Source organism: Fundulus heteroclitus, chromosome 13 (assembly GCF_011125445.2).
Source record: "Fundulus heteroclitus isolate FHET01 chromosome 13, MU-UCD_Fhet_4.1, whole genome shotgun sequence".
NCBI classification, from domain to species: Eukaryota; Metazoa; Chordata; class Actinopteri; order Cyprinodontiformes; family Fundulidae; genus Fundulus; species Fundulus heteroclitus.
This window is the reverse complement of record NC_046373.1, coordinates 30,804,363-30,876,057: the sequence shown is the minus strand read 5'-3', so window position 1 is coordinate 30,876,057 and position 71,695 is coordinate 30,804,363. Positions and strand designations below refer to the sequence as shown.

General features: G+C 41.7%; 2 protein-coding genes, 1 long non-coding RNA gene and 3 other non-coding genes across 8 annotated transcripts; 2 read left to right on the top strand and 4 right to left on the bottom strand.

Annotated features, from left to right (window-relative positions):
- The first annotated feature begins 26,937 nt into the window (after window positions 1-26,937).
- Window positions 26,938-38,337, top strand: ctps1a (CTP synthase 1a). Of its 3 annotated transcripts, XM_021311162.2 has the most exons (19): window positions 26,938-27,137; window positions 28,196-28,287; window positions 29,957-30,138; window positions 30,217-30,387; window positions 32,033-32,133; window positions 32,249-32,365; window positions 32,483-32,566; window positions 34,223-34,303; window positions 34,383-34,534; window positions 34,610-34,742; window positions 35,730-35,818; window positions 35,904-35,998; window positions 36,106-36,168; window positions 36,325-36,368; window positions 36,454-36,550; window positions 36,623-36,678; window positions 37,679-37,775; window positions 37,849-37,993; window positions 38,063-38,337. In XM_021311162.2, the coding sequence occupies exons 3-19, from the start codon at window positions 29,970-29,972 to the stop codon at window positions 38,148-38,150; spliced, it is 1,782 nt and encodes a 593-aa protein (XP_021166837.2). In that variant the 5' UTR covers window positions 26,938-27,137; window positions 28,196-28,287; window positions 29,957-29,969; the 3' UTR covers window positions 38,151-38,337. The 3 variants fall into 3 exon arrangements, with proteins under 3 accessions (XP_021166837.2, XP_036001478.1, XP_012708960.2); XM_012853506.3 differs by lacking the exon at window positions 28,196-28,287 and having other exon boundaries at window positions 26,939-27,137; XM_036145585.1 differs by lacking the exons at window positions 28,196-28,287; window positions 37,679-37,775; window positions 37,849-37,993; window positions 38,063-38,337 and adding an exon at window positions 36,746-36,820 and having other exon boundaries at window positions 36,623-36,705.
- Window positions 38,338-42,970: 4,633 nt separating this feature from the next.
- On the bottom strand, window positions 42,971-44,810 carry LOC105918372. The gene is made up of 5 exons (XR_004932319.1): window positions 44,727-44,810; window positions 44,125-44,174; window positions 43,860-43,903; window positions 43,638-43,694; window positions 42,971-43,414 (listed from the first exon to the last, which is right to left on the bottom strand). It is a non-coding gene; the product is annotated as an uncharacterized LOC105918372 (long non-coding RNA).
- On the bottom strand, window positions 43,244-43,318 carry LOC118565571. The gene has a single exon (XR_004932458.1). It is a non-coding gene; the product is annotated as a small nucleolar RNA SNORD99 (small nucleolar RNA).
- LOC118565567 lies at window positions 43,466-43,596 on the bottom strand. The gene has a single exon (XR_004932454.1). It is a non-coding gene; the product is annotated as a small nucleolar RNA SNORA44 (small nucleolar RNA).
- Window positions 43,951-44,087, bottom strand: LOC118565562. Its single transcript, XR_004932449.1, has one exon. It is a non-coding gene; the product is annotated as a small nucleolar RNA SNORA16B/SNORA16A family (small nucleolar RNA).
- Window positions 44,811-48,856: 4,046 nt separating the features above from the next.
- rab42a (RAB42, member RAS oncogene family a) lies at window positions 48,857-61,081 on the top strand. The gene is made up of 2 exons (XM_012853496.3): window positions 48,857-49,366; window positions 55,914-61,081. Exons 1-2 carry the CDS (start codon window positions 49,152-49,154, stop codon window positions 56,353-56,355), a joined length of 657 nt encoding a protein of 218 aa, XP_012708950.1. The 5' UTR covers window positions 48,857-49,151; the 3' UTR covers window positions 56,356-61,081.
- Window positions 61,082-71,695: the final 10,614 nt, after the last annotated feature.

The window sequence follows — 71,695 nt, the reverse complement described above, 5'->3', positions numbered from 1 at the left end:
AAACACAGTCTGTTTCAGAAGAGTCAAATCATTGGCATGCATCAAGCAGAGAAAACATCTAAGAAGATTGCATAAACTACCAAAATTGGGTTAAGAACTGTCGAACACATTATTAAAATCTGGCAAGATAGTGGGGACCCATCGTCTTCCAGTAAAAAATGTGGTCGGAAGTGATGCTCCCATCATGCCCAGTGCCTGCTGTAGCAGCCTGTAGGGGCAGTGCTGTGATCTGGGGTTGCTGCAGTTTATCAGGTCCAGGTTCAGCAACAGAATGACCTCAAAGAATGAGGTCAGCTGACTACCTCAAAATACGGAATAACCAGGTTATTCCATCAATGGATTTTCTTCTTCTCTGATGATACAGGCATATTCCAAGATGACCATTCCAGGATTCATTGAGCTCGAATTGTAAGAAAAAAATGGTTCAGGGAGCATGAGACATCATTTTTAAACATGGATGGGCCACCACAGAGTCCAGACCTTAAACCCATTGAGAATCTTTGGGACGTGCCGGAGAAGGCTTTGTGCAGCGGGTAGACTCTACCATTATCAATGCAAGATCTTGGTGAAAAATTTGTGCAACACTGGGTGGAAATAAATCTTGTGACATTGCAGAACCTTATAGAAACAAGGCCACACCCAATGCGTGCCGTAATCAAAGCTAAAGGCGATCCAACGTGATATTAGAATATGTACACTTTTTTTTTTTTTTGGTGCGACTTTTTCTTTTGGTCAGGCAGTGTAGATATATTGAACGGTGTATCTGTAATGCACTATAATACACTAATTGCTAATGTCTGTTCGCCTAGGCATTGTGTTTGCAGTAGCTTAAATATTCCAGATCAGGAAACTGTATAAATCTCTGATGTCCTAAGGTTTTTTTTCTTTTCTTTTTTACAATTTAATCAGGCTCTGTGAAAGCATGATTTATTTTTCAACACAACACCGTTTTTTGCATAATTATTTTGTTAACGTGATTACAGAAGGTAAAAAAATGTTTTTTAATTCTTAATTTGACCAACTGACCTCACTTTCCTGTGACATTTTGGTTGAACTGTAACCAAACGTCTGCATGTGTTTTCTCTTCCTAAAAATCACGTCCACTCTGTAAGAGATAAGTACATGCCAGAAACAGCCACGATACAGACAATAAGTATATCATTGCTTCCTGTATAGTTGTGCCAATGACTGGCAGTTTTATCAGTAGGGGGTGGATCTTTTGCACTATCAGTTTAAACTGTTAAACAGTGAGTGTTTCATAAATAGGATCTCAGAAGGGGGGCCTATTCAGATTCAGGCCACACGTCCATCAGCTGGGATGACTCATGCTGTTACACCATGCCTCCAACATCTTGTTCCTCTGCTGCACACCACTTATTCACATTATTTACTGCAATTGTTTCTCCACCTCTCACACAATAAAATTCAGGTACAAAATCAAACCTAAACTTCACCTCCCTTTGTTCTGTGAGGCAAAAAAAATACAACACTCCTCACTGTCATCAATCCATGCCCTCATTTTAAACATGCCTCCGCCTCATTCACTTAGTTATGTAACAGACAATTACACAACCAATTCAGGGCTCCTCAAAGACCAGCCTCACATGGGCACTTCCAGGACTGCAGTTAGCAGAATGTTGCTGATGGGGTAAGGAAGGAAATGCATGAGTGATTCTCATAAAGAGATGGAATACTGTTAAAACCCATCATGGATTAATGACAGGAAATGAAAAACAGGAGAGGAAAGGAGTGTGTGTAAAATTGTCAATTAGGCTTATCTTCCTGTGGTGGCTAAAGGGAGTTTAGTAAATAATATCAGACCTCCACCAAGAGCCAAACGCAAAGGACTGCTTCTCATATTGTTCTATGCTTAAAGGAGCCATATAATGTTTTATAATTATTTTAATGCCTTCCTTTTCACATTTAAATCATTCAGTTGTGGTCTGTATAAAGTGGAACTGATATGCGTGGGTCTGAATTTCTCGTTAATATTGCCCCACAGCCACTCTTCTACCCCTGTTCTAAGGTTCGTCTGACAGCAACTCGTCTCTTTAAACGCAAAGTGGACATTCCACCCCACCCTGTTCCGCCATTTTTATAGTAAACCGGGGGACGGTGTAATGAATCATGTGGGTTAATGCCACTGAGCTCTATTATACACTGGAGTGCTAATCGCCCGCTGTTAGAACGAGTCTCTTTGAAGCCACCAGCCGCCATATTGGTACTCCCTATTTTCCTCCTGTAACTAGGGAATATCTGCGCAACAGCATTGAATAACGAGGATTTTGTCATGTTTAGGGGGGGCTTAAAACTTTTAAAATGTCAAATGCCATATACTTTATGTTATGTTCTAAAATTATCAAGTACTGAGAAAGTCATGTGTGCTGAAATAGGTGGCAGGGTAGGGGAGAGATGAAGAGAGATAAAAAGAGATAGAGAGAGAGAGAGGAGAGAGAGAGAGAGAGAGAGATAGAGAGACAGAGGATAGACAGAGAAAGCATACATAGAATAGAAGAGGAGGGGGGGGGAAGAGAGAAAATGAGAGAGATAGAGACGAGGATAGACAGATAAGAAAGAGAGAGAGAGAAAGATAGAGAGACATAATAAGAGATAGTAGTATAGTATAGTAGATAGGGATATATATAGATGATAGGGATATATGTAGATATATATGTATGGATAGGAGATGATGTATATATGGATAGGTTTAGAGAGATAGAGTAGAGATAGCAGAGGGAGAGATAGGAGAGATAATAGAAGAGAAGCAGAGATAGATAGAGATATAGATAGAGAGAGAGAGTAGAGATAGAGAGAAGATTAGATATAGAGAGATATAGATAGGCATAGTGGAGATATAATATATATATATTATATATAATATATATATAATTATATATATATATAATATATATATTCATATTATATATATATATATATCTATATATATATATATATATTAATATGAATAACATGTAAAATATTTCAGCACCTAATTTCCCTGTAGTTAATAGTGGTAGTACATCCACTAACTGTAGAATTACCTGTGAAACGTTTTCACACAGCCAGAAAACTGCTTGTTGTTGCAACCAAATCCTGTGGGGTTCTGTGTGAGTAGGGAGTAGCAAGATGGCGGCCGGTGACTTCAGTTTTTCGGCAAAATCAGCACTCCAGTGTATTATATTGCTCAGTGGTTAATGCACCCAACACACAAACATTTTCAGTTAATGTCTGATATCTTAGATGATAGATATTTAAAGTTTTTGAAAAAGGTTTGTCACTGGCAAAGGAGAAGATGACATTCCAGGAGGAAATGAGGACATCTACAGTAGCTGAAGTAGGCAGGGAATGGTGAGTGGATTAGTTGGTGATTTTGTCTTTGTCTTATTTCCAGGTTGGAATGATGAAGGTTGGAGGGTGGACGGGCAGATGAGTGAGCGATAGGAAATCCAGGTAGTTGGTTCAAGGAGGGTAGACAGAAAAGTGCTATGAAATTTCACAGGGGGAGTTCTGTTTAGTTCTCTAAACAGACTGAAAGAATGAGGAAGCAGACCTCTGGAGTCCATGATAAGAACATCAACAAGGGAATCAGAGGAGAGACAGTAAAGGAGAGTGTCAGTATCTCAAGGCACAGAGAGGAACTATCCCTGATTGCCACTCATGTGAGCAAAACAATCTGTCATCTGCCTCAGGGAACCTGCTCCTCATTAAGCTCCTCTTGTTTGCCATTAATGAACATCAGATCTGAAGACACACCTCTGGCCTCCTCCCATAATCAGAGGGCGTACCAGAGACACACCCATACACGCTAACCTGCACAAAGCTCTGTGGACATGACATGCAGTGCTTGAGTCCATTCACTTGTGGGGGCTAAAAAAAAAAAAAACAAGCAAGCAAACATTAAGATCACTTTAGTGCACCTCAGAGTTTCACCTAAAAGGGGCCATGTACTGAAAAATCCATTTTTACAGCCTATAATTTATTATTTTGTTGTGTGCTTGGTCTATTTAGGAGCCCACAATCTAGGAGTTAATTTAGTCTGTCCAGGTGCTGTGTAGCTATCTTTATATTCTCTTTGAGTCATATTTTTTTAGTGTTTTCTATTCTCTATTAGGTCTTTTGAACAATTACGTCACATTTGCTGTGAAACCGCTAAACAAGGTAATTGGCCTTTGGCTTACTTATTTTATGAATCTGCCGTTTTTATGTTTTTTAGACCACAATTTTGTAGTCCAGGCTCAATGTTGCCAAAACTACAACTGGATTATTTACTTACCTCCACTCCTAGTGCAGTCCTGGCCTGCAGTCATTATCTTGGAAGAATAATCTTATCATACACAATACATCTTTTAAACTATTGGTTTCTAAGAATCAAGATTCTTAGAAGATATCAGAGTCTTTGTTATTATGTAACCATAATGATATTTTGTTGAGGCACCAGCTCAGAATTCACACAACACAAAGTTGCCTGCACTCGACTGTCAATGCTTAAAAAAAATAAATCACACTGCACTTGATTGTGTGTGCAAAACCGGAGTAAATCAGACTTTTAACGCTAGGCTAATCCACATAATTCTAAGAATAGAACATCTTACATCAAATTGGTTTGCCATAAAAGTGGTACTATCTGTTCTCATGCACCTTTGTACACTTTTAAATGAGGCATTAAACTTCCATTGAAAGAAAACTGCTATATTTATCAAAAGTTTTGGAATTTACTCTCTGAGAAGAAAGGATCAGGCTCTGAAAGACCAACAATGTTTGTAAAGCTATACATTTTTATCATCTCCTAATAGCTATAGGGCTAACATTAATATAGTTTTCATGGGCCAGCATCCATGTCACATATTGTAAATTGCCAGTTAACCAACAGAACATAGGTAAAGAGTATATTGGAACTGATCAGGAACCACTGGCACTGAATTGCTTCAGATTGGGTTGGATTTGGGTAATTAGATGACTCATGACTCACAAGGAACAATGACTGGTTAAAGATAGGCACAAGAAGTGACTCAGAGGATGAGCTGGGCACGACTAATGTCTTTCAGATCAGCAGCACATAAAAAAGGATCTTTATTGTAAGTAAAACCAAAATGGGATATGAAATTTACTGTGTGGCCATATAAGGTTACACAGCTTACACTGTTAGGTGTTTAGTCCTGAATCTACAGCAATATAGATGTAAGACTAGATGTCACGATTTATCTTGATGAACACAAACACAGCCACACACTGAGCCTTGTGTTTAGAGCTTTATTGTAAAAGGTGAGTTGTGTAGAAGGAGACCAGAGAAGCTGTACCGGGCTGGAGCAGGAGGATGGTGATGGCAGGAGCTGGAGAGCTGCAGGTGCTGTGCTGTGGAGTCAGAAGTACGCTGGGAGCCAGGAATAGCCAGCAACACGGCAGAGAGAGTTCCTGGAGTGCTGGAGTAACAGCAGGACCAGCAGCACAACAGAGAGAGTACTTACAGGCAGGCAGGCGTCAACGAAGGAAACTCTGGCAGGCAGATGTAGGAAGCTCTGGATAGCAGGCATGGGAGCTCTAACTAGCAGACGTGAGAAACACGAGGTTTGGATGAAGACAATTTGGCCGGGGAGAGCAGACTGAAGGGAGCTTAAGAAGGGAGGATGGCAGGTGAACTGAGTCCTTGATAATTAAGAACGGCAGGTGGAACTAACGAGGAGGTGGAGTGAGCGCTGGGCTGCATGAGAGGTGGAAAGTGCTGAAAAGTTCATGGGGAGACAGGCAGGCCAAAACTGCATGATTGGTACCTTTGCATGAGCAAAGGTACCAATCATGCAGACTGGTCAAAACTTCTAGGATGAGTTTGATCAAATGCAAAGGCCAGAAACATCCAAAACAGTATAAACATTGCGTAATAAATCCAAGATGGCTGACATCCTGTTTGCTGTTGCAGAGCATTGGTGCAAGAGATCTTTTGGTAAGTCATCAGAAGTTCTAAAAATGTACAAAATTTCACACCTCTGCAATAAAGTAAGGTAAATGAGGAGGCTGTTTTGAAAATGCCAAGGGGGCGCTGTGGAGCTACCTTTATGGTGATTTTTGCAAAACCCTTCAACTACCTTTATTTCATACATGAATGACGCACGTGCATATTTGGTGAGTTTGCATATATGTTTTGGCCTCCAGAATGCCAATTCATTCGACAGGAGAAACAGAAATATTTCAATTAAAATAGGGGCTTTTGTCACCTTGTGGGCCTAATAATGGCATAGTTCTAGGAAAACCTGCAGCTGAGGTGTGTTAGTTGGAGGCTGACACTCCTGTACACTTTTTAGCACCTCTGGGTTGGAACTTATTTGGTCATTTTTTAGGCCGTAGTTTTGGAGACTTTCAGAAACATCAGCTAAATATCTGCAGGTTCTGTTCTACATCTTTTCTTAGAACTATTATGTTTTCCAAATAGATGAAAATGACTGTGCCACTGGAAACATGGCAAAACAAGCTCCAGGGCTCTCTGGATATTACCAGGTGTGTTTCATAAATCAAGTGGAATTCTGTTTTACTTTTAAAGCTATTATTTTTTAAGATAAACCTACATCCATTTACAAATTACCCTTTAGAATTGCACAGATTTTTTTCTATGTTACCTATATTAGCAAGAATTAGTTACTACTCTCTATGGTGCGATTTTCCAAGTGTACTAGCCTCAGTAAACTGAGTTTTAAGACTGCAAAGCAAGAACCAGGGAGCACAGTTTCAACAAAATAGAAAAGTACTGTTGTGGTTCTAAACAGTCCTACTCAAGGCTGTCTAAACAAGAGTGAAAAAAGAAAGGACCACATCAAACTGTAGACCTTTGTCAAGGATTTTCTCAACCCGACCAAGGTCGGTGTGTGTGTGTGTGTGTGATATTCTAACTTCCACATGCAGACATTAACATTTACGTGGACAAGGTCCTGCAGGGCTGGCTTTATTCTTCCATTCTCCACGTCTCAGTTGGTGACAGCAGGAGGACAGTTGATTTATGATTCCCATGATCTGCACACCATGAATAAACCTAGCTGTTCCACTGACACAACAGAGGCCGGGGGACAAACAAGTAGTGTCATTAATCAGTGAATGATAGGAGGATAGAAGGATCAGGCAGCATGAGGAGGAAGTGTGGTGCTGCAGCTGTGTGCTAATAGTCCTACACAACACGAGTTATATCCTCTGTTGTGCCAAAAGCTCTACTTAAATGTTATCCTCTCAGCATAACTAGAGCAGCTAAAAAGGCAGAAGAGCAGCAGGCCTTGAAGTGTGGAGGCTGCTTAAATGTGGAGCTGCTGTATGACAGCGCTCTGAACTTCTGTGGTACAGAAACTCTCCTTGTACTATTTAATAGAAATGAAGTTCAGAAAATTAGAATATTGTGAAAAAATGTAATATTTTTGCACATGTTTTAGAACGTGAAACTCATAAATGGGGCTCCAAAGGGCACATTTGTAATGCATTGTGGGATACGGTAACCAATTTTTGGGTAAACAGCTTTTTGTTTTACATTGCTGATTTGGTGCCGTGCTGTGAGAGTTGGAGACAAAACGTGCTTGAAAAATGCAGTAATGAGATGCCACTAGGTCTAAGCCCAGTAACAATGTTAGAAAGTTAAACAAAAAAAACAAGTTGAGCACATCATGTACCGCTTTACAAGAAAAATGAGCATGCCTTCTCACTAAACTCTAAAAACCTTTTCATTTACCTCCACATGTTGAGTGAGGTTTGATGTTGGGTGTTTAAATGCAATTAAGTTGATCAATTTTGGCAATCAGTGTGTACATAGCATTTTAAAGATTTGTACTTAAACTGCTCCTTTAAATATGGCTATGGGTTTTCTTCTTTTTCTTGGTGGTTAACTTCAATTGCAGTTGATGTGTTTTTGCTAGCACCACTAATGATGGCAGCATGTGCCTCCAAGCTGCTATCTTATAACTCTGACCTCAAACCCAGCCAAAGGATTACTGCTAGATAGATAGATAGATAGATAGATAGATAGATAGATAGATAGATAGATAGATAGATAGATAGATAGATAGATAGATAGATAGATAGATAGATAGATAGATAGATAGATAGATAGATAGATAGATAGATGCCAGCACTGGGGGAGTGTTGGCCTAGTGGTTAGAGCAGCGCGCTTGCACTCAGAGAAGGATGCAAGTACCCGGTTCGATCCCCAGTGCCTGCACTCTGGGTCCCTGAGCAAGACCCTTAACCCCAGAACACTCCCCGGGAGCCGCACATGGCAGCCCACTGCTCCCCTAGGGTGATGGGTTAAAAGCAGAGAAACCACATTTCGTTGCTCTGTATTTGTGACAATGCAATAACATTCTTACTGGCGGTCTTACCAGGCGCTCTAATAAAGGAGAGGTTCTGCAGGTGGTGACCACAGACCACTTCTCACTTCCTCTGCTTTCTGGCTGATGTTTTGGTCACTTCTGAATGCTGGTGGTGCTTTCACTCCAGTGGTAGCATGAGACGGAGTCTACAACCCACACAAGTGGCTCAGGTAGTGCAGCTCATCCAGGATGGCACATCAGTGCAGTTGTAGCAAGATGGTTTGCTGTGTCTGTCAGTGTACTGTCCAGAGCATGGAAGCGCTACCAGGAGACAGGCCAGTGCATCAGGAGACGTGGAGGAGGTCGTAGGACGGCTATAACCCTGCAGCAGGACCTCTACCTCTGCCTTAGTGCAAAGAGGAACAGGAGGAGCACTGCCAGAGCCCTACAGCATGACCTCCAGCGGGCTACAGATGTGCATGTGTCTGCTGAAATGATCAGAAACAGACTCCATGAGGGTGGTATGAGGGCCTGACATCCACAGGTGGGGGTTATGCTTACAGCCCAACACCCTGCAGGACATTTGGCATTTGCCAGAGAACACCAAGATTGGCAAATTCACCACTGGCGCCCTGTGCTCTTCACAGATGAAACCAGGTTCACACTGAGCACATGTGACAGACGTGACAGAGTCTGGAGACACCATGGAGAACGTTCTGCTGCCTGCAACATCCTCCAGCATGACCGGTTCTGCAGTGGGTCAGTAATGGTGTAGGGTGGCATTTCTTTGGGGGGGGCCGCACAGCCCTCCATGTGCTCACCAGAGGTAGTCTGACTTCCATTATGTACAGAGATGAGATCCTCAGACCCATTGTGAGACCATATGCTGGTACTGTTGGTCCTGGGTTCCTCCTAATGCAACACAATGCTAGACCTCATGTTGCTGGAGTGTGTCAGCAGTTCCTGCGAGACGAAGGCATTGATGCTATGGACCAGCCTGTTCCCCAGACCTGAATCCAACTGAGCACATCTGGAACATCATATCTCGCTCCATCCACCAACGCCTCTGCACCTCAGACTGTGCAGGAGTTGGTGGATGTATTAGTCCAGATCTGGGAGGAGATCCCTCAGGAGACTCCCACCTCATCAGGAGCATGGCCAGGCGTTGTAGGGAGGTCATACAGACAGGTGGAGGCCACACACACTACTGAGTCTCATTTTGACTTGTTTTAAAGACATTACATCAAAGTTAGATCTGCTTGTAGTTAATACACTTGATTTCGATTGAGAATTTCTGTGTGATTTTATTGTCAGCACATTCAACTATACAAAGAACAAAGTATTTAATGAGAATATTTTATTTATTCAGATCTAGGATGTGTTATTTTAGTGTTCCCTTTATTTTTCTGAGCAGTGATATATATATATACATTATATATATATATATATATATATATATATATATATATATATATATATATATATATCACAAGATTCTCTGGGAGTGCTATCATCTTTTCAGACACAATGGAGTCGGCCTAAATCAAGATGGGGAAATACTTTTCACTGCCAATATTTTCAGTGCTGTTAAAAACAACCACCCCCACCCCATCCCAGCAACGCCGACAGGGAATCCACAGTGCTTATTGGAGAACGTGTCTCCTCAAGGCCAGGACAGTTCAGAAGTTTTTGCACCTGGGATGATGTTTCTTAACTTCAGTGAGTAAATGGACCACCATGGGTACTTCTCTTCTGAGTGCCCAAAAAAGCATACTATACTCCAAAGGAACCATCTGGGTCGTATTTCCTAAGACCACTTCCACTCTGCATATCTGAAGTTTGAAACAGAGGACCAGACATTAATGTTACACCTATGTTCCTACAGAATGCGTCTGGCCCCTCTGCAGTATGATACAGGAGAATACCTCTTCCTATTACTAAAAGAATAAGACATAAACCAGCAAAATTAAATTTGATGGCCATTATTCAAATCTTGAATAATCCCCTCTCTAAAGTAACCTCAAACTGAGGAACTGTCTACTACCAAGCCTCTTAGACTGGCTCTGTTAATATAAAGTCATTATCAGCAAAAGGACTTCTGGTTCATGACTTCACCCCTGAACATAATATTGATGGTATATGAAAACATAGTTGGATGACAATAACGAATCACCTGTACTAATTAAATGCATTGATTATGACTGTTTAACAATTGTGGGAGATTTCAACATCCATGTCGACAATATTGTGGCCTCCAGACATCGTGGCCGCAGATATTAGTACCTGGTGGAATGGGAGGATTATGGCCCCCCGAGGAACGTTCCTGGGTTCCTCGTTCATTACTTTTAGATCCGGCTCTCATTACTGCCTTTGAGGCGTCCGTTAAAGGGGGGTTGCTATCATACTCTCAGGTCTAGGTACAGGTCTGGTTTCCTCCCTGTCTCTCCACAGCAGGGCGTGACAGGCAGGTGCTTTCCATCAGGGCTAATTACAGTCCTTCATAAGGAGCTGGAACCAAGAGGAAGGCGTCAGTTTGTTAACGCTTCAGCGTGGTACAGACCAACTCCTTGTCTAGCCCTTGTTGCCTTGTGAACCTGATTCTAACCAAGCCTGTGTTTTTATCCCTCCTAGTACCCTGGATCCTACCAAAAAGACACCTTGCCAAGAACCACAGACACTGGACCTGTATCAGAAACACTCCCAGCAAACCAGCCAAGAACCCGTGAAGGACCTCGGACCATTCCTCTGCTCAGCCCTCCTGCCTGTCCACCCTCCAACAAAGCAACAGGAGAGAACTAACCGGACCTGTACCGACAACCTGGACCTCTGGACAGCACTTCCCCAAGACCAAACCCAAGCCTCCTCCTCTGGGAGTTCTTCCTCCCTACACTATTTCCACCAGTCCAGCCCAAGTTACTCACCAGCCTCTTCATCTTTCCCAGCAGAGCCCGGAAGATCTTCAACCCGCCGACACCTTTTTTCTAGTTCAAACTACAACCTGACAAACACTTTAACTAAACTGCTTGCCTCTGTAATTGCTCTCATTCAGAGTCTTTCGTCCTAAACTATGACAGTTTCATGGATGCAACATGATGGGGTGGAAACTTGAGCCATGTGGGGCATGTTGTCCATTTTGTTTCCACATCCCTGACATCTGGTTACCCGGCCCCATGCTACATCGGGACCAAAGATTTGAAACTGAATAAAATCAAATTTAAAGTGTTAAAGCATGTTAAAAACTTATTGCACTTTTTAAAATTAAAATAAACTTCAGGATAAAAATTTGACATTCAGTTTTAACATTTATTTTCAGTTTCTGCTTCAGTTCCCCCCCAAACAATAATTATGACTCTTTCGCGGCTGCATGTCTAAATCAGAGCTTAAATGTCAAAGGTCTATAGACTGGCAAGAACAGAATTAAACAGTTAGCCTTCCTTTGTTTTTGGTTCTAAATCACAGAGAGCAGCATCTCCAAAGGTCACTTGCACTAAAGCAATTAGTGAATGAAATGAGTGCTGCAGCTGCTGAATGCTGAGGGAGCTTACAGCAGAGAGCGTTGAGATGGAATGGGGGATGGGCTGATTACTTTGTCTAACACCATGGTGATGATGCATCCTCTGGAGACTGCATCCTTTCCTGCCTGCTGCCTTTTTAAACAAAGGTGCTTCTCTTTGTCTGTAACAGGTTGATTCAAACTGCTATTAACTGCTATTAACTGGTGATTGTTTTGAGGATCTCACTGTAGGCTCTGTATCCTGCAGCTCCTGACTTCATTTATCGCAGTTTGTGTTACTGGCCGTGGTCACTCTATTTTAATCTGACTTATGTATTTTTAGTTTATCTAAGGTTTGAGCTTCTTTGTACTAAAATCATAGTACCTATTTAATGTTTTGCTTTTTTACTTGATACCAGAATTTTCGATAATGGCAGTGTCAATTTATCTATGAAAAAGATTAAATGTAGAGTTGGATTGAAATATCATACTAGTAGGTGAGAGGAAAATGAAAGAATTTAAACATGGGATGCCGGTTTTTGGTCTGTTCTTGGGTGAAAGGTGGGATTCACTCGCAAGAGGTTGCCAGTCTATCAGGACAGCACAGAGGCTCATGTGATATAACTATATTCAAAAACAGTCATACCAAAAGACAATTTAGAGTAACCAATTAACCTCACAATCTAAATTTGGAGAGAAAACGTGCATAAGTAGAACATGCTGACTCTGTGCAAAACAAGCCTAGGCTGGGATTTTAACTGTTTACCATGATTTTCACTGGATGGCTGGTAAACAGTTAAGTGGATGCTGCAGCAAATCTTTAGGGTGTAATATTAGGGGCAGACAAACAGGTATGCATAGCAATGAAAATAATCTTATGCTTATTAGGATAGATTAAGAGGCAATATGTAAGTGTAATGGATCCCAGCCTGCACACAAAAGTGGGGTTCCGACTAGAATATAATATTGAAAGTAAAAAAATTTCCTTTCTTATAGGACTTAATCAGGTATGCAGTTTGGTGCAGTAGAGGTGTTGTTTTTCTCTTGTTCCCTCAAAATGCGACAGGCGGACGCAAGCCACAGATGTATTCCATCCATGCCAATTAGGAGGAGTACTTAAAGGCAATTATAGACGGATGGAAGGCGGCAGAGGATTAGCTCGCCCAACTGGTACCTGACCATCCTAGTTTCTAATACTCCTTGCAGCTCCGAATCCCTTGAGCCTTCCTGGAACTCCAGACAGCCGATGCGCCACCACCACCTGGCCACTGTGGCTCAAACATCAGGACTCAAACCACGCCTCTGCTCTTCACCTGCAGCCACTGCCTGTCAGTCATTTAATGGCTATGAGGCACACACCTACGGGCTTGGCTGGCTCAGAGGGTCAGAAGGCAGACACAGGTCAGGATTCAGGACACTGGATTAAACTCACCTATGGCTCATAATAATCTGGCACTGGTGACTGCTCTGAGGGCTGGTTATATAGTCAGAGTTGCAGGTGGATCTGATGAAGGTGATGAGAAACCGGGCGGAGCTGTACAGGTGTGACAAATGGTGAATCAGACCAGCACTAGTGTGAAGATCATGAGAGGTGCAGGTGGAACCAGACTTGAACAGATGCAGGTAGTGACCAAACCAGTGAAGAAGACAGGAGCTGATCAGAACAGGCGATGTGAAAACAGAAAACTCTTAGCCTCACAGCTATTAAATGAAATGACAGCCCCTGTAACAGGAGCCTCCTGGTTCCTACAAAGCCTTTGTTCCACCGGGACAATGCTGCCACAGACCTGCATCAAGGAGCCAATAAGCATGGATGTCCAATTTGCTGGCCAAGTGCACAAGCTTCTTAAAACTTGGATGTAAAGTTAAGTATGATCTGAGTTGAGGCTCAAATTGGGCCGGTATTCACAGGACAATACAAGACAGACCAAAGGTTATTTGATTAAATATCCATCCATCCATCCATTCATCCATCCATTTTCCAACACGCTTATCCCTATTGGGGTCACGAGGGGCGTTGCTGCCCATCTCCACCTGTCATTTGATTAAATATTAAAAACATAAATGCCTTTAATTGCACAGCAAAACATAATATAGTGCATCAAAGAAGGATCAGAAGATGAATCTCCATCAGTGGTAGCTTTTGTAGAACACTTGTTGAGAGAAAAACTAGAAATGCCTTTAGACAAAGAGCTATTAGTAGAAAGAGCACATCGCAGTCTTGTGCCAAAGCCGCCACCACATGTAGTGCTATGGTCCACAGTTGTAAAAATGTCCTACTTCAGACTGAAAGAAGGGATACTTAAAGTGTCTTTCAGAAACATGGATTTGAATATCTTGGAAAAAGGATTAACGTAGATCATTATTATGCACCAGAGGGTTTGAGGCAGTAATATGCAGAGGTGAAGTTCGTGCTGAAAGAGATAATAATTCAGTTTCCTAAAGATGATGTGGTTTTTTCGTCTTGTTTTTCAGAAGGAACTGTGCTCTGTGACTCAATGGAGGAGCCGACTAGGGACATGGCAAAGAGGGAATTCCTGGTGACAGTCATTGAACACTCGGAGACTTTGTTTTGAGCAGATTCCGGCATCTATCATGGAGCACCGACAGAAAAAAATGAGGCCAGAGGGAACATGGATTGAACACAGTACTACAAGGAAAGTATTCAGACGCCAAGGACAGAAATGACAGCAGAACAATGAGAGATTGATGATAAAGGGGACTAATGGTGAGCTTAGAACTGTTATACAATGCACAGAAGGTTACCTGGATTGCTGAAGATTTCTACATTTCAAAATATGTTCTGAGAGTGGCAATACAGAGTAAGAGAAAAAAGCCAGAGGCTCTACTCCTGTGGCTAAAAAAGAAATGGACATTGGCCAGATGGTAAAGGACGGCCATTTCCCACCAAAAGGTGAGAGAAGCCTCTCTTCGAAGCTTCTTTAACACCAGGTCTTTTATAGGGTCATGTTAGAGACCCCACAGTGAGTGATCAGCATTTTTGTTTTTCTTGTTGTTCAATAAAAAATATTTTTATGTGATGTTTGCTTAAAGTTCAAGGCCTTGGTTGAATGCACGGGGGTTTACTACTTAAAAAACAGCCAAAGTATGGATAGCAGCAAGGTAGAGGTCATTTATTTTAAATGGTCTGTTTAACCCAATAAAACCTAGTAAAATTCTAGCAAAAACAAGAGAAAAAACTACATAAAGGGCCTGATTTGAACAGATTCCAATAGGGAGCGCTAAATTGTGTGGACAAAAAGAAAAAAAAATGAGGAGCAATAAGTAGGCAAGATCGCGTCCACAGTGGATAAGACGTGCAAATACAGATTTGGTCCGCCCCAATTAAATGAGTAAATTGCATGCACTACTTTCAGTTTAGGAGCAGCTGTAAAAAAAAAAAGAGGAAGATCAAATCCTTCACATTATCTCTCCAGGCCCCCAGGATGCACAAAATCGTTTTTTAAAGCATGCAGAACCTCTGCTATTGAACTTTTTCTTACAGACTGTCCACCTAACCGCATGTTTGATTATTCTGGAAAATAAGAACACAGACAGAATTCAAAGTTTATCAAAATGTATAGACAAGTTTCACTGCTAGGACTACGGGGTCTGCCATTTTTGTTGGTTTCTGCTGAGAACGTCCGGTTTGCGCGGTCACTGGACATTTTTCGGTTTGCGGTCTGTGTTGTGACTGAAGACAGCAACTCTTTATTGTGTTAAATAAATCCATAAAAGACTCCTGTCATCTCCACCTGAATGAGCTGCCCCAGCTATCACTCCATCCACCTCCTTGCCACTTATTTTACAGGTAAGGTATGCTCGTGATGCGTTTAATCAGCCTTGTTGGCCGACGTCTCTGAATCATTAACAAAGTAGGTTACAATACCTGCGGTCCCGGTGGACCTGCAGACTACTGGCATGTATGCGGACTAGAATGATGATGAGGAATAGTGCTATGAATGAACAGAGGGATTTTTATTACTATTATTATTGATTTCAAAATCGCATTGGGGTGACGGGATGGACTCTGTGGCCATTGTAGTTGATTGCCAGTAAATCACATACAATATGACAGATATACAAGACTCATAATAACATAATAAAATAGGCCACCACATCGCACACATTACAGCAATTTCAACATCTTACAAATAACAACTAATCAACAAATAATTATGTACATTGTAATGTGAGCGAGCTTACCTTTCTGCATGGCTGCATGACCTTGCCGGGGTCCAGCTGTATAGCTGCAGCCCCCACTTCTCCATCCTCTGTAACCACCACCCAATCGTAATGGCAGGAATCATTCATACACTGGCTTGGTTGAACATCCTCCTTCGTGTACACCAAATTCCGATGTTTGTGTACCAGCGCACATGCGGCTTTGTCGCTATTTAAGTACTGATGAGTTTCCAAGCTTTTCAGTTTGTTCATAGCGTTCCCGTCTTCAGACTCAACAAAGTACGGAAATATTTTGCTCGTTGTAACATGAGGCCATTTCGTCAAATTATCCTCCCAGTTCAATATTGTAGCAGGGTGAGGAATTGATTAACCACCTTTTATGAGAACTAAATGAGAATGCACATATTTTATAGCCATCACCATCCAATGTTAATAAACGCTGACCTTACTCAACCAGAAATGACTAGAATTAGCTTAATTACAGAAATAAACTGGAAATGCCAGCTAAACTTGTCTATTAAAAGAGTTGAACAGTACAAAACATGTATTGATGCATGGATCTTCCTCGCTTCCCCCAACAGCTTGGGCCTCAAGCAAAGAGATTCTGATTTATCTCTTACACAACATTATATAACATTTCTGTGGAATTATCTGAGCCCTATAGACTACCCACATCCTGCATTGTTGGTCTCCCCCTCATCTGGTCCCAGGTTAGGGTCATCTTTTATGGTCTAATTTCCTTATTTCTTGTTGTTTTAAGTCTTAAATCTTTCGCTCTGCAGCTGGGGCTCATCTTAACCTTCAGTAAAACAGAAAGTCTCTGTAATAAGCAACACTCCTTAACACACTCCCATTTTACCCATTTCACCTCCACAATGTTATGAATTTTTTTTATTGCATTTATTTGACATGGACATCACATATACATTGGGCAACCAGATGTGCGGCTTAGGTGTGTTAGCACAAATGCTAGTTTGCGACATCAGTCTACAGGGGGCTTTTAGGACCAAATCAATGGAGAAGATCCTGGGTGTTGCTTTAGCCCCCATCCTCGTTTGACCACCCTGTTGACACCTTAAAGAAATCTGCGAGAAATGGTAAATGATAAAAATACATCATTATAAATTAAACATAATTCAAAGAAAAATATAAATGTTTCTATAACTATATACGTAAGATTGTCTTGGATGTTTTTAAGGAGTGATCCACTGGGATACATATCTGGATCACACACTGCAAAAACGGAACTAAGAATAAGTACAATTTCCTTGGATTTGAGCAGGTAAATAAGATGATCTGCCAGAGGAATAAGATTTTTGCACTTAAAATATGAATCTCCATCATCTTATTTCAAATGCAGTATATCTAATTATCTTATTTTAGGGATGAAAAATACTCAGTCCATTGGTAGATTATCCTATTTGCCTGCATAGTTTGGTTACATTTGTTATTGTCAATGCCTCACCGGAAAGCGACAAAAAATTCTTCAAAAAGTTATTTGATATAATCATTTCTGAAAGCAAATGGTTATTTAATTTGTGTCAGGAACTGGAATACTGTTTTAAACTATTCCATGGACACAAGTAAAACAAGACTGAAATCACCCAGATCCAAAATCTTTACCTTAAACATGTGAATTAAAGAGACAGGAAAGTGTGATGTTCGGAGAGCTACATAAACTGGAAAAGGATTGCCATCATCATTCAGCCACTTATCAAGTGCTTTCCAGAATACACTACTTTTTAATCACCAAAATGGATGACAGGTAATGGAGTGTTCAATAGGAACAGCAGACTTGTCAGATTACAAAATAATGTATTTGACCTTTAGTCTGAAAAAGACACCATTAAAAAGTGCATTAAAGTGGCTAGTGGCTAAACAATGAAGCTGATATAACAGAGAATAAGAAAGAGAAAGAGAACCACATAAATGACAGTTAGGCCAGGTTGACCCAACTATATTGTGCAATACAATTAAAGCAATTGTGATGGGGAAACTGATTACAAATGCAGCACATTTGAATAAGAAGAATTAAATAAAAAGAAATTTAAATGGAGACAAAGGAACACTAAGCCAAAACAGGAGGTTAATAAAGAAATAAAAGACAGTTTGAATGAAAGGGGGAGATTTATAAATTATAAATGATTTTACAAGACAACATTTTTATGAATCAGTCCCAAAGGGAACAATTTAGACAATCATTGTATAGAATTATGGATCCAGTAGTTATAACATTCAACCCAGATGTCTCCAAAGGGCACGGTGTAAATCTGTTCACTCAACCTGACACTACTGAAGATGTAAATACAAGGAAATACATGTTTATTGGACCTCCCTTCTTTTGGAAAGGAACAAAATGATAATTTAATTTCACCTATAATGCAAAAAGAAACAGATATGGCAATCCCTAACCTGAAAAACACAAGTGATTCAGCCCCAGGAAAAGTTATTTTAGAACATTTTAAAATATGGTGCCAAGTTGTTAATCTATATCAGTAGAAGAAAATAAAGTCTTGGCTTGTTCCATCAGACCTCCAGGTTTAAACCTGCTGAAACAGGCTCTTGGTATAGAAACTGAACAGAAAGGGGACTGACAGTTGTGTGGACACTCATAGAAGGGAAGACAATTAAAATGTTTCTGTGAAAACTCAAAAGACAATTTAATATAGATAATAGGGATCAATTCAGACTGAGGTACATTATTTTTACAGACTGAGAGCAAGAAAAAGAACAATCATCAGAAGGAATTGAGTTTATAGATTAAAAAATGCCTAAAAAAATACCAACCAAGATTCTTTTTCAAAGATGTATAGGAATTTACAAAAGAATAATGGAAATAACACTATATATCAAATCAAGATTGGAATTAGAATTGAATATTACCCTGACAAAGAGTGACCAGCTTTCTATGTGCAAAACATAAGTCTTCCACAAGCTCCAGAATATGGACAGAGATTGGCAGCACAGTGGTTGAAAAATTAAGAAAAATGGACTTAGTACGTACAAAAGTGGGGAGGTGGGGGTGGGGGGGGGTCAAAAAAGCCAATGGCTTACCTAAAGGAAATAGTGGGAGAACTAAATACCGATTGTAGATTATTTAAGATGTATATTAAAGGTTTATGAAAAGCGTGGAACAATGGTCTTTCTAAAAACATGGTGTACCACCAAATGTCTTGGTTAAAAGGTAATGCCCCACAGAATCTGGAGACCCAATAATTCAGCCAACACAGGAATTAACAATTCAAATTTTTTATAAAAAGGAACTGGTGTTACTGGAACTGACGAAAGAGGTGAATCTGGAATCCAGGCGAGAGAATCGGTAACGGGAGGCACACTCCAGGCAGAGTTTTCCAGACAGGGGCTGAGGAGCCTGTGGAACAAACAAAGTATCTTTTGTTTATCAAAATACATGTATAAGTAAGTTGCAATCCTATTGAGAAACATCTAATGCAAAACAAGAGATGAGATAAGATTAGACTTTCTTCATCCCCCAAGGGGGTATTGAATTGTCACAACAGCAGATTGAGTAGAAGATGCACATTTAGGAAGATAATTTCAACGAAATTATTGATACAAACAAATATAGTTAAAACATATATGAACACTATATGAGCACTATACATTGCAAGAAAAGAAATAAATGATGTGAAACGTGTGTAGTGGCAGTATTGTATGGTAATCCATTTTTGTTGTAGTCTTATTGCTGTCAGGAGGAAGGACCTTCTGAAGCATTCCTGTGGCAGCTGCAGTCTTTCTAATCTTTTGCATATCCATGATTGATCTCTATGTGAGGACCATTCCGTTGGAGTGTCCAACTCTTTTCGCATACGCTGTCCCTGACCCCTGATTGTGATTGATAAACGGTCAGAATCTCTGCCGTAGTGCAAAAATGTGCAGACAACAACAACAACCGTCAGCAGGCTGTGGACTGTTGCCGTTAGTTCAGCCAGATAACCTACAGTTATTTTGAAAATGCCAAACCTGCCAGGAAGAATCAAATTCTGTTCAAATACGTCCTTAAGTTCACAACCTTAGAGGGATCGTGTGTGTGTGTGTGTGTGTGTGTGTGTGTGTGTGTGTGTGTGTGTGTGTGTGTGTGTGTGTGTGTGTTTGTGTGTGTGTGTGTGTTTTATAATTACTAGTCACTGTCTACACATTTATTAATAAGACATAATATGTGTTGTATCCCTGAAACAAAGTAAAAAAAAACAAATAATAATAAAACCTTGCCATTTTCAAGCCTCTTGTCTCGCTGACCATAGCTCCTGCTCCATCTCTAATAGGAGGAAATAGCTGTTTGGTGCAGGAGATGATCCAGCCCTCCTGTGGGAGTTTAATTCAATCACGTCTCGGGTCAAAAATGAATTAAAACTCTCATTAAGCCCCCCCGCCGCCGTGTTCTAGAGACTAAGCTGGCTGCCGAGGCTCACTAGCAGAGATTTGGGTGTTACATGCTCAGCTTTAGAGCTCTGTGTCTGTGAGTCAGCCATCAGTCACCAGCTTCATCGCTGTCATTTCAATTCGCTCGCGCTCACCCACTAAGCGCACGCGGCCAATTCCATTGCAGATGATCCAAACAAACAGCGTATAGTCCTGTTTATGCACAACCTGAGCTGGTCACAGTATACGGCCGAGCCAGGGCGCTCCCTGGACGTCATATTCCACCGAGAAGAATGAGGACAAAGCAATCGGCACCGCAGGACAGTTGACCTTTCCGCGCAGCACTGCAACTAACCAGTTTGGACCGTGACCATTTAGCAAAGCAGTGGGAAGTGTTGAGCAGTGTCTGGAGCAGAGTGGGAGGAAACCTCTGTGTTTTAACCCCTCAGGAAAACATCTCTGCCCCCAGCCACTTAAGCGGGACCAGTTCCGCTTTGCTGAGTCGCCTCTGAGCAATCGCTTCTATTGATGTCGCAGTTACACTGAAAATCTGCTTTCCCTCTTTAGGTCTCACGAGATGTGTGATAGAATTAAAAGCACTCATCTCTTGCTATATTTTAATTCTCTTCTAATACAAAAAAAAGAGGATGGTACAAGGTGCATTGAGAACATGATTAAGTGAAGGCAAGAGGCTGGTGCAATCTTTGCAGCTTAAAGCAAACCCATGTTTTTATTGTCAGAGGGAAAAGTGGTTTCATAAATGACAAAAATGCTACTTGCCCCACCTCCTGAAAAAGGACTCGTCAGAATTCTGAGACAAGAGCTCCCCCTACAGGTCAGAAACAGAAAGTTAATCTGCCTTCATCGGTAACCCGGCCGTGTCTGTCATACGCAGTATGAAGCGTGGGCGGGTCGGAGGGCAGAAAGACAAACACTGACATCTAGCGGACAACTGCAAGACTGACATAAAAACAAAGATTGAACATCTAAAATAAACTCTCGTTTTAACTCTGTTATGTCTCCCATTATTTCCTTGTATGGTCACCTGTCTTTATGCAGCCTATATAATCAGGATCAGACATACTTTAATAATACCAGAGGGAAATTACTTTTGTTACACACTCCAGATATATATATATATATATATATATATATATATATATATATATATATATATATATATATATATATATATATATATACAACAATCCACACAAAATAATATAAATATATACATATTGAATAGTCAGTTAGTAGAAAGTTGTGAAGAAGTTCAACGCAGAGCTAGGTTTCAAAACAATATCAAGAGATTTGGTCTGTGGTCATGAGCTTTCAAATCTCATCACAAATCTGCCGTTACATTCAGGTCTGGATTTTGTTTGACTGCATCAGTCTTACACATGAACCTGCTTTGATCTAAACCCTTCCGTAGCATCTCCTGCTGTATACTCAGGGTGGTTGTCCTGCTAGAAGGTAAACCTCCACCCCAGTCTCAGTTCTACTGCAGCCTCTAACAGCTTGTCTTCCAGAATTGTCCTGAACGTAGCTCCATCCATCTTCCCATCTGCTCTGACCAACTTCACTGTCCCTCCAGAAAAAAAATCAGCATCCATGGATCCAGATGCTGCCACCATCATGTTTGGTGGTGGGGATGGTGTGTTCAGGTTCCCATTGATTCTTTTTCTGTCACACATAAAGTTTAGCGTGTTGGCCAAAAGGTTTCCTCTTGGTCCCATCTGTGTAGAAACCCTTCTTCCACGTCTTTGCTGTGAGAATCACCATGAGCCTCTTGTCTGCTTCTCTGATTAATGCTCTCCTTTTCCAACCTGTAGGTGCAGGTGGACGTCCGTGTGTCTGACAATATTAACACTTCTGCATGGCTTTTTGTTATTTATTCCTAAAGTTCTTTTTTTCATAGTTACACAAAAATGTTTCATTCCTGACACAGAACCTCTGTTTTATGGTTGTGCACCTTTTGTTTTCTGCCTTATTTGGGAGACTTCCTGATAAATGCAAGGCAGAGGTTTTAAAGAAATCTACTGTATGTCTTCTGTGACTGGATAAACAGAACTCACTCCCAACCATGCAAGTGTTGAGTGAATAAAACATAAACTCCATGTCTGGTTAGGTCTGCCAGTGGTCCATCCTCTGGGAGGTTGTTTCAGAACCTAACTTCTTAACAACCTTCTCCCTGAGCTGTCTGCTGGGTTCCTCTGGCTTCATGGTGCTGATTGTTCTTTAATGTTCTCTAAAGAACCTCTGAGGCCTTGACACACAAGGGAGGGGGACACTGTGCAACACTGTTAAAAAGCACATATTTTCTTTCCTCTTAGCGGTTCTCATTACTTTGTATTCATCTAGGGGGCGAGACACGACTTTGGGGGTCACGAGGTGACATCTTTGAAAACACTGGAGCACTTTTGCAATTAAGCAAGATCTTGAGCAGATAATTCAGGTTTACATATCAGCTATTCTTGCCTACATCATAATAATTAATTTTGTGTTACAGGAAGTGTAATATGTCAAAATGTAATCACAGTGTTAATACATTTCTGAGCTTATTTTCTTTCAGATTTCGGACTTTACTATGCCAGAGAATATCCTAGTTTTAATACAACAAAAAAATGTATTTATTCATGGAAAATAATTTTTTCACTTTTTTAACATCAGAGAACATCAACGTTTTTTCTTGCAGAAAATATTTATATTTTTTTTGTGGAAATTTACTCAGCCAACAATTTATCTTCTTTAATGTACGATGGCACTGATACGACTGTTTTTAATTACGAGAATAAAGTCATAATATTACCAAAACAAAGTTGTATTATTAGGAGTATAAAGTCACTCAGTCAATTGCACAATTGCTTCAAAGTCTGGAGACTATTAATAATTTGATGCTGCTGTCCTAAAAAGATTTAGTGTTTCCTTATCTGTGAAACCGATGCCAAAGAAAAAGGGCCAGTCACCAGTCTCTGGCACTGTGTTTTGTTTTTTTGGGGTGGGGGGCTAGTCTGTAAAGTTTGGGAAGCCTTGCATTAAGGACTGTGGTCATGATATGACAAAATATGTCATCTCACATAAACTTTTGAAATCATTATAGATCAAGACTCTTTGGTGTTGTTCTCCAAATGAGAAAGCTAAGGACCACATTGTAGTAGAATATCTGCCGCTGCTAAGAGCTTGTACCCCTTCTAACCAGATACCTCGGAACCGCATTTCATCGCGTAAGCCAAAACGTAGGCTCAGGAAATAGACTCACAAGCTCCATGTCTTGAGGCTAAAAATAAATGCAGGGAAGATGAAGAAGGAGCAGAGCACAGTTGGAACAGGTTGGATTCCTCCAGGTTAATGCCAGCTGGAGTAAGGAAAGCCACTCTGCACATGCTCAGTAACGCTCTGTGAAACTTACTCAACAAGTTTGAGGAATAATGTTTCCCTAAATGCCAGATGGGTGTGTTTTATGTCGAGGTTAACAAAGTGTGACATAACCAGCCAAAGCCCTGCGCTTTTTAAATAAAGAGCCGTGATTTGTTAGTTAATGTTCCTTCAAGTTAAACAGCTGCTGTGATAATCGCCCCTCAAACCCCACTGTAAGCACCAGTTGTGTTTCCCTCCAACTTTTTCTTTGAAGTAAACACCCCCCCCCCCCCCCCCCCTCTCTCTCTCTCTCTCTCTCTTTTTTGTGGAGCATTCAATTTACTTTTCAGTTCTAAATTTAGCTCTGGGAATAATGTCCTGCTGCTGAACCAGTGGATTTGCTGCTCTTCTGGTCACTGACCAAACTGGGTCAAGTATTTCTCTGAATTTTAGGTACTGGAAAGCTAAAGCAACACGTGCAGTACAACAGGCAGCACGGCGCTGTGTGTGCTGCCTCTACATTATATACATATGGGAGCCATGTTGGATTCTGAATTCATGGGGCCCTCCATGTGATTTATCAGAATTAAATATTTGCGGTTCCAGGCTGATAATGTTGACGACAGTAAATTTGTTTAATTGCAACTGAAAATTAGGTTAGATCAATATTCATAAAAGGCGCCTTCTTTTGATTTGACCTATATTTTTCTGTTGACCTATGTTTTTCAGTAAATCACTCACTTCTTAGCATAAACATAGCGTCAGCTTCTATGGTATGACACATAATATATCCAGAACTTTAACAGACTTACTGTATAAGTACCTGGTTAAATGGACTGATACTCTTGTATTCGAAAGATAATTGATGTGATCCATTTTTGCTTCAAATTTGCCATTTCCATGTCAGGAAAACAAATGGAAGCGTCCCCTAAAATTAGAAATCAGGCGTGAAAAGTCTGACACGGCCTCTTTGACTTGAAGCAATTTCAAAGCCCCCTGACCTAATTAAGGAAAACTTGTTAGCGCATAGTTTTCTGTCAACTTTCAAAGTACTAACACAGTGGTAGCGTTCTCAGTTGTTTGACGTTAAAAAAAAGGCACAAACCGTAGCACGAAAAATAAATAAAGGCTAAATGAATGAGTAGAGCTTTTAAATTAGTTTGAGTGGTGCTTTTTATTTCTACTTGCTGTACGTTCAAATTAAACCAGAGGCCTTCTGTAACTAAAACTCTTTTGAAAGTCAGGAGTCTATAAAATTAAATAGGACCACTGACTTTGTAAAAGGTGTTTCTCTCTCAAAATTTCTTTATGGTTACATAATGACAATAAAGACACTTGATTTTTTTAGTCTCAATGTGGTACTTCTAACAACTTAAATCTCATTAAATAAGGAACTCAGAACACACACACACACACACACACATATGCAGGGGTTGGACAATGAAACTGAAACACCTCTCATTTTAGTGTGAGAGGTTTCATGGCTAAATTGGACCAGCCTGGTGGCCAATCTTCATTAATTGCACATTGAACCAATAAGATCAGTGTGTGAAGGTCCAATTAACAGGGTAAGAGCACAGTTTTGCTCAAAATATTGCAATGCACACATTATGGGTGATGAGTTCAAAAGAGGACAAATTGTTGGTGCACGTCTTGCTGCCGCATCTGTGACCAAGACAGCAAGTGTTTGTGATGTATCAAGAGCCACGGTATCCAGGGTAATGTCAGCATACCACCAAGAAGGACGAACCACATCCAACAGGATTAACTGTGGACGCAAGAGGAAGCTGTCTGAAAGGGATGTTCGGGTGCTAACCCGGATTTTATCCAAAAAACATAAAACCACGGCTCCCCAAATCACGGCAGAATTAAATGTGCACCTCAACTCTCCTGTTTCCACCAAAACTGTCCGTCAGGAGCTCCACAGGGTCAATATCCACGACCGGGCTGCTATAGCCAAACCTTTGGTCACTTGTGCCAATGCCAAACGTCGGTTTCAATGGTGCAAGGAGCGCAAATCTTGGGCTGTGGACAATTTGAAACATGTATTGTTCTCTGATGAGTCCACCTTTACTGTTTTCCCCACATCCGGGAGAGTTACGGTGTGGAGAAGCCCCAAAGAAGTGTAGCACCCAGACTGTGGCATGCCCAGAGTGAAGCATGGGGGTGGATCAGTGATGGTTTGGGCTGCCATATCATGCCATTCCCTTGGCCCCATACTTGTGCTAGATGGGCGTGTCACTGCCAAGGACTACCGAACCATTCTGGAGGACCATGTGCATCCAATGGTTCAAACATTGTATCCTGAAGGAGGTGCCGTGTATCAGGATGACAATGCACCAATACACACATCAAGACTGGTGAAAGATTGGTTTGATGAACATGAAAGTGAAGTTGAAGATCTCCCATGGCCTGCACAGTCACCAGATCTAAATATTATTGAGCCACTTTGGGGTGTTTTGGAGGAGCGAGTCAGGAAACATTTTCCTCCACCAGCATCACGTCGTGACCTGGCCACTATCCTGCAAGAAGAATGGCTTAAAATCCCTCTGACCACTGTGCAGGACTTGTATATGTCATTCCCAAGATGAATTGACGCTGTATTGGCCGCAAAAGGAGGCCCTACACCATACTAATAAATTATTGTGGTCTAAAACCAGGTGTTTCAGTTTCATTGTCCAACCCCTGTATATATATATATATATATATATATATATATATATATATATATATATATATATATATATAATCTGTATCTGAATGCATAAATTCATGCCCCATAGTCTAAGCACCTCCATAAATGGCCCTAATTTACTGATTTACAAATGTAACGTTGTGACGTGGTTCCAAGAACCAAGCTGCGAATTCTGAGGTGTACTGAATGTAACATTATTTATCCAGGCTCTCACGATAGCCTACTGGCTGTTAAGAACACATACAACATAAGAAAGAAAATACTAAATACGAATGGGCGAATGGGAAGCACTATTAGAGTAAGTTAGTAAATTACTAAATAATTATGAACTACTTACTAAATATTGCTTTATCATTGGTGAAAAGAAGTGACCGTTAAAAAATGCTTTGCATGGCACAGTTGCATTAAGACTGCGAATCGTAAAAAGAGATATGTTATCAAAATAAATTACATAAAAGTACGTGAAATGTCCTTTCTATGAAAAAGAAACAAAACAAAAAATGTCCTCGTGGAATTAATTAGTTCCGAGGCGACCCTGAAGGCAGCACAGTGTTGTCATCAGTGATGTAGCAGCAGCCAGAATCGTGCTCCTAACACGTGTGGAGGCAATCTGGGGTGTCGATGGCTCTATAAGGAGGCACTTTAAGAAAAACCGTCAATATTTTGGTCGTGGAACTGACTCGCCAAAAAAGATCGAATAGCCCTCTGCTCATTTCTTACAGCAGGGCGCCATCTTTTAAGGAACATTTTGGTGAGTTGAAATGTGATGCTGACGAGAGAGGTTGCTGGCTAGCTTGTATCCATCTAGTTAAGCTACACGCTGTAGAATCGTTTCACATCCGGTTAAACTAACACAAAAACGTTTAAGTAAATATAATGTTCAGGCCATTGCAGTGTGCGGTGTTGGTGTAGCAATGTGTTGCAGTTGTCTCTGACCGCAGCAGAGTTCGTAATGTTGTTGGGAATTGCCGGTGGTAGCGTGTTAAACGCGTGTTTTAGCTTGGCTCTTATTTTGAAAGCAGCGGCGCACATTCCGACATCAATTTGATCGCTAGCTTTTATACAGCATTAGCTGCCTTTGTGTCCTCTGTAACTCTCAAAAGGTGAGTTTTTATGCAAAAGTTGTATCTGTATTCCGCGGACGCCGTAGAGCTATTGTTAATATCAGTGCTACCGACGTATGTGTGAACGTAAAGGTCTTAGCCAAAAGCTAACTTCAGTGACGGCGGCATTAGTTTGGTCCTGGTGAGTTCTTTTCCCCCTCAGTGGTAAGTTGGACGAGCGGTGTTGCCTCGTTTTTCTGTAGAGCGCGCGATACTCCGCCCTCCCGGACTGTGCCGCGTGAGTAACCGAGCGCCCCGAGCGGAAAGCTTTCTGCCGGGAAAATACCGCAGTTGGTTTAAGCGCGCTCGACCAGAAAGCCGTCTAACCAGTAGGCATTTCTCTTTTTTTTGTTGTTGTTTATTAAACATTACATTTATTTTTGGTGACATTTCCAGCTTTTTTTGTGGGCTTTATTTGATTTTCATTTTAATTAATGAAGCCTTAACCAGCAAGAGAGGTTGGAAAAGAGTACCGCGAGCATGTTAGTTTTATGTCAAAACAAGCCATTCACGAAAGAGCTAAAATAACCTTTAAACGATCCCATGCTCCTGCGTGAAGGCTAAAAATGAAGACTGCTGCGGGGTTTTAGGAGCTAAAGCTCTGGGCTCATTTGTTTTCTCTCGAGTTTACATTGAAATATGTGAAAAGTTGTGTCCAAAGATCTAAAAGAACAATAACACACCAATAATGTGTTGTTTTTCACAGGGTAGAGTAAAATACAACCCAGCAGCAACTCAGGCCTTCCAACTCAAAGTTCAGCTATTGGATTCTTTCAGAGAATCAAGGAATTTCGTCAGGTAAACACTGAACGGTTGGTGTGATTGTTCCTCAAATCAGCTGATGGCACAGAAACGCTGATGACTTTAGGGTTCTAGCTGATGACTTTAGGGTTCTAGCTGATGACCTTAGGGTTCTAGCTGATGACTTTAGGGTTCTGGCTGATGACTTTAGGGTTCTAGCTGATGACCTTAGGGTTCTAGCTGATGACTTTAGGGTTCTAGCTGATGACTTTAGGGTTCTGGCTGATGACCTTAGGGTTCTAGCTGATGACTTTAGGGTTCTGGCTGATGACCTTAGGGTTCTGGCTGATGACCTTAGGGTTCTGGCTGATGACTTTAGGGTTCTGGCTGATGACCTTAGGGTTCTGGCTGATGACCTTAGGGTTCTAGCTGATGACTTTAGGGTTCTAGCTGATGACTTTAGGGTTCTAGCTGATGACTTTAGGGTTCCGGCTGATGACCTTAGGGTTCTAGCTGATGACCTTAGGGTTCTGGCTGATGACTTTAGGGTTCTAGCTGATGACTTTAGGGTTCTAGCTGATGACTTTAGGGTTCTAGCTGATGACTTTAGGGTTCTGGCTGATGACCTTAGGGTTCTAGCTGATGACTTTAGGGTTCTGGCTGATGACTTTAGGGTTCTGGCTGATGACTTTAGGGTTCTGGCTGATTTTAGGGTTCTAGCTGATGACTTTAGGTTTCTAGCTGATGACTTTAGGGTTCTAGCTGATGACTTTAGGGTTCTAGCTGATGACCTTAGGGTTCTGGCTGATGACTTTAGGGTTCTGGCTGATGACTTTAGGGTTCTAGCTGATGACTTTAGGGTTCTAGCTGATGACTTTAGGGTTCTAGCTGATGACTTTAGGGTTCTGGCTGATGACTTTAGGGTTCTAGCTGATGACCTTAGGGTTCTAGCTGATGACCTTAGGGTTCTGGCTGATGACTTTAGGGTTCTGGCTGATGACTTTAGGGTCATCAGTGAGCCTCTGATCTCACTCACGGACCTGGTGGTTTGCTGTCGTTCACTACAAATATCCCTCCAGGTGTCTCTTTCTGCCTGACAGCTCCGTTGCCGTGGTTATTTGGACAAGTGGTGGGTGCCTTCTGGGTATTCCCGGCTGATTTGCATTTGTTATTAGGGCGGACCCAGGTATCCCTGCAGGAGCGTCCAATTCAAGTTTGGATCCATCAAGGCAACTTCGTACATCTGGATTTTTCTTTTGTGCGCTGCATGTTTCAGGTTTTCTCTACCGCCAGCGTTTAGTGTGGAAGGTGCATGAGGCCCCAGGTGATACCGTTAGGACTTTAGGCGCGCCTTATAGTCTGGAAAGTATGGTAGGTGCTCCGTGTTCACAGAAACTCCCAGGTGGGCTGAACCTGGTGGTTCTGTTGTGTGATGCAGAGAGTGACAAAGCTTTAAGGCCTGCTCAGGGGACACACAGATGACCTCAGGTCCCCTCACTATCCTCTGCAGGGTCCTCTCATTCGTGATATCGCAGCGTTTGACCCTGGTGGACCTAATGTCCGGTCTAGTTAAGGTCCAGTAGAACTTACTTTGTTTAGCTGCTGTTAGATCGGTGATATTTGCATGTGTTTGTCTGACACTTTGAAAACAACCTTTCAGAGTACAACATGATGAGAATAACCTCAGAAGCCGCTGTGATGATGTCCTGTTTGATTCTGCCTCCAGCTAACAAAGCACGATGATGAAGTACATCTTGGTAACCGGCGGCGTCATCTCTGGCATCGGCAAAGGGATCATTGCCAGCAGCGTGGGCACAATCCTCAAGTCATGCGGTCTGCGTGTGACTGCCATCAAGATCGACCCGTACATCAACATCGATGCCGGCACCTTTTCACCGTATGAGCACGGTAGGTCTGCAGAAACCGTCAGCGCGGGGACCCAGGTCCTGTAGCCGGCGCTGATTGTTCCACGCTGTCCCCGTCCAGGTGAAGTGTTTGTGCTGGACGACGGTGGCGAGGTGGATCTGGACCTGGGCAACTATGAGCGCTTCCTAGACATCCGGCTCACAAGAGATAACAACCTGACCACCGGGAAGATTTATCAGTCAGTCATCAACAAAGAGAGGAAGGGGGACTACCTGGGCAAGACTGTGCAGGGTAAGTCAACCACCCATCATCTGGAGCCGCTTATGGGGAGGGGAGGATTTTCTATATTTTATCAGCTAGTAAAACCTTGCATGTTCATAAAATATCTGTTAAGTTGAAAAACTGGATGTTTCAGGGAAGTTATATAAAGACCACCACAATACATGGCTGACACATTTCTGCACAAATTAACCCTTTACTAATAGAGGATGTGTGGCTTTTTTCTCTAGTGGATAACTAATTATTTACTGTTAAATGTCTCCATTCTTAAGTTTAACATTAATTATCTGACAGGAATCTCCTGTCAGATAATTTATGTCAAGGGGACAGTAGTTTAGAAGAAGAAAAATATCTGTTTTTACTTTAAACTGTTATATCAAAGTAGTTTTAACCTTCTTACTAAGTAGGGAAATATTTGGCATTACAGCAATCGGACCTGATTTATTTTTGCTGGCACACCCCACGCTGTACAAACCTGCTATATACGTTTATTTTATTTTATTTTATTTTTTTTTTATCATTACACATGGTGTTGTTCAGGCTTTGAAAATTGGCCGTCTGTTTTAAAATCTTGCGGCGTGAACCAGGCCTAACATAACAGCACACCTACTGCCACCTGTGTACCTATTGCTTTACTGCTGTTGGTGCATACCGTCCTCCAGAAAGTCTGGATAGTCTTCATTCCCAAAGACAATGGAGCCTTGGACCAGTTTGCCCAAAATCCTGTGCTACACCTATTCTAAATAGAATAGTAAAGTGTAAATATTATGTAGCATATTATATAGTAACTCTAAATCTGTTGTGTTGAAATTCTGGAGGGTGACGGCAAAGTTTTCCCAAACATTCTGTGTTACACATGTAAAAACAGCACAGCTGTTAATAATGCAGGTTTATCACGGCTCAACCAATACATTTCAGAATAAAAGTTGCTTTTGAAACCTACAAAGTGTTTGTGTTCTCTGGTGGAGAGAACCTTTCTCCAGCCGGCAGAGCTGTTCGCTTAGATCCAGAGAACTAGAACATGAGTTCTGATCTGCAGCTGTTCGTAGGAAAAAGGGACATTAAGTCTTCAGGGAATCAAATGTTTTAAATCTGCTCTTAAAAACCTCCCATTCTTTTTCCTTTTTGTTTTCTGGTCTTTGCCAGCATGGGAAGTGTAATACTTTGTTTTGAAAGTTCTGGGGCAGGGCTCAGCGACCTTTACAGCCCGCAGAGCCATTTTTGTCCTCGGTCCAGCTAAACAAATTTTGTTTAGAGCCACAAAAGTTACACATCTCTTTGAAACAAAAGCTTGTTTTTATAGTATACTATAGGAAATTTGTTAAAAAAAATAAAGATCAACAGTTTTTCTATTATTTAACCAACAGTATTTTTATGTTTTAGAGTTAATGCATTTTTTTTTTCAATTGGACCTTTGATTTTTTTTTTTTTTTTTTTTTTTTTTAATAGCAAATGGGATCAAAATGATGAAAAAACAAGTCGTTTGCAACCTATTGAGTACGGTTGAATTTGTGGCCTGAATGGCCAGTATGCAGTTCTGTATATAGAACCCACCCTCCGTGCTCGCCTGGCAGTAAAAATGATTTCTTTTAAATGCTCTGACTTGTTGGATGGAGCTCTTTTTGACTGAAGACACTGCTGTGCTCCTCTGTTTCAGTGGTGCCCCATATTACAGATGCAATCCAGGAGTGGGTCATGACCCAGGCCAAAGTGCCAGTTGACGGGGATGAGATCGAGCCCCAAGTCTGTGTCATCGAGGTAAGCTCACCGATTGGTTGAACTTCGCTCACAGTGGTGTTTTTATTGCAGAGGTTCTCTCCTTAGAGATCATAAAAGCTGTCAGGATGGTGACCCCGCATGTTTGTGCTTGCAGCTGGGAGGAACTGTCGGCGACATCGAGAGCATGCCTTTCGTCGAGGCTTTCAGGCAGTTCCAGTTCAAAGTGAAGAGGGAGAACTTCTGCAACATCCACGTCAGCCTGATACCACAGGTAGGGCGGCGACCGCTTCACGCCTCGCCGATCCCGCTGCTTTACCGCCAACCCTGTTGCTCACACCCCCCCCTGCTTCCCCCCCGGTGACCGTGTCTCTGCTGTGGATGTGGACAGCCCAGCGCGACAGGAGAGCAGAAGACCAAACCAACACAGAACAGCGTCAGAGAGCTGAGGGGCCTGGGTCTGTCTCCTGACCTGGTGAGTCTGTCGACGCGTGCGGGAAGGACGGCGCTGTCACAACAGAACCTCTGCAGGAAGGCGGGTTCTGGTGTGCCGCCTGATGGAAGCGGTGGAGCAGGTATTGACTGGCCTGGCTCCAAAACAGCAACGGGTCTTACTCTGGTGGTGGTGCTGTAGAAGTTAAAGTGAAGCAGTTTGTTTTTGTAGCTAATCGAACATTAGCGGCAATAGGTTAAAATTAAGCTACATTTCCATAACGCATTAAAAGCAAACATATTATTATTTTCCTTTAAAATAATCCGTGATGATGACCCTCCCTTCCACATCGTTGCCCTGTGAGCTTTCACAGCATGTCGCTGCGGTTGTGGAATCAGGGGGCGGGGCTTACAGCCTGTGTGTCTCAGCGGCCCGAGCTGTCCGAATGCTTTCAGGGCTTTACGAGCTGCAGGGTGATGCCATGTTCACACCCACAGTCTTTATAGCAGTGCATGATGCTTATGGCTCTGTTACCACCCCCTCAGGTGCATCAGGTGGACCATCAGTGGGTCCGTTCCATATTCCCATCTCATGTTGGCACCTTTCAGGCATAAAACGTAAAGAACAAGCCAGAACGTCTTCATACAAATGTTTTAACCCTGCCATAAGTTTAAAGGAACCAAGTGACGGAAACCTCAGAGCCCTACAGTCGCAGAACAGTGAAGGCGTTCTAGGAACGGTGGTGTTATCATCCTAACCGTCTGAGCTGGAAAGGTTTTACTGCTGGGTTTTCTTCTGAAATTCTCCCTTTTTTTTAAAAAAAAAAACAAAAACTAAAGGGTAAATTCAGCCATCCTTATCCAGTTTATATTTAATGTTTTACAATTCAAGTGGATAATTCTTCATATGAACAGAACAGTTTGACAAAGTGATCCAGATAGCCGTCATTACCCAAGAATCTGTCTCATCGTAATATTGATTAGTTATTGACTGATTGGCTGGTATTTAACGGACCACACCAAGACGCTGCTAGTCTGCAGCAATTGGTACCCGTGTAGGAGTGTTTTTTTTTTTTTTTTTCATCCATCAGCTCCATATTCATTCATCAGAAAAGACTACGCAGACCAGATGTGACTTACGTAAACGTAGCAAATGCTGTTCTCTTGAATAATATTCTGATCAATAGAAACATTAAAAGTTCATGTTTAAAATAGTCTTAGTTTACGAACATCTTTATTTAGAGGCCATTTTTGTTGCTTGTGGTTAATGCAGAGATATATTGTAGGCAGAACACAATCATTTCTGCTCTGAGTTTAGATGCTGTGGGTCTTTTAGCAACTAATCCGCACGGCGAGGAAACAAATTGATTTGTTGTTTGTATATATTTTAAAACAGATGATAAATTAAACTGGAAAAAATCGCATTAAATCGCAATATTAAGAAAAAAAATTGCAATTAGATTATTTTCCAAAATCGTTCAGCCCTACACCAAACCATGCGTTAATATACCGTAATGTCCTCTAAGCCGTTGCATCCTTGGTCTCTTGTGTTTTGGCTACATGGCAGTAAAATGCAATTTTTCCTAGATTTAACCCAGAGCAAAGCCCAACAACCGTCGCTATCTGGAGCATTTAACTGTCGTTTTCAGCTTCTCCACGAAGCCCAGTCTCATTCCAGCTCTTCCGTCTCCACTTACAGATCATGTGCCGTTGTTCCACCGTTTTGGAGACTTCCGTGAAGGAGAAGATCTCCATGTTCTGCCACGTAGAACCTCAGCAGGTGGGGGGGAAAGCGCGCCCCGGAGTCCGCGACTCTCCATCCGTCTCTCCACCTCTAAACCAGTGGCGTGTCTCTGCAGGTGATCTGCGTGCACGACGTGGCGTCCATCTACAGGGTGCCCTTACTGCTGGAGGACCAGGGCGTGGTGAGCTACCTGAGCAGGAGGCTCAACATGCCCATCGAGACCAAGTCCAGGACCATGCTGACCAAGTGGAAGGAGATGTCAGACAGGTGAGAGCTCACAGAGTCGGGGTCGCTCTTCAGAGGCGGCCGGGTGACGTGCTGACGCTGTCGTTGTCGTTGCAGGTCCGACAGGCTGCTGGAGCAGTGCTCCATAGCCCTGGTGGGAAAGTACACCAAGTTCTCCGACTCCTACGCCTCAGTGATAAAGGCTCTGGAGCACTCTGCGCTGGCCATCAACCACAAACTGGAGGTCAAGGTGCGTTTACGCCTAAGACGCAGCGACACGGTCACAGAGGCCTTTCCCAGGGTCCCTGCCTGCAAGGTCTAAATCTGCTGATGGCCTGCAGCCTTCAGACACTTCTCTGCTTAAACATTCCTCCTTATGTTATTTAAAAAAAAAAAACATGAATCATGAAACAATAAGCCCGGTCAGACTGACTTCAGCCTGAGACCAACATGCGCACTTGAAGTGTGATGTGCTCAGTGGCTAATATCTCTGTTATTACTGTGGGCTGGAGGAAGGTGCCGCTGTGAAGGCACCGTGGCTCCAAGACAACAATGGGCTGATATATTTCACCTACCAAAGCTTATCTTATCGCATCTTTAACTTATCTAAAGCAAGCATTGGGATCTGAAGTCAAAGTCCTTTGTTTCTTCCTTCAAAGTGGGCAAAATAAGGTTGCTTCTGATTCTTAACAGCATTATGGTGCCATCTAGTGGTGGTAGGTTGAATCTCGACTCAAAGCTGCCACACAATGGTTAAAGTTAATAACTTTGGACCCCAATTTAGTTCTAGTTGGTTCTTGATTATTAGAATATTATAATAATAATAATTATTATTATTATTATTATTATTATTATTATTATTATTATTATTATTATTATCACAATGGAGAAATTCCCTTCTGCATCTTAACCCATCCCGTTGGGGAGCAGTGGGTTGCCATGTGCGGCGCCTGGGGAGCAATCAGGGGTTAAGGGTCTTGCTCGGGGACCCAGAGTGCAGGCACTGGGGATCGAACCGGGTACTTGCATCCTTCTCTGAGTGCAAGCATGCTGCTCTAACCACTCGGCCATGACCCCTCCCGTCCCCCCCCCCCCCAATATGCTTTTACTGCTGAGGGTAGAAGTTTGGTTCTAAAACCTAGAACCTTCCACTCGATGCTTCGTTGTTGCACTTCATATGGGAGATGGGACTGAAACCTCGGATAGACTGTCACACTGTGTTCTGTCTCTCTGCCAGTATATCGATTCGGCGTGTCTGGAGCCGAGCACCCTGCAGGAGGAGCCGGTGAAATACCACGAGGCCTGGCAGAAACTCTGCAGCGCTGAGTGAGTTCAGCAAACCCACAGCTTACCGACAGGACCCGTAGCTTCAGGCTGAAAGAACTAACTTTGCATGTCCTTCTGTGGTTAGCGGCATCCTTGTTCCTGGAGGTTTTGGTGTGAGAGGAACTGAGGGGAAGATTCACGCCATCAACTGGGCGAGGAAACAGAGGAAACCCTTCCTGGGTAGGGTTTGCTGACAGGACCATCCTGTTTCTCCCATAAAAGCTTATATATTTGTGTCAGTGAGACGTGTTAAACGCCCAGATTCAGTAGCTGCTGTTCTTCCACAGGGGTCTGCCTCGGAATGCAGCTGGCTGTCTGTGAATTTGCCAGAAACGTGCTCGGCTGGTCAGGTACCGCTCACCTCTTCTGTAATGTCGCCTTTATGTTTTAGAGAAGGGAGACTTTAGTCTGCTTGACGGTAGAGAAACTAGGCTTAGTTATTATCCAGGTTTCCTTAAAAAAATCTGTCGGCTTATTTTAAAATATCTCCTCTTGCTTGACTGTAGATGCCAACTCCACTGAATTCGACCCAGAATCGACGCATCCTGTGGTGGGTGGTTCTCACATCCAGTTGTGTCATTGCTGTCTAAACTGCAGTAGATGTGACTGATGACTGTGGGGTCTGATGCTCCCAGGTGATCGACATGCCAGAACACAACCCCGGCCAGATGGGTGGAACAATGAGGCTGGGCAAGAGGCGCACCATCTTCAAAACCAGCAACAGCGTGCTGCGTAAGGAGACCTGGTTGCTGGGGGGGAGGGGGGTTGTGTTAGCGCTTGGCTTATGTCCGCTCTGTCCTCTAGGGAAACTTTATGGAGACGCAGATTACGTGGATGAGAGGCACCGACATCGCTTTGAGGTAATCCTACACAGGGTTCTGACACCACAACACTCCCACAGCGCTGCTCCTCCTTCACCTGCTGCTGCACACTGGCAGTCAGCAGGCTGAAAGACGGCTAAACAAGGATGGAGTAATTTCCCTGTAGTACAGTCAGCCCTGGCAGGAAAACTAAAGCATTCCTGTCCAGGCAGCAGCGAGGAGCCTGTGTTACACATCAGACTGCAAATAGCCCGACTAATACATACCGTCTTCTAGTTGTTGATCTCAAAAGAGCAGAATAGTGAAACCATATGGTGTTAAATAAGCAACTATTTCATCTTCTACCGCTTTTCAATCACGTCATTAAATACTGTGGACAATCATTATTCTGTAGTTAAATCAGACGGTATTATGTGGTATGGTTTACGGTTCTAGCTCATGTTGAAATTAATATGGGCCCGCTCCTGTCCAATTCTCACGGCCCGTCTTACCCTAGTTCAAGATTTGGTAGTAAAGGAGAAACAATTATCAGAGGCAAACATTTAAAATATGCATATTTATTTAATTTGCAATTCCAAAGAGAGAATGAAAAACTTCCACGCTTAGTTTCAGTATGTTACCCACGTCCTTCTCCCAGCCATTGTAAGCTCTTTGTCAACCCTCATCTTTGCAAATCCATCTTTTATCAGACTGACCAGCCCCTCCCGATTACTTTGGGGGTTGTTTGCGCAGGCAGTATGGCTCCAAGTTATTTCTGCTCCCAAAACAATGAGACTACTCTCTCGAGGGTCTTCATGAAGTGAGGCTGATTTAGCACCCAGATGTCCTATCAGGGGGTCAACCCAGATGACCTCAAGAACCATAAAATAGCTTTCAGACCTTAAAGCAAACACCCTGTGAGCTGTGTGTTTTCTGCCTCAGAGTGGAGACACAGTTTAAAGACCAGAAGTACCTCTTATTATTTTCCATAAAAATGCCGGATTAATATAACTGTTATTTTTCCATAACACTCACTGTTTCCGTTCTATTTTGCTTTCAGGTCAACCCTGAGCTAAAGAGCTACTTTGATGACAGAGGCTTCCGCTTCGTCGGTCAGGATGTGGAAGGAGAGAGGATGGAAATCATCGAGCTTGACGGTAAACGGAGAGCCGACACGTTGAACCGGACAGAGCTGCAGGCTGTGAGGTTCTGATCGTGTCCGTCTTTCAGATCACCCGTATTTCGTCGGAGTGCAGTACCACCCCGAGTTCACGTCCCGCCCCATCAAGCCATCGCCCCCATATCTGGGCTTGCTGCTGGCAGCTGCAGGGAAGCTGCCGAGCTACTTACAAAAAGGATGCCGCCTGTCTCCAAGGTAACTACGCTCCTCAGCTTGTGTCTTCTGCTCAAAGCGGGCCGTCCTAACAGCTTCCTTGGTTCACAGGGACATGTATAGCGACCGAAGCGGCAGCAGCTCCCCGGATTCTGAGATAGCGGAGCTGAAATTCCCTCCTGGTTCTGATTCTGCATGAAGACTCAACGCTTTACCTTCGTTTATTATCGGAGAGCATTGAGCTGTGCCAGCAGCTTTTTAATTTGAACTTTTTTATGAATGTGTAAAGTATATATCTGATACTGTTGCTGTGCTTTGGCCACAAACGGAAGTCCTGCACTAGGGCTGGGTGGTACGGCTTCAAAATAAAATCTTCTCTCTTCTTCCCTTGTTACATTTTATCTTATTTTTTCCTATCTGGGACCGGACCTGAATTCAAAGTGCAACTACAAATTCAAGCTGGGAAACATGTTTGTAAAAGTATAGCAGGCCCTGCCATTGTGGATTCCACACCTTGGTTAACGTCAAATTAAAAGACTTTTCAATGGAATTCAAGGACCACGCATTTAAAAAATAAATCAAAACTGAACGGTGCAGTTGAATAAGAATCAATGAAAGAAAGTGGATTGAATGGCCTCATATGTCTGGTGATGGTGGGATGAAGCTTTGTTGAAGCTTTGAAGCTCTTCAGCAAATGTGTTGCAAAAAGGTTAATTTCTCAGTTTTGTTTGAGCTTCAAAAGCTGACTGCAGCCACCTAGTGGTGAATAAATGACAGGACAGATCCGTCAGGTCCGCACGTCTTAACTGTATGAAATGACTACATTACCGTTCAAGTTTGGGGTCACATTGAAATGTCCTTATTTTTGAAGGAAAAGCACTGTACTTTTCAATAAAGATAACTTTAAACTAGTCTTAACTTTAAAGAAATACACTCTATACATTGCTAATGTGGTAAATGGCTATTCTAGTTGCAAATGTCTGTTTTTGGTGCAATATCTACATAGGTGTATATAGGCCCATTTCCAGCAACTATCAGTCCAGTGTTCTAATGGTACAATGTGTTTGCTCATTGGCTCAGAAGGCTAATTGATGATCAAAAAGCCCTTATGCAATCATGTTCACACATCTGAAAACAGTTTAGTTCGTTACAGAAGCTACAAAGCTGACCTTCCTTTGAGCAGATTGAGTTTCTGGAGCATCACATTTGTGGGGTCAATTAAACGCTCAAAATGGCCGGGAAAAAAGAGAACTTTAATCTGAAACTCGACAGTCTATTCTTGTTCTTAGAAATGAAGGCTATTCCATGCGAGAAATTGCTAAGAAATTGAAGATTTCCAACAACGGTGTGTACTACTCCCTTCAGAGGACAGCACAAACAGGCTCTAACCAGAGTAGAAAAAGAAGTGGGAGGCCGCGTTGCACAACTGAGCAAGAAGATAAGTACATTAGAGTCTCTAGTTTGAGAAACAGACGCCTCACAGGTCCCCACCTGGCATCTTCATTACAGTTTTTATTGGTTGCTTTGACCTGTTTGAAGAAACTGGCAACCTCTCAGTTTTCAGCATCACCATCTCTGCAGAGCAAAAGACACCTCTTGCAAATGAGTTAACCCATTTTCATTGGTTTGACTCATTTTCCCCGCTATTTTGCAAAACAGTTAACACAGATGTCATTCATGCAGTCCAAACTCCATTGCTTTATCTGTGGTAGCAAAACAGAAAATATATGTTCCAAGCTCTTAGAAACCTCTTGATCAGAATCAAATCACTGAAGCACCTGATTGACACTTCTTCACACAATTTTTCAATTTGCAGTCAGTTTGCAGGCTTTACGTAAAAGGTGCCATGTTGTGTGTTGTTCTTTGCAAGCATGAATGGTCAACGTAAGGCAGATGAGAGTCAGAGTAAGAGGTAGATGGGTCAGGGAAGATGATTATGAGGAAGAGGAATCCATTTGTGAGGTGGCAGTGTAGCTGGAAGGGCTGAAGTTACAGATGAAATTCAGGCAACTATGATTGATCATGTGGTAAATCATGTCCTTTCACTTAGAGGGGCGGGACAAAGAGTCCAAACTTTTCTCAATAGCAACAAGGTTGCATCCATTGTAAGAGTTTTTCGACGGAAGAGCAAGTATTGCTGCTATACAGTTTATACATCTGTATCTATTCCTATAGAGGAATTCTTCAGTGCATGGAGATGGAAAGTATATGATCACCACCCCTATGAACAGATGCCCTTGCTCAATGCAATGACTGCTGCTGCCCATGATATAGATGCAGAGGCATGTCAAGGATGGATCAGGCATGCAAGAAGATTTTTCCCTAGGTGCATCACAAGGGAAAATATTGAATGTGACGTAGATGAGGCCATGTGGCCTATTCATCAGGACAGAATGGACTAGAAGGAACAAACAGCCCTAGTATTTTCTGTTGGACTCTTTCATTTTTTGGAATATTTCATTTGTTTATCTGGAAAAAAAGAATGAAGAATCAATAAAATTTGCATCACAACATATTTGCTTCTGGATCCATTTTTTGCAAAAAGGCAAATTTGATTACAAATGACACTGACATGTAAGCTGCATACAGTCTTTGGCTACAATGAACCAGCAATGCTCCACTGATTCACATTGAGTGTGGTGTTTTGTATTTTGTTGCCTCTTGTGTAACGAATGATTGGAAGGGCTCAAACATTTGTGAGCAGGTTGTGTTGTTTGAGGGCAAAATGTGCTTTTGGATCATATGTTAAATGTTTTGGCAGAGTTGGAGCCTTTTGCAAACAAAATGTTTAATTTTGACCATTGGTGCCACTGTTTAGACCTCTGCGTTAACTGTTTTTGAAAAATGTGGGTTTTGAGTTGACTGCTGCGTCAAAGCAATCAATAAAAACTGTAAATAGTACCCGCAAAACAACAGTGTCAACATCTACAGTGAAGAGGCGGCTGCAGGATTCTGGGCTTCAGGGCAGAGTGGCAAAGAAAAAGCCATATCTGAAACTGGCTAATAGAAGAAAAAGATTAAGATGGGCAAAAGAACACAGACATTGGACAAAGGAAGACTGGAAAAAAGTGTTGTGGACGGATGAATCCAAGTTTGAGGTGTTTGGATCACAAAGAAGAACGCTTGTGAGACGTAGAACAAATGAAAAGATGCTGGAAGAATGCCTGACGCCATCTGTTAAGCATGGTGGAGGTAATGTGATGGTCTGGGGTTGCTTTGGTGCTGGTAAGGTGGGAGATTTGTACAGAGTTAAAGGGATTCTGAATAAGGAAGGCTGTCACTCCATTTTGCAACGTCATGCCATACCCAGTGGACAGCGCTTGATTGGAGCCAATTTCATCCTACAACAGGACAATGACCCTAAACACACCTCCAAATTGTGCAAGAACTATTTCGAGCAGAAGCAGGCAGCTGGTATTCTATCGGTAATGGAGTGGCCAGGGCAGTCACCAGATCTGAACACCATTGAGCTGTTGTGGGAGCAGCTTGACCGTATGGTACGCAAGAAGTGCCCATCCAACCAATCCAACTTGTGGGAGCTGCTTCTGGAAGCGTGGGGTGCAATTTCTCCAGATTACCTCAACAAATTAACAGCTAGAATGCCAAAGGTCTGCAATGCTGTAATTGCTGCAAATGGAGGATTCTTTGACGAAAGCAAAGTTTGATGTAAAAAAAATCTTATTTCAAAAACAAATCATTTCTAACCTTGTCAATGTCTTGACTCTATTTTCTATTCATTTCACAACGTATGGTGGTGAATAAGTGTGACTTTTTATGGAAAACACAAAATTGTTTGGGTGACCCCAAACTTTGGAACGGTAGTGTATCTAAACACATTACTGTTAATTGCACCCTGCTTATATGTAGTGAAGTGTAATAACAGCCTAATGTGCTTTTGTAACCAGGCTTGATTTTGACTCTTATTGGGAGAAATCTGACTAAAGTGCCGAACAGGTGAAAATCTGTGCTTGACATGTTCATTGTTAGAAAAACACGATTCAGTCCTGAGTATTAAAAAGCTCCAGTATTGACACTAATACAAATCAGTCCTGTTTTGCACACATCTTGCCAAAATAACCATTTTGAAGCACCAACTCCATAAACAAAGCTGCAAGAATCTTTATTTTCAAACCTCATCAGCTGCACAATCATAAAAGGCAACATATAGACTTATGTAATTGCAAGTAACCAGTCACACTTTGTCCAAATACATTACAGCCTTTAAAGCTGACTATTTACCTTCAAACATTTGTAGTTCAGAATGAAAACAGCTCATTGAACAAGGTCTCATCCTTTGACAAAATCAATACCAGAAAATTTCTGAATAAAAGCCTATTGCCACAACTGTAGGAAACTTATTGCTAGTTTTAATGCAGGCCTGGGCAATAACTCAAACCCATCAAGCCATTTTATTAAACTAAACTTGAGTGAGCCAAGGGGAAAACTTTCCTGAGAAATGAACCTGCAAGCCAGGTTAAATATAGAATTTAACACTGTACTGCAACAGTTTCCTGTCTAGAATCACAGATTGTGTTCAAATTGTAGTATTTACTGCACTACTGTAAACTAGCATTTTTCCCATAAAAGGGAAAAATTCCTTTAACCCAGCTAAATATAGTCATGTTTAGCCTTTTGTCACACCTAGGTAGGTTAACTGTAAGCCAGTTCTGTCAGATTTCACTGCTAACCAATCCCAACTACTAAGGAGCTACTTTACACATTAGGACTACATTCATTCCATTAGAAACTTTAGCAAATGTTGGTACTTTGCAGGGCCGTAAAGGTTTTTTTCAGACTCAAACTGCTGAGGACCCATGAAAACACTGCCATTGGAAATAATTTAAGCAGCACCACGGTCAGCTAGTTAGTAATATGCCTTAAAATAAACATGCAAGTTCCTGGTCTCAAAGTTTCCACTGCAGTTTTGTTGAGGAAACCAATTATGCTCTTACCAAGCTTATTTCCCTTTTGGGAATCCAAACCTTTCCAAAAATAAAATATTCATGAACTCAGAACATTATTTCAAGATTTTTATTCCAGACCCACAGTTTACATTTAATCCTTTCATTCTGTTGCAACATCTCCTGAAACGGTGTTGGCACAGCCAATCACAGCATCTTTGGCACAATACATTTCCACAAAGAACCAGTTAGCCGGAGAACTTTTCTGGATCCTTGGACATGCCTGGCCCTGCAGCTGGTCACCACGGAGCGTCTCACACCAGCACCTGAAACACAAAGATCCACTTTTAATCTAGAGTAGACTAGAGGCCTCATCTCCACAGCCCATCAGGCCTGATCTCAGTCCCATATCCGCAAGCTTCATCCAGCAGTCCGTCTCATTTCAAAAAGGTCATCATGGATCAGAACCAACAATGTGTAAACTTTGTGTTCAGTGCATACCTTCAAAGGGCGAGTGTAGCTCATTTCCCAGTTAATCCGGATGCCAGCCGAGGCTTTGCTTCTACATGAGCAAAAAGAAAAAAACATGTCAATTATTTTAATTATTCAGTTTACCTGTAGGACAGTAGAGTGACTGCTAGTGGCAGAGAGGTGCCTCAGCAGTCAAAGACCATCCAATGTTCTTGCACGCATTTGGAGAACCAGAGGCTACAGAGGAGCCCAGATCCTTAGGATAGCATGCTGGAATGATTGAAGGCCACGTGGTGCTGAGGAACAAAGGTTACCTGGTCTGTCAGTCTTCATCCAGTGATCCCACACTCCTCCTCAGCCAGGTCCAGCACCTAAACACAGACGCATGGTTAACATCCTTAATCAGCTGTGCCTTTGTGTGATCAGTGAGAAGTTAGGCTCAGTTAAAATAAATCAGTCAGATCAATAATCAGTGAGGGCAAGTTTATCATCACAGCCTGGAGGGTTTGACCAGAGCGAGCGGCCCAGCAGCTCACCTGCATGCGTCCTCTGCTCCTGCAGCTGCAGCCATGCCTCACACCTGGTGGCAGATAAAAACAGCGTCACAAGGTGTTTCTTAAAGTGACAGAGTGTCCTTCCCCTAAATGTTGCTGGAGCAGTTACTTGTAAACTGACCAGCGACCGTCGGTGAAAGGCTTCATCTCGGCTTCCTGTTGACCGCTCGCTGCTACCGGAGAGCAGGAACGGCTTCGATAGGAGCCTGGGTGTGTTAGTGTGATCGGCCTTCACGCAGACACTGACCTGCCTCCTGCGTACGGGTCCACGCTGGGTGAGCCGGGGAAGGCGGCAAGCTGCAGGCAGAGCACAAACACGGTCAGTGCTGCCTCGTTTCAGGCTGGAGACAGTCAGCGGCAGCTAACCGGCGCGCCGGTCGATGCTGCTGCGGGTTCAAACGCGCCATCGATCGGGAGGCTTGCTGCACCATAAGTTACCGATTTACCGTTAATAGTAAATGTGTGAGTCTCTGATGCTAAAGTGAATCAGTGGCGGCAGGTTTACCGATTCCTCGGCTAAGGAATGACAAGGCCGGACCACGTGGATCAGACTGCGTTAGCATTCAGCTACAGCTAACCATAAGTTACCCGAACTAGACATGCGTACGCTACGTTTAGAGCTACAGCCACCACTTCTCGGCACTGATTACAGTGATTCAGACGGTAAGAAGGAAAAAGGAACTTGCGCAGCGGTCATTTAGCCAGCTACCTCTACTAACTCTACCCATGCCTTCTGAAAGCCAGTAGCTAGCCCACCTCTGCTCTAGAACTATTGAAAACACTCATCATGGATTGGGTGAGCGTTAAAGTTGTGAGATGTAAAGAAAAAAATCCCCAGGAAGGTCTTACCAAGACTGCGGACGCCATTTCTTCCTCCTACTAGGGGATTCTCAGAGAAAGAGAGAGAAGAGGGTTGGCTCTTCTGCTTTTATACTTGCTTTGTCTCGCAGTCGCTCACCGATTGGCCCCTCTTAGGTCACATGATCAAGATGCATTATGGGACATTTGGTTTACGTTTAATTTAATTGTTTTTTTTTTTGGTTTTTTTTTTGCAGAAGTAGACATTATGTAGCATAATTTGAATGCGTGTAAAAAAATATTCTTTAGATACATTTTACACCCAAAGTGACGCCGTTGTCAGGTGACAATGGGCCAGTCTGTGTTGTTATGACAACGTCTCCAAAAATGGAGGCTGTGACAGTAGCCTATTTTTCTCCCATCTAAGGACCCTAGGCACCATTAGAGCATAGTTTTCAAACAGACGTTAACTGTTGAACAGGTTAAGAAAAAAACTTCAACTTATATGTCACTATTTACCAATCTCTAAATGTGGAAATATAAAAGGAGGGACTCCCATCAGCTTCCACCCCTCACCAGCTTCCCACCCACCCTTTTTTTTCCTTTCCGCTGTGGTTCATGATTTGTAAATAATAAAATTAGATTTCAATTTGACCTACTGCGTTCACAGTGGCCCTTAATATTAATATTGTCTCTCTTCGGTTATTCTGGACCTCCTTGGAGGAAAGGTTCTCATTTCTCCACACACCTCAGCCAATCACTGAAAAGCCCTGTGTTCACTCAAAACTCCTCTCGAAAACTCAAAACTCCAACTCTACAGCAGAGTTGGAAAAATTTGTGCTGGGCCTTAAAAAAATACTCCTGAAACAGCTGGTGGTGCTGGGTGGTGTGCAAGGGGCCATGACAACAAATGTTTTGGGGGTATACCGTGATCTGTTGTGCAATGATGAGGCCATGTGTCAAAAAGTGAACACCAAAGGCTTTGTTGCTTTGCTCAAAAACAGTCAGATCAGAAAAGTTATCCTTCTACATAGGTTGTCTTTCTACATATTTCATACTCTCCAATCAGAGCACACCATCAAGCAAACAGCCTACCCCCTCCCCTACTCCCTCCCCTTCTTGATTAAAATAAACTTCTGTACCAATACAGAAGGTGGTGACCACAATGCTATCATGACCCCTAATTTAATTTAATTCCTAAACGCTGTCAAATGTAAGGAAGATGTGCTTGTTACTGAAAATCTGCCGCTAGCTGTAGCGGCAGATTTAAGGGGGCTGGGGGAGTTGAGGGGGGCATTGGGACAAGATGACTTGTTTCTGTAATGGAAACCAAGCTTCAACCTCAATTTGGAGTTCAAAGGTTTACGATGACTTTCAAAAGTAAGATGTGCAGCAATAATTCATCCCAGGTACGTGTAACTGGTGCCTAGCTTGAAAGCCTCATCTGCTTCTCAGATGAAACAGACAAATTTGAAAAGAAAAAAACATTATTTTAGATTTTTCAGCATTTATAACCAGTTTCAACTACTCCATACTGATCCGCACTGCATCAAAGGTGGACTGCAGAAATTCAAATTCCCGTGGGATTGAGTTTAAACAGCAGTAAACTCCAGAATCATCCACATAAAGATGGTAAGAGGCTTGAGGTACATCTTTTATGACCTCAGGTAGAATTATGACACGTAACAAGCTTTAGTCTGGAAAAAAATATTCTTATTAGGGTTGAACTTTGGTTACAGTGCTCACAGCATACAGACATAAGGTATAAATGTATAAACAGTGTGTGTGCGTTTTTGTTTGTTTTTGTAATATGTAAAGAATGAATAATGAATGAATGAATGCGGTGAGCCTGCATCGGAACAATGTGTATGTGTAAGGACCATTTCATGTACTGAGAAAAGGTGGTTCCTAGGAACCAAAAAGGGTGGACACACTGTGTTCAACACACGGTGTTGCTGAGGACAGTGAGGCAAGGCCATGCGGGGGACGTTCTCTGGAAGTCCACTGCCATCTCCACAGTCTTGAGCGAGTTAAGTGGTTCTGACTGCACATTCGTGTACAGGGAGAGGAGGAGTGGCGAGAGAACACACCCCTGGGGGGTGCCGCTGCTAATGCTTATTCTGCAGGAGAAGGTGCTCTCCAGCTTCACCTGCTGCTGCCGGCCAACCAGGAAGCTGACGATCCACAGACAGGTAGAGGCCAGCCTTGTAGGTTGGGTGAGCTCCTGGTGGAGGATTTCTGGTGTGATGGTGTTGAAGGCAGAACTGATATCCACAAGCAGGATCCAGGCATACGTCCCTGGGTGGTCAAAGTATTGCAGGATAAAGTGTAGCATTGCATCAACTGCCAACCTGTTTGCCTAGCAGCAAGGGGGGTCCAGCAGGGGTCTGTGATGTCCTTCAGTTGCTTCAATACCAGTCGCTCAAAGGATTTCATGATCACAGATGTCAGAGCCAACATCTGTAATTATATTTACTTACTGTTGATGCTTCTAAGTTTGGATTCTTTAGGATAGTTTTGATCATTGCACTGGCTCAATTTCATTAACTTGAGGCACCAAATGTAAAAATACAAATTACCCACAATATCTCATTAACAGTGGCAGGACTATTGATAACACAAAGGATGTGGTAAATTGAATTTTATTGCCAACAACACAGTTAGATTAATAACTGACCACAACAGCGAGCAACAGCTCCTTTTTTCTGACTTTCAGTCTTAATTCAGGTGTGACATCATTCCCTGAACCAAGTTTCTAATTCTAGAACAAATGGCAAACAGCGTATTGTTAAGGTTGTTCAGTACCACGGACAGCTACAGCTCTGAGCTGAGACCTTTGGTTGCAGACAAAGGGTGAAAGGGTTTTATGGCACTCTGGCAACTCTGTTACTCATACATGCAGGCACATGCACAGATAGATGCCTTGCAGTACTCAAGCCCTTACCCTTTGGCCCTGGAGACTCAGCTGGAGACCATTTTTCTTCATTCATTACTCTTTTTTTATTACCCTCTCTATAGTCATTCTCCTAAAACGTTTAGATATTCGACAGGAATTTATTTGAGTTAGAAATGTGGCACCAGCCTGATTCATGGTACACACCATCCCCAGTCGAGTCCCTCCCTACCCCTTTTCCACTTAGGCCCCGTCCACATGAAGACAGGTTTGTCTGTATCCGACAAACTTCTTGGTCAGATAGGGGAAACTGACATTTGAAACCAGCTCTCAGAGTGGGAACGTTTAATCTTGACACACAAACCTTTCTGTGTGGATATAGTATTCAGGTCTGTGTTAAATATTATAAAGCTGCTGAGCAATGGGAGTCAGCTACATTAAGTCCACATCATAGCAATACGAAATAAGGTAAGGAAAAAAAACAGCTATTAAAAATTTTCTTTTTGTGGAGAGAACAAGGTTATCTTGTTCTCTCCTTTTCCTCTCTATTTTTCATCTTTTATCTTGCTTTCTTTCTCTTCTACTTTCCAGTTTTGTGTCCATTGAAAACGAAATAGTCCCAGATTAAAATTTAATAAAGCTTTATGCATATAAAAATCAAGCAGAGCACTATGGCGAAAGCAGTAATGCTCCACTTGTGAAAGAAAAATCTGTTGGGCTTTCTTCAGCATTAAGACAGCTATTTATAATGCTACACAGGCAGACAGGACAGGTTAACAATGGTCTTTTATGGAGCGCTAGCTGCTACTAGTGCATGTGGATGTGTAGTTGGAGCCAGGAGAGCGATATGAAAGGGATAAAATGCGTCATGACCGTTCATACTGTGGACACTTTGAAAAAATATCCGATACGTATCACAATTAGTACCACATATGGAGGTGACAAATCTAATTTTTGAATTTTCTTTTGGAGGGATGAAAAGATTGGAATTGGGCTGTTCACACCGCCATGAAAAAAGACGGACATGGGTCGCCTATGGGCAAAAAGATCGGACTTCCCTGCAGTGTGAACGAAGCCATAGTTAAAAGCTCAAAAAGTTGATTTTGCGCGATACAGGCCTTTTAACAAAAATCAACAAGTTAAGTAGCCTTTAACCTACTTTGTTTTTTATGAATACATTTGGCAATAGGTGCCTTTTTCATTTATTTTGGTCTAAGCACCTGCCCCCCCCCCCCCCCCAAAACATGTCTGCAGGCACATGCACGTGCCTGCATGTCTGTTTTGTAGAAGCAGCTGAAGGGGACCTGAAAACTGGAGCTGGTTATACTCCAGTAATGCGCTTTGTTAACAAGCAGCTGGCTCACTCCCGGCCTGGCTTTATAGGAGGTTATGGGCTGGAGCAGTAGAGCAGAGGTAAAGCTGTCACATGATCGCTGCGGCCGCTCAGCCTCTCTCCGTGATCAGCAGCAGCAGCAGCAGCAGCAGGAGGAGCAGGAGCAGCCGGGGCTCCGTGGGAACACACGGCTTTGTTCCCCATCCATCAACACCTCCGCCGCCGCCGCCTCCCTGCCTCTAGTCATGCCATGGATACTTTGTGGCAATACCAGTTCCGAATCATCCTGCTCGGGGACTCCACTGTGGGCAAGTCGTCGCTGCTGAAGCGCTTCACGGACGGCATTTACAGCGACGTGGCGGATCCGACGGTCGGGGTGGATTTCTACGCCCGCTCGCTGGACATCGAACCCGGGGTTAAAATCAAGCTGCAGCTCTGGGACACGGCCGGACAGGAGCGCTTCAGGTACGACGCGTTGTTGTTGTTGGGGAATAAATCTGCCCCGAATAGCCTGCTGTCTCTCATTAAAGCAGCGATCATAATATGGCGACATGTAGGTTAAATAATGCAGGGCCCCTGGAGCTTGTCATACTATTATTATTATTATTATACAAAGGCAATCCTCTGTGTTATGGCGACATTTGGCGACAGTAGACGGTGTAGATTAGGCTGATGGAAAAGGTCTTAAGGCTAGATGGCCCAGCCTGTGGAACAACAGCACCGAGCTGCATCATTCATGCACAGTGATGATGGGCAGTCTCCTCATATCTAGGCCGCGGGTTGAATCCCCTGCATCCTGCCTCCACGGTCTCCAGGGCAACGCAAAGTCAAAGCAAATCTAGATTTCTTTAATGATATTGTATCAGGGAGCCACCCTGTTGCTGCTGCTGCCTCTGATGGCAGCTGGCTGTCAGGAAGAAATGACTCTTCTTCTTTTTTTTTAAGCAGCCCCTGTCTTAGATCTGCGTTTCCTTTTGAAGCCCAGCCTCAGAAGCTGTTTCCCGTCAGGCTTCACTGCCCTTAAGGCTTTCACTTTCGTCTGAACGTTTCTTTTTTTCTTCTTCTTCTTCTTTTCATACTGGGTTGCGCAATTTGCCACGTTCCAACAACAAACTTCATTCAATTTTTTTATGGAGAATTCATGTATGTTAGACCAACACAGTGTAGTACATAATTGTGAAGTGAAAGGGACATGAAACTGGGTTTTACAAAAAAAAATAAAAAAAAATGTTTGTTTTAGCCCCCTTTACTCTAACACCCAGAAGTCTTTTAATCAGTAAACAGTCTGGCGGTGTATAATTAAATCAGAGTATAAATGCAGCTGCTCTGGTTCTGGCCTCAGAGGTTCTTTAGAGAACAAAAAGCATCATGAAGACCAAGGAACCCAGCAGTCAGGTCAGGCAGTTCTGGTCCAGTTTAAAACATGGTTATGCTCTAAAACCATCTCCCAAGCTTTGAACATCTCATAGCTCTGTTCAATCCATCATCTGAACATGGAGAGAAGATGGGCCACCTGCTGACTGACCAAGAAATGGACCTCCACCTGAATTGACAGGCTGGACAAGGAAAGCATTAATCAGAGAAGCAGCCAAGAGGAACTCTGGAGGAGCTGCAGACATCCACAGCTCAGGCAGTAGAATATGTGGGCAGGACAGCTGTTAGTCTCTCACTGTCCAGAGACCTCCATCTTATAGAACAGCAGAAATAAGAAAGAAGCCATGTCTTGTTTGTAGTGAGACCCAAACTCGCAGGAGACACAGCAAATGTGGAAAAAAGGCGCTCTGCTCATTTGAGACCAAAACAGAACTTTTAGCCTACATACAAAACACAATGTGAAGTGGAAAATACCCTGACCACACGTCCTCCACTGTGAAACGTGGTGGCGGCAGCATCATGCTATCGGGATGCGGTTCTTCATTAGGGACAGGGAAGCTGGTCAGAGTTGATGAGAAGGCGGATGCAGCTAAATCTAGGACGCTCCAGGAAGAAAACCTGTTAGAGGCTGCAGAAGACCTGAGACTGGGCTGGAGGTTCACCTTCCAGCAGGACAACCACCCTGAACACACAGCCAGAGATAGTATGGGATGCTTTAGGTCAAAGCACGGGCATGTGTTAGAACGTCCAGACCTAAATCCAACTGAGAATCTTGCAACAAGATGTGAAAACTGATGTCCACTGATGTTCTCCATCCAATCTGCCTGAGCCTTAGCTGTCCACAAAGAATGGGCAAAAAGGCCAGTCTGTAGATGTTCAAGTCAAAACCCAAAAGACCTCAATCTGGAACGGCAGAGAAAGGCTGTCCTGTAAAGTGTTGTCTCTGGAAAGGATGAATTCAAATGGAAGCCACACCTTTGAGTTCATAATACATTTTGAAATGTCTAATTTCTTCGCCTTAACAAATATGCACTACTTTGAGTTGGTCTGTATCTGAAAATCTCTATAATGAAAGCTAAAATCTCTGGTTGCAATGCAACAAAAGGCATAAAGGTTCAAGTGTGTAAAAGCATCAGCACAAAAAGTAAAATATGTTTTTTCCCCACTAACCAATAGTGTTGTATAGAGACAAATCATATTTATTTTAATCATCATCATGTGATCAATCATCAAAATGTGATTTTCACATAATTTTCCACAGCATATTTGGAATGAATTTCAATACCAAATGCCAGCGTACATTCAATTCTAGTTTTGATTAGGTGGACTACATTTAGAAATGCCCACGCTCGCATTATGATCTCAGCCAGTCATAATGCATCCCGTTGGTCATGACCAAGTTCACTGAAGCGAGGCACAACCCATGGTAGCACATACCAGCCCTGCTCTCCCTCCACCCAGTAGGTTGTGTGGTTATGCAACTGACACAGATGAGTTTGGGGGGCAGTCTTCCAAAAGAGCCAACAGTGATAGACCTTTCAGTTAAAGACAAGCAGGAGTAGCCAGTGGCTAAAGTTGCTCCACACGATTGAAGAGCATTCCAAGTTTCTCTCAAAGAGTTGCTGTGTTGAGATTTACAGTTCAATTACTGTATGTAACAGCAGTGCAGAGTGGACCTAAAATGATACTAGACTCAGTCTCCTCCTGCTAATCTCTCACAATGCTGAAACCCTTAAATGGCAAGGACAGATTATTGGATCAACTGCAAATATAGGAAACAGTGCAGGATGTTAGCCAAATTAGGGCTGGAAGATGTGGTCAAAACTTATATCACAATATATTTCTTTATTTCCGTCAATACAATATACCGTATTTAAATTGTATAGGGCTCACTTAAAATCCTTGAATTTTTTTCAAAAACCGAAGGTGCGCCTTATAATCTGGTGCACCTTATATATGATTATCATTGTGCTCACTGACTGATTTTATGTGGTACAATGCCATTAAAAAATCTGTTTAAATGTGTAAGTACAACTTTGGGAAGCAACGAAGCTGCTCCGCTCAATGAATATTCGGAGCATTACGGTACACTGTGTCACCATAGACATCGTATACGTAGATGCCTCGACAGGCGTGTTCTGCCTATGCTGCGAATGCGTCAGAGCGTCCGCCATGTTGAATGTGGCAAATCTGCAGTTAGTCTGAGTCACTTAAGCAGTATCAGAGGAAGTTTAATCTCAGAACATACTTTATATTCGTAATGTTTTTATTTTTGTAATATTACGAGTTTATTTTCGTATCCCTTTGGCTTCATTCTCCTGACTTTATACTGGAAATGTCCCCCCTTAATTCTCATAATATGACGTTTTTCCTCATATACCAGAACTTAAAAGGTTCACATTTGACACGGTTTTATGAAATAATGAAGACCACAATGTTTAGATTTAACCAATTGACTTTTATATTCATAACACACACACATATCTATCTATCTATCTATCTATCTATCTATCTATCTATCTATCTATCTATCTATATATATATATATATATATATATATATATATATATATATATATATATATATATATATATATATATATATATATAGATATATATCTATATATATATATATACACACACCTACCTGATTGGTAGGATATATATATGTAGGTGTAGGTGTGTCACTACCTGATTGGACCCCTGAGCTGTCTACAAGACTGCCTGACTGTAATGTAGAAACTACAAGTGCATTTATATAAAGACTCACACATTCTCGGGTGTAGTTCACTCTGTGGAGGTCTGCATGCACAGGTACGTACACAACTTCATTTTTAAAAGTTTTAGGAGGCAAGAAGTCTTTATATCGAACTGTTTTATATGTGACACCGTGCTTGATACACTGAGCTGCTCCAAGCAGGAGGGTTGCAAGGAGCGCGGCATCACAGCCCTTCTCTGTTTTCACTGACAGGAGGGAGCCTGCTGGAAAAGGAACAGCTCTAGGTGCTGAACTAGCTAATCACACATTTATCATCCGTTCCGCCGCTTCGTTCCACTGGTAGAAAGTGTGAGAAGTATAGGAATTAGCCACAAGAAATGTAGGCAACAGTATGACTGACAATGAAGGGTAAAACATTTGGTAAAAAAACAAACTCACAGTATGCACACAGTACGGCCGAGTATGTGGGAGCCTTTAGACAGCCCGTGCCTGGAGTACGCGCTAGCAACAATAAACCTAGTAAGTTAATTAAAAATAATTAACTTACTAGTGATTTTGGCCTTATGTTAGAAACAGGGCAGTATAGTCCAACTACTCTGTCCTCCTGACAGAGATGTGTACGTGGAGGGACGGAGTGACATTACACACTTGGGAAGAATATTTAGTGCACCTTATAATCCGGTGTGCCTTACATGTGGACAAAGACTCACATAGACATGTTAATTTATGGTGCGCCTTATGGTTAGAAAAATACGATAATTACAATATTATAATATTATAAATGAAATGGAAGCCCCAGAAACTGCCCAAAATGCTCACAACAGATGCCTGTATAAACTTATGACAATTATTTTGCCACACCCCGGTGAGAAGAAAAAAGGGTTTCAAGCCTTCAAAGAAATTTCTCTGTTAATGCAGCTGCACAATCTCGCATTAGTTTTTTATTTATTGAAAAATACACTGTTTATTTTAAATACATTTGAAGTAATACTTTTTCAAAATCACAAATACGCATTCTTAATGGTTGATTTAAAATAAAATACATCCATAGCAATCAGATTCACTTTTGTACTTTATACAGTAGTTAAAATATAATGCTGGAGCAGACGAACAGAGAACCTGATGGGTGTTGCACTTTAAAAACTTTATTGATGAAAACCAGAGCACTGGTGCTGGAGTAAACAGAATTTTGGCGAGGAAGAGAGCAGGCTGGTTGCTGCAGGAGGTGATCGGTAGGATTTACGCAGCTCACCAGAGGCTTGAATCAGGACGGTAGGACAGGCATGGGTCATTAACGGGCAGACAGAGACAGGCAGACTGATCCGTGGGACTTGGCAAGGTTCGTAGTCGTGAGATCATTCCAGATTGTATCAGGAAAACAGAAGGCAGAGTAGACATCTGAACAGGGGCTTGGCAAGGCAAGGAAATACAGGAAATGTGAACTTGGTCGAGATCACACTGTTTATGTTGTATCTTCAGCCCTGGTTTAAATACACTTTGGGAAGGTGGTATCCCCCCCTCCCCCTCCCAGTTTGTGTCTTTGAACAATGCTGTGTCATGGAGTGTTCCTGGCTGGCAGCCTATGTCTCAAGAGGATGTCAGCACTGGCTGTGAGTTAGTTGCAGGCACCAAGTTTGCCCCAGGTGAGGAGCCAACGCTGTAGACCTCCCTGGCCTGGGCATGCTGCTACTGTGCTCCGCTGCTGACCTGCCTCCATGTTGGCTGTGTCGTTACTTTTTTGGGTAGTTGGGTGTCTGTCTGTCTTGGTCATCTGTGGCCTCTTTTTCATTAAGAACCAAACAACATGCTATAAATGGCAGTACCTTACCAGCAGTGCTCAAACACAGTTTCCAGCTTCTTCAGTCTAGGCAGCTCAGCGAGCACAACATTGGTTTAATGTAGAGCCAGTACATCACTCATGGGTTCCTGATTTCACAGAACATGCTTGATCATCTCCAGGGGACTATTCCAACTGATTGACACGCCCTGTGTGAGTGTCTCTTTCTTGTGAAGTATGTGACTTTCTGCTGTTCCAGCTCCACTGTGTTTGGCCAGTTGTGCTTGAAATGCCCTATGATCTTTCTGCATTTGGCTAATGTCAAACTAACTTTGCTGTAGAGAAACTGTGATGGCTCAAAGGAGGCTGTGCATGACACAAGGCATAGTCTCAAAGGACAGCTACCTGGCAACAGTGACCATGCTCTGTTAGTGGTCACTGTGCTCATTCTATATGCCCCACTGTCTGGCTACTCGCATGAAGTACTTAGTGCCTCTCCTCTATTTTTATTCCCACAGTAGTCCAAAATAATGCGCAGTTAGCCAGGGATATCTGTGATTACTTACAGAAGTCCAGTATTCCCCGGTTAGAGCCGCAGTGTTTGTCCCTTCGAAAGCATCCCCCACTCTTCTTCGTACAAGCTATATATCTTGGACACAGTGTTGGCTCTTGATGGTAATTCATACGTGTAGTCATTGGATGCTAAGTGTATTATTTCAAGTAGCCCTCCACAAAGTTAACCGGCCTGAAAGCTATAGCCAGCCATTTAGCCATGGCTGTTGAACATTCGCTGGTTGTTGAGTGATTTTAGACATCTCTGTTGAAAGCTATACACACACGAGTCAGCTTCTGAGTCTAGAAAAAGAAAGAGAGAACACACAGTTAGTCGCACTGAAAGCTCAGCCAGTAGCTATATCTAGGAGAGAAACAGGGCTAAACATTGAAGGAGAGGGCCAAGTGTATTACCCGTAAGACGAGAAGATGTAGTTGGCGGCAGTAGCTCAGGCAACGCCTCGGCTAAGAACAGTGTCACAGCTAAACAGAGCAGCAGGAGAACAGTCATTCTGTACAGTACATCAATACATAAGCTCTGTTTTGATGAAGTAGAAATTTGTTCTTATCAATATTTTGTCTTTCCTCCAGGTCTATCACAACATCATACTACCGCAATTCTGTTGGGGGACTGCTGGTCTTTGACCTCACCAACCGCAAAACCTTTGACCATGTGAGAGAATGGCACAAGGAGGTGAGCGAGCACATCCTGCCTCACCATATGGTCTACATACTCATCGGCCACAAGAGCGACCTCAACAAGGACCGCAAGGTGAGCCGGGATGAGGCAGAGCAGCTGGCCGCCGAGCTGGGAATCCGCTATATTGAGACGTCGGCTAAGTGCAACAGCAATGTGGACCGGGCGTTCGAGCTGCTGACCAGAGATATCTTTGAGCTGATGAAGATGGGGGAGATTGTTACCCGTGACGGCTGGGATGGCGTAAAAAGTGGTCTCACCGCAAAGGTCCTCTACCCAGGCGACGAAGAAGAGGAGCTGGCGACGGCATCTGCTGAGAAGGGCTGCCACTGCTAACTGTTGATTCTTTGTGTTCATAAACTGTCCCGTCGCCCTGAGAGCTCACCTCCTCCCTCAGCTGTCCATAGAAACCAGATGACTTTGGGTCAGCCCCCTGTGATATAGCCACGCTTCCCTCCTTTCTTTGTGAATTGTGCACTTGTCTTTGTCTGGGTCACTCTGAGAACTAGGATTATTGCAAGGCAATGTGCATTGGCAGGTGATATCTAGTAATGTACATGGTGAGGCATAACACAGGGTCCATAGAGCCTCATTCAACTGCAAAAAAAAATGAAACTAGCCATTTGCTCTTCTCTCAGTATAGGAGCAAATGGAGTACTGACTAGTTGGTTGCTTGTCTACCTGTTAAAGTTTGTGCAATGTTTTGCCTACACTCTGCTGTAACTCTCACGAATAATGTTAAAAGCTATTGAGGAGGTGGCTAAAAAGATCTCACGAAGCTTTTCACTCAATAGTGCAAAGAAAAAGCACACTGCAATAAGTGTAAATCAGTGTGCTCCTCCTATTATTGTAAGCTGTGTGCACTAACGCCAAACATGTCAAACCTTTAATCATTTTTGTAAATAGATAAATAACACCAGAAACTGAGAATATTTGTAGTTAACATGTTTAAGTACAGATAGACTATTGTGCTGAAGGTTAGTGATTTGATTTAAGGCATCTGTAAATAACACCAGTATCAACATGTGGACTTGAGCTATTGACTTCTCAGTTATAATTATGTTAATTGGCAAAAGAAAAGACATCTTGACTTGCAGCTTTTTGTTGCTCCTTCAGACATTCATTAATGCAGATTTAGGTAATATCGGTAATACTGTCACACAGGTCTGAAGATACTGAAGCCACTGCTCTACTTGGATAGATGACTTTGGGAGGAAACTGAAATATCCAGAGAATCATGAGAAAATCTGGAGACCCTGTGAGGCTGTGGTTTGTTGTTATCATTCTCACTCACTGTACTTAAGGTTCTGCTGTTTAGTGTGTCGGGTTGTGCGGAAGTTTATTGTTACGTTATGCAATGCATTCACAACCATTTTTGTTTTACAGAAATACTGTAGTTGGGTTAAAATACCTCAAATATAAAGTCCCTCTGCACTCTTCTAAGCCCTTTATGAAAGACATTGTTGACATTTCTGACACTCCCTGAAGCTTTTTGTTTCTGTCACATGTCTACCAACCTTTAGCTCTCTTTTGCACTACTTATTTTTAAGGTTTTTCCTTAGATAATAGTACAATAATTGTAGGTATGATCACAGTACAAGGTTCACACAAGCTTGTATTTCACATAACTGCACAACAGACGGCATTTTTAAATAGAGCAGAGCCACACTCTGACAAAAAGACATGTCTTGACCATTTTCTAGAAGAAACTGTTGACTGAATGCAGTCATATTCAGAATGTAGTTTTTCTGACGAGATACCAAATAAGAACCAGGTAAACACTGAATGAATTGTAAATTGTGATGTATAGTACAATTAGTCATATCTCCAAATAGCTTTTGGGACATTTAATTTGTCAGAGCTTGAAGCTTTACTGTTTAAAAAATTGTCATCTTCTGTTGGACAAGCCACTTTTGAGAACTGTGCCAGATTACTGAGCTATGACACACATGCAGTTTATGTACTAAAATGTATGACTACAAAACACACATTATCCTGACCAAAGGAGGATATTTAAATACACTGATTGGCACAGAATACTGAAGAAGTTACTCACACTCACTGCAAAGTGTAAGCATTAACTGACTCACAGAACATTTTTACTTAAGTAAGCTAATGTCTTAATGAGAAAACAGTCACTTAGCTAACGGCACCTAATGTGCTCTCTAAACAGGAATGATGTTATGCAAATACACAAAAAGCTTTTATTGTTTCACCTCTGCATCCACGTGGAAACACTGTTTTAGGAGCCCTGAAACTATTTTTTTCCAGAGATGGCTTCAGCTCTGAAAAGGCCTATAATAAGTGCCACCCTGGTGTTTCCACTTGTGCCAGCTTTGAGTTTTCATGTAGGTTGCCAATTAATATTGTGTTGACAACAGTGATGTCATAGCCCCAGCTCTAGCCTAACCCTAAATCCCAAGAACATCAATACATCATCTTCATGTTTATGCACCATGCCTTCCTCTGTTTTTGCTATATTATAGTATGTAGGCATATGCATTGCCACATGCAGGTCTGGCATTGTTACTGCAGCATTTTGGGTCATTTTTAAGACTTTTGCGAGGACAAAAACATATCCAGAGATTGGCAAGTTTATGATAAACATTTTGGAATTAACAAATATTTGTACAAGGTCTAAGATGCGATTTGACAGTTCATATTGTTTATTAGCTAAAATGTTATTGGGAGTCATGCTTTTACCAGGTTTACTTTTGTAAAACAATCTGGTGAAAGTGATGGGCGAATGTTCACAAGCTAACTAAAACTAAAGTCCACTGTGTTCTTCCTTTTAGTTTGGCAGTCTTTGTAACAATGGCTGCTGCCCGGTGAAGCTGACAGGAGAACAGTTATGTGATTCCCTTTTCTTGAGTCTAACCTGGAAGTGAAATATTAGCCAGCTGCTATCAAATGTTCAGAATTGTTCTGTGTTGCATTTTTCATTTGCAGACTTCAGGTAGACAAAAATGTGCTCAGAGCAATAGACCCAAAATAAATGGACAGCGCTTTCTGTTCTTCAATGTAAAACAGCTCAAGGCAGGATATGGATATTTATTCTCCCAGTTAAATCTCACAAAGAAAATACAGTCAAATGTTTTCTCAACATTTTGAATTGTTTATATTATAGTTTTCATAAAAGCTAAATTATGTCAACACATTTATTAGGCAGGTGAAGGTAAGATAGTTTTGCATCTTAACTGTAGAAATAAATGTATAGTTGCTGGCAATTTTTATGCTAAATTATGGACACTTACTTTTAAAGTTACCTTAACCACTAACCGATGACTAATTTACCCAGCATGCTTTCTTCTAATATACCATAATAAACTATGAAATTACAACAAAGCCAGAGCTGTGTGCATGGCATGCAGCCTTTCTAGGATTGAGAATCATTACTGGACTAAAGAGCTTTTTAAACAAAAAGCCAGATAATCTGGGTTACTAAGGCTTGGGCCGTACAACAGGCCACAGCACACTTTACTTGGGAATTCACCTGTCCTCCCTGCCTACTCAGCTTTCACCAGCACCCCATCAAACAACTTCTTTAATTTAAAATTACTGTAAGTGGGGCTCATCACCAACCCGTCACTTTTTCTGCTCTATAATACAGATTATGTAGTCAATTCAGCATACAATATGATTGTAGCACCTGTAAAAGATAGTATGCTACATCTGCACCATCCCTTTATTCTTTACGCTCACACTCAAATTCACTTTACATGATATATTTTTCTGCATATAAAGTATTACATATATTATGTTCTCAGTGCGTGGGAAGACTTTATCTTACATGAGCTATGCTTTGATAGACTGAATTTAAAGTAACATATCTGACTGTTCCAATCACTACCTTTATTTATGACTTGTCTCTCTCCTTCATACAGGGTCAAACTGTACAATATTTGTTGTTGATACAGTGATTTTAGTCTACTGTTCTGTTCACCCTACGATTCCCATTCTTAACCAAAGTATATCAAGATGGCCGACTTGTTTTGTCTTGAAGGATAGTACTGGTTAAAATATTCTTTTTGGGAGACCGCATTTTTGAATGTGCTATGAAATGCCTCTTTACCAACCATTAATTCTGAAAACAATATTTTAAATGTATTTTTTTGTTTGTTTTTTGCAACTTGTATTACTATGATTGCATCTTTCCATTGCAAAACCCTGCTTGTCTCATCCTGTAACATTTAAAAAGAAGTGTTGTTTTCACAAAGATGTACCTGTTGGGCTGCAAAGTGTGAAGTGACAATAATTTTGCCTCTGTGTCTGTGGGTTAAATCTAGAAGTCGAGGCAGCCTTACATAGCCTTTATGCTTAGGTCGAGGAATGGTAAAGGAGAAAAAGATGAAATATCCTCTGCTAAGATAGGCTAGTTAGTTTTTGCACTACACTTGTTTTTTAGACTGATTATACATACATAATTAATAAACTATTACCTTTAGATCCGTTTAGATTCAGCAAGAGTATTATTTGCGTAAATCTTAGCTGGAAAATTGCTTCAGGAAGTGAGAACAAAAAAAGTGTCTTAGTCAGATTTTGCTAAGGTTAGCTTAGCACGGCAGTTAGCTGGAGGTAGGTTTTCCCATTTAACATTATGTCACTTTATTTTAATGTTGTTATTTTTGATGGCATCCACTGTCGCTAAGCAGATTCTTAATGAGAACCTCGTTTTGATCAACAGCTCCATCAGATGTGTGGCTAAAGTTCCTTTTTGAAAATAAAATCAACATGTTTCTTAATCATCAGTAAACCTAATTTTATTTTCATTCTTTAGTTTGCAGAAAGGTTCAAACAGCAGAGTTGAAGAGCTAATGCAGAAGAGTTACAAATGTGTTGTTGATGTGCTGGGCTCTGGCATTGTGAATCAAACAGCTCAGTCTAAACCACTTCTCATGATGAAAAAATAAAATGCAGCGCTGGAACTAAACCATGAAACCTTCAAAGGTTAGAATTCCCAACCATATTTCATTATTTTATTTGTCATTTAAAAGATTTCTGGGTGATGTAATCTCAGTGACTGGTAAAAGAATAAATAAATAAATAAATGTTCAATATATTATATTTGGACTGGTTGCTTGTAGTTCTCCTTTCATCCACAATTACAAACACTCACACAAGAGTTCACATTTAAGTCGTTAACTAGAATTTTGAGTTGGTTTGTTTTGGCCTAATCCAAACCCTAACCTTACCCAGCACATGTCCAAGTCGATGGGATAGAAAGCTACTGGGGTTGTTTTATAGCCACTGTACTGCCTTTTACTTATTCATTTAGCCTGTCCAGTGGACAAATCAGGTATAATCTAATCAGGTATAATTTCCTGATCCCTAATGCAAAAAGACATAGTAACAATGGGCTGTTCTCAAAAACAATGATAGGAGTAAACCTGCTGGAAATGTTGCAATTCCACTATAAAACCGATTTTCTCGGCTTCAACATGACACCCAGGAAGATCATGACAACAATCAAAGGTATGTCAACAATCCTCGCTCTAAGCTACCAGAGAAAAAACAAGCCACAGGGCTAAGAACCCTAATATTGTGCAGTGTATCTGTGAGTGGGATTAAACAGTTCTGTAACAACAAAAGCACAGAGGGGTTGATCTATAACTCTTTGAACTATAACCTGGTATCTAATGTTACAGAGATTCTTCCAAGGATAATGAAAGAACATCCAACCCTGGAAAAACTCATAGTACAAGCTAAAGCCTTGGGCGACGCTCTCTGAATAAGAAAATCAGTACAAAAACGTATATCAATAATAGAAAAACCAACAATACAATTATCCTTCCTCTTGCATTCTATCATGTAGGATAATATTACAGTCAATACATCCTCGCAACCAATCACAAACGCAGAACCAGAAATGTTCCGTCACCAAGCTCTGCCCCTTTAAAGAGTTCAGAGAGCACGTGTTCTTTTTTACTATTTTAAAAAATTGCACTTTGGTAAAAAGTTGGTTGAATAAAGGGTCAAGTTTGAATTCAGAGTTTGTGTGTTCAATATATAAAAATTGGTCGCTAACCAACAGCATGAAATGGCAGAGGCTGCAATTAAAAAATATGTTTTGAATTTGTTGATAAATATTGACAAATATAATTTTTATTTCATCAATATGCTTTTTTTCTATATTGTCCAGCCCTAATATTAACCACAAAGTCACATAAGCTGGCTTTATTAAAGATTAGAGCTCTGTCAGGAAAATCTTTTTTAATCAATCATTTCATTGCTGTCAATAATCTCGATGTTATGTTTTTAACAGAAACATGGTTACATGAATTTAATGAAGTACCTATTGTGATACAGTCAAGTCCTCCAAATGACAATTTTCTTTTTGAGAGCAGACAGCAAAGGAAAGGTGGATGACAGGCAACCTCGTTTAGTGATTCACTAAAGTGTAAAAAGGTGTTTCTGGGAAAACTCCACTTTTTTAAATATTTGGCTCTCCAGGTAAAGTTTAAACTTTTTTTAATGATCTTATTGCCCTCCTATCTGTGACATGTGCACAGTATAGAAGCAGAATATAAATCTATTCTTAAATTTGTGGAGGAGGTTGTGGCCCTCCAGCTGCAGAATGCATAGAAACTCATCAACTACTCTGCTTGAGAACAGAGAAGCTAATCTTGAACTCATGAATAAATTACACCATTGCTAGTGCATTGAAAATAAAATCTGTGTCATATGCAAAATTGTTTGCATCTCACTTAAGAGTCATTTTCTTTGGGCTGTGGGTTTTAGTGCCCAACACACATTACACTCATCTGTAACTTTTGGAAGTGATGAGGAACCCGGTAAGCAGGATTCAAACTCAGTGCAGCAGAACAAACTTTCTGCTCAATCCAGTTTAAGAAAGACAACATGGAGACTTGCCATCTACTGCCATGGAGAAACAAGCAGGACACACCAGCTCTCCCAGTGAGGTTTGTTAACCAAAGAACTAAAACTGAACCCCTGCAATAAGGGGAGAACTCAAAGTATCTGACGCACACCCAAATGAGCACCTGACTAAATGGAATGTGGACATTGCAAAAGAAGCATGGCTACTGAAAAAAGGAAACAAAGAAAAATAGAAAAAGTACATGGACTGCAAACTATACAATTTTCATTAAACTCATTGGAACACCTGAGGAAGCTGAAGTATTGGTCTTCAAAGTCAAAAAAGTGCTTGAAACCCCAGCCAAGAAGGTACTAAAAAGATGGCTGGTACTATGGAAGCGTTACTAATTTAAAGCCCTAATGTAACTCCCTCCAATTCGAATAATGGACACAAGGCGTTCTTTGCGTTTTACTGGCATTTAATCAGACACAGGTGTCATCAATTATGCCGTGAGAACTGTACAAAAACATAGAATAATCAACATACAATAAGGCATTCTCATGGAGAATAAACAGAGTAATTGACAGAGTAATTGTAACAATATAAACTTTTCTGAATTAGTAGGTCGACACCCTTGTGTAACATTTAGAGACATGTGACTAATTAACTTAACAGATATCACAAACAAACATATTCCTTTATAGAAACACAAAATAAACTTTGTTTACCTCATTGGCCTTATTAAGTTGAAGGGGTTAATAAAAATGCATCTTACAGCACCATCTTCTTCAGGAAAACTTCAGCAAAACCAAAAATCTTCCTTGCAAACGTAATGGACAGGGAAAAATCCAGCGTGCTGCCCTCTACTGAATCTAGCGTGCATTTAAACCATCGATCCGACCAGAAACAACACACTGAACATTGGTTCCACCCTGGAAAGTTAACATATGTATTCCAAATGTGCATTTTTACCTTCAATTGTTGATTTTATTAAATCAACATTGTTTTTTAACATATTTATTGCAAATTAAAACTATGAAATTAACTTAAACAACATAACTGCTCTTGATGGCAGTTACACTCCCACCAAATCACTCGTGATTTTAAAAGGAGAAAACCTTAATGCAAACAAAATAAAGTAGCTTCTTAAGTCAAACATAAGTTTAACACCAAAGTTGTGATCTAGTCAGCTTCAAGTAAAGTAACTGTTTTGTGAATAGGTCTCTCAAGATAAACTGGCTTATTGACCCTTCTTCCTTGGTCATCTAATGTTCCATCACCAAGCAGCAGCTCAAGTTTCCTAATGATTCCATCCTCACTAGGATACACCTTTGTGACTTTGGCTAGCTTCCACTCATTTCTGGGTATACTAGTATCCATCAGCATCACAATGTCATTGATCTTGGCATTTCTCTTCATCTTGTACCATTTCTCTCTCTGCTGAAGATTTAACAAGTATTCCCTCTTCCACCTGGTCCAAAATTCGTTGGCCAGGTATTGCACTTTGCGCCATCTCTTACGAAGATAAAGATCTTCCTTCACAAACTCACCAGGTGGTGGTAGAACCACTGAAGACTTCATGGTCAGGATGTGATTTGGCGTAAGAGGCTGTGGACTAGTAGGATCACTGAGTTGGTGAGTTGTCAAGGGCCGACTATTTATAATTGCCATAACTTCATAAAGGTAAGTGCGTAAGGATGAAGTGTCAAGTCCTTTGGAGGCACGATCCAGAGTAGATGTCAGTACACTTCTTATCGTCCTGATCTGCCTTTCCCAGACCCCACCCATATGACTGGCAGATGCTGGGTTCATGACAAATTCACAACCTAGTTGTTTTACGCATTCTTGGTCCATTTTCTTTAAAGATTCCAAGAACTCTCGCCTTGCTCCAACGAAGTTGGTTCCTTGATCTGACCTAAGCTGGCGAACATTTCCTCGTATGGCAATAAAGCTTCGAAGAGCATTGATAAATGCGTCAGTTGTCATGTCATCAAGTAGCTCAATGTGCACAGCACGAGAGCACAGACAGGTGAATAGCAGACCATAGCGTTTAAGTTCCTTTCTTCCTTCTTTAACATAAAATGGGCCGAAACAGTCCATTCCACAATAGGTGAAGGGAGGTGACGTTTCAACTCTCTCAACTGGTAAATCTGCCATTCTTTGTACTTCAGCATTTCTCCTAAACTGTCTACATTTCACACACTTGTAAATGTAGGAGGACACAGTGTGACTGCATCCTAATATCCAGATGCCATTTGATCTCAGCTCATTCATGGTCATTCCACGCCCCTGGTGATGAACCTTTCGATGAAAATGTTCAATCAGCAACTTTGATATATGGGTTTTGCTTGGCAGAATTGCCGGATGTTTAATATCAGGGTGTAAATCAGCATACTCCAGCCGACCTCCTACTCTTAGAACACCCTTTTCATCCAAGAAAGGATTCAGTTTGTGGAGACGATTTTTACTGTCCCTTGTTTTCATTTCCTTCTTAGATTTTAAACGTCTTATTTCTTCAGAAAACACTTCCCTTTGGACAGTAGAAATGATAAATAGTTCAGACTCCTTTCTCTCTTCAAGACTGCTGACTTCATTGGTTCTGGATATCAAACCCTTGGCCTCTTTAACACGCCGCATAAGTCGTGCGATGGCTTTAACGAGTTTTGTCCAGTCTGAGAACCTTGAGAAATGATTGAGCAGTGAATACTCTGTTGCCTGTGCCTTGTGAACAAAGGTCTTGCGAAGTTCTGGATCTTCATCTCCCAAATCTCTTATCTGCTCATCAGCAGAAGAAAGTTTGTCATGCCAGAGAAAATCTGGACCAGTGAACCAGTTAGAAGTAGTTAGTCCTTTTGCTGTCAGGCCACGTGATGCATGATCACCAGGATTATCCTCAGACTGCACATATCGCCATTGATCTGGACTGGAACTATCTTGAATACGCTGAACCCGATTTGCCACAAATATGTGGAACCGTCTGGCATCGTTGTTAATATATCCAAGGACAACCCTTGAATCTGTCCAGAAGAATTCTTGGGCTTGAACCTCCAATTCCTTCTTGAGCAGGTCACTTGTTCGGACGGCAATAACAGCTGCTGATAACTCAAGTCTAGGGACTGTAAAGGCCTTTGTTGGAGTTACCCTAGCCTTGCCAAAAACTAGAGAACAGTGGACTTGGTTCGATATACTAATGGCTCTCAAGTAGGAACATGCACCATACCCTTTAACACTCGCATCTGAGAAATGATGCAGCTCATATTTTTCCACGGTCTCAAAGCCTTCAGGGAGATAACATCGCTGAATTTTGATTTCAGACAGGTTTTTTAAATCTAAAAGCCAAGACTCCCACCGTGATTTGAGGTCCTCTGACAATGGTTCATCCCATCCAACCCTATCTCGACACATCTGCTGGAGAATTTGTTTGCCAACCAGAATAAATTGTGCTACAAAGCCAAGAGGGTCATAGATGGATGCCACAGTTGATAGAACTCCTCTTCTGGAAAGTGGACGCTCATCCACAGTCACTCTGAAATGGAACTGGTCCAAACCCACGCACCATTTAATTCCTAAAGCTCTCTCGATGTGAGACTCACCAAGAACCAAATTGCGATTTCTTACTGAATCTGCACATTCTTCTTGTGGAATGGATGCAAGTACTTCCTGGCTGTTAGAAATGAATTTGTGAATTCGCAGTTGGCCAGCCATGCAGAGTTGCCTTGCTTCCTTCACCAACTTTATAGCTTCATCTTTGGATGCAACACTTGTCAGTCCATCATCAACGTAAAAGTTATGTTCAATGAACCGGATGGTTGTTTCACTGTAATGTCCATGTCCTTGAGCAGCAACATACTTCAAACCAAAGTTTGCGCAACCCGGTGAAGAGGCAGCTCCAAACAGGTGCACTCGCATGCGATACACTGATGGGTGAGCCTGTACGTTTCCATCATCCCACCAGAGAAATCTCAAATAATCCTGGTCTTCTGCCTTAACATGGAATTGATGGAACATACGTTCAATGTCGCACATTATGGCAACTTGTCCCTTGCGAAAGCGACAGAGAACACCTATCAGGCTGTTTGTTAATTCTGGGCCAGTGAGAAGATGGTCATTTAATGACACACCTTCAAATTTGGCTGAACAGTCAAATACAACCCGGATCTTTCCTGGCTTATGATGGTGGTACACGCCATGATGTGGAATGTACCATGCAGGAGAGTTGTTAATTTCTTCTTCTGGGACCTTTTCTGCATCCCCAATTGTTATGATTTCATTCATAAAGGTTGTGTAGTCTCTTTGGTATTGCTTATCTCTTTCAAATTTTCTTTTTAAGCATCTGAGCCTGTGAACTGCACATACCTTATTATCTGGGAGCTTTGGTCGATCTTTCTTGAAAGGAAGTGGCATTTCACAGTGTCCATCTGCTTTAATGTTGATACCTTCTTCCATTATGGTGATGAAGCGCAAATCTTCCTGAGATAACTTTGCATCTTCAACTCTTCTCTCACTGAAGTCCGACTCAAGCATCCTTAGCACATCTGGTGGGGAAATAAACTCCTTGACTTGAGTTCGGCAAATGTATTTTACTTCATTTGTGAGCTGTTTAGATGTCTGCAGATGAGGCTTCACGGACTTCATGATGATCTTATGGCTGCTTCCAATTGCATCACCATAATCGACACATGGGCTAACACAGCCGATTATACTCCACCCAAGATCCGTTTTTTGAGCAAATGGCTCATTGTCTTTACCTGGTACCACTTCTCGGGGTAACAAAGCCTGCGGACAGTTGTAACCTATGAGCAGTCCTACATCACACTCAATCAATGGAGCGATCTCCTCAGCCAGATGCTCTAGGTGTGGCCATGCTCGAGCTGTCTTTGGTGTGGGGATGTGCCTTAGGTTGGCAGGGATGAACTCTCTTGAATAGGTTACAGGGAGATAAATTTTCTTTGCTGAGTAGAAACCTCTCACCTGCAATCCAACTATCCTCTGACTTGGGATGATTGTGTTTCTGGATGAAAGTGTGGAGAGTTTTAACTGCACAGGTTCCCCTTTTGTTTCTAGAGCTTCTGCTTTATCTTGCATGATGAATGTAGTGTCGCTTTGGTTATCAAGTAGTGCATATACGAGAATTTCATTCTCAGGGTTACTTGATGTAGATAACCACACTGGAACAACTGTAGAGGAGTACATGTTGTCCATACCTTGCACTATTCTGTTTGATGTAACTTCATTTGATGGTTCAGTTGTGTGTCTGCGCTCTGCTCTTTCAGATGACTTGGCCTGTTCAGAGTTTGTTATATCCTCCTTATGCTCATTACTGCATTTCTTTCTGTTTGTCATTTTGCGATCTTCATGTAAACACGTTGGGTGTTTTCCTTTACATGTTTCACAAAGACTTCTTCTTTTGCAGCTCCTTGACTGATGCCCTGGTTGTAAACATCCAAAACATAATTTTTTTGTTTGAACAAACTTCAGACGTTCTTGTATTGGGGTTTCTTTAAATTTCCAGCATGACTGAATGTCATGATTGTATTTTTCACAGAAGACGCACACTTTAGCTTCTGTTCTTTCTTCAGAGTTGCTCACAAGCACCTTCGCACCAACGTTTCGTGTCTTTGTTGTCTTGGCCTTTTCAACATCACTAGACTTCAGTGCATGGAGCGAAGTTACAGGATTGCAAGCTATTTTCGCTTCTCTTGTGATGAAGTCCACAAACTGATTGAATGTAGGAAACATGTTACAGGTTTCTTCTATCTCAATCACCTTTCTGTTCCAACTGGCTACCAGCCAGTCAGGAAGCTTTGTGAGGAGTTTCTGATTTTCATCGCAGTCATTCAATACTTCAAGGCCTTTGATCTGGGACATTGCAGCCTGGCAGCCCCTAAGAAAGTCTGAAAAATCCCTCAGCTCCACACTGTCTTTGGGTCCCATTTTAGGCCAGGATGCAAGCTTATCCTTGAAAGCTTTGGCTATTACAAACGAACTTCCAAATCTTTCTTCCAAAAGAGACCATGCTGAATCATAAGCTGCATCCGTTCCTAATAGGAAATAACTCTCAATGGCTTTTCTGGCGGGTCCACCCACATATTTACGAAGGTAATAGATCTTTTCATTTACTGGGATGTTTTTTCTGCCTATTAGAGCTTGAAATGACATCTTCCAATCCTTGTATCTTAGAGGGTCTCCATTAAACACAGAAGGTTCAGGTACTGGGAGACGGCTTACATTAATAGACTCCGCTATTGCTTCAGCAAGGACTGTGGCATTGTCTGTTGGATTTGTCACCAGATGGTCACATGATTTTCCCTTAACACTTGATGGTCTATGTTGCTCAGCTGCATGGTTATGAAGTAACTCTTTTATCTCCTCGTCCGAGCTTGCTTCTTGCTCATAAACTTGCAGCCGTGCCTTTGCTGCACTTAACTTCTTAACAGTCTTTAGGCGCTCTATTTGCCTGCGCTTCTCTTCCAGTGCCTTCTTTCTTGCCACATTTTCTTCCTCTTGTAATGCAGTTCTCTTTCTATCTTCTTCCTCAAGGTTTTCAAGCTCTAATTGTTCACATTCTATCTCTTGCAGGACCTTCAAAGCAGCTTGTGTGGCAGCCAGCTCAGCTGCAGCCTCCTGTCTCTTAATGGAGGAACGACTTGACTGTCTTGACTTTATGCTTGTACTGCTTGCAGAGCTTGAACTTCCTACAGAGCTTTTACTTGTGCCTTCAGAAGCTGAAGATGAAAACACAGAGCTTGACTTAGGCCAGACAAAATCCACTGTCTGAACATCCATTTTTTCCTTACTGCATAGATAGGTGGATGCATTTTCCAAGATTACTTTGGTAACAGCATCACAGTTGTCAACTCTGCGACGGGTCTCACTGTCTGGAGGAGCACATTTGCGCAAATCTTCATAACTGTGTCTAACATCTGCTAAAGCACCACTTATTTTGTTCTTTAACTCCTGCACAACCTCAATAGAGGGAGATCCCTGTATCACTTTCTTAGCTTGCTTAACAATCACTTTCCATTTGTTGTAAACAATGGTAAAACGATGATGTAGTTTTTTCAATTTGGTTTCATGCAATTCTTGTGCCTTTTCGGTGAGCTTTCGACTCCTCTGACCTCTTCGTGGCTCCTCTTCTCTTTCTGCTAACTGTTGTAGGTCTGCAGTATTACCTTCATTCAGTATTTTTTTTGTTTCAGTGATTTGCTCCATTCTGCAGTGTTTACTTAATTGTTTGCCAAAACAAACAAATAAGTTACATTGATTCCAGCTGTATCCTTAACAGATTCAAAAAGGGATCAACTTAAACCACTGGAAAGATAATAGCTATAAACCTAACTTTGCTTCAGATAAACTTGTTGAAATATTTAAGTGTGTAATACCTTTCAACAATAAAACACTTTCTTTTGTTCAGTTTTCTTTTTGTCAAAGGGACCACAACCTTAGGAAAATATCTAAATGTTAACTACTTTAAATTGCATTCACATGATAAACTGTAGATACAACCAACACAACATGCCTGAACATTCAGTTCTCCAACACCCTTAGCATTCACATACACAAATATGTAAAATTACTTCATTCATAAAGCATAAATGGAAAGCACTTTAAACTGATAATGACACAGCACACCAGATTACTTAATATTTTCAGTACTTGCAGTGTCCTTTAAAGTAATTAGCAAAGTTGATCCACTTCTTTAAATTTAACTTGTTTTAAATTTATCTTGTTGGATCATCCATGTAAAACTTCAAACTGCTTGCTGCTTAGGTTAGTGGCGTATTGTCAGTCTTATCTTTATGATGCTGGAGTGCGATGGATCTTCTTTGCTGTTCAGGAGATGTCAGGATCAGCTTGTCAGCTCCTCAGCTCCTCACCTCATGTCGAGCAGGGTGAGTTCTCACTGTAACTCCCTCCAATTCGAATAATGGACACAAGGCGTTCTTTGCGTTTTACTGGCATTTAATCAGACACAGGTGTCATCAATTATGCCGTGAGAACTGTACAAAAACATAGAATAATCAACATACAATAAGGCATTCTCATGGAGAATAAACAGAGTAATTGACAGAGTAATTGTAACAATATAAACTTTTCTGAATTAGTAGGTCGACACCCTTGTGTAACATTTAGAGACATGTGACTAATTAACTTAACAGATATCACAAACAAACATATTCCTTTATAGAAACACAAAATAAACTTTGTTTACCTCATTGGCCTTATTAAGTTGAAGGGGTTAATAAAAATGCATCTTACAGCACCATCTTCTTCAGGAAAACTTCAGCAAAACCAAAAATCTTCCTTGCAAACGTAATGGACAGGGAAAAATCCAGCGTGCTGCCCTCTACTGAATCTAGCGTGCATTTAAACCATCGATCCGACCAGAAACAACACACTGAACATTGGTTCCACCCTGGAAAGTTAACATATGTATTCCAAATGTGCATTTTTACCTTCAATTGTTGATTTTATTAAATCAACATTGTTTTTTAACATATTTATTGCAAATTAAAACTATGAAATTAACTTAAACAACATAACTGCTCTTGATGGCAGTTACACCTAATAATCGGGTTGAGCCGTGCAGACATGGTACTCATGGAAAAGGGCCTTTAGGTATTGTGACAGAACACCAACAACGATCATAACAGACACAAGCAGAACTGACTCTAAATACAACATGGGGTTAACCCAAACAATTAGTGAACAGGAGAATGTGGACAACACCACCCAGCACAGAGATATGAAACCAGACATTGATACAGAAATCAACTTCTGTAATATTATCAATGGTATTTAGCAATACTATTTGGATGAACATTTCAACAAAACTATTTCTACAATTCCAACAGCAGG

What these genes read in the sequence shown, in the direction of transcription:
- ctps1a (XM_021311162.2), top strand. Translation starts at nt 29,970, where the DNA reads ATGATGAAGTACATCTTGGTAACCGGCGGCGTCATCTCTGGCATCGGC. An exon ending in CTTTTCACCGTATGAGCACG is followed by an intron (nt 30,139 to 30,216) that starts GTAGGTCTGCAG and finishes GTCCCCGTCCAG; the next exon opens with GTGAAGTGTTTGTGCTGGAC. An exon ending in TGGAAGGAGATGTCAGACAG is followed by an intron (nt 34,535 to 34,609) that starts GTGAGAGCTCAC and finishes TTGTCGTTGCAG; the next exon opens with GTCCGACAGGCTGCTGGAGC.
- rab42a (XM_012853496.3), top strand. Translation starts at nt 49,152, where the DNA reads ATGGATACTTTGTGGCAATACCAGTTCCGAATCATCCTGCTCGGGGAC. An exon ending in GCCGGACAGGAGCGCTTCAG is followed by an intron (nt 49,367 to 55,913) that starts GTACGACGCGTT and finishes TCTTTCCTCCAG; the next exon opens with GTCTATCACAACATCATACT.